Below are 71,513 nucleotides of genomic sequence, written 5' to 3'. Positions count from 1 at the left end.
TGGGCGTGGAACTGAAAGATGTCTGAGCCCAGCTTGCGGACTCCGTGAAGGAGAATAAGCAGCTTCGATGCGGCATTTTTAGTAAGTGCTTGAATGAACTTTTGAAAGAGTTCGGCAAAGAAGCCAGCTAACAGAGTTATGTCTGCAGGTATGCTGACGGGTCGTCCTGCGGAGGAGATGCCCGAGTCTGCGGGTGATCTTCTACCAGAGCTCTCACAACTGCATGAACAAGTTCGGCAGGTGATGCAGGGTATTGCCCAAGCCTTGTAGCCATCCGCCTCCCCGCCAGGAGGCATGGGGGAGCTTATAGAGAAGCTCAAGGGAGCGCGGCGGCGCTTCCGATTATGGAAGATATCAGCCTGCCGACAAGGTGCAAGGGAAGCCTGGGCCATGGTGAAGACGCGATATACCAAACTGACCCAAACCACATGGCCGAGGTTGGACCTGTGGGGCCCGATGGGAAAGAGATCCCCGTCAGTTTGGTGTATGACCAAGTAGAATTAGCCGCAAAGTATTCCCAACAGGAATGTAGGCTAGACAGCCTGTTGGATGGTATAAAAGAAGAATTTAGTCAGTCTTAGTGACTGTGTACTTCAAGTGACATATATAATGTCCCTAGCAAGATTGTAAATCATTTGCCATGGCGGAACTGTTCGCTTCGACCTCTGGACCCGATAGTCCAGTGAAAGTGCAACTATCCCTAGGTGGTTTTGGTAATTCCTAACAACATATAGCTCATTGAGCTAATGCTATTCCAAGATTAATATTTCAGGAAAAGCTCAATGAATGGCATGGCATGGATGAGGAATGTGGACCCCTAAAAATATTAAGGACAAAAAGATTGGCTCAAGCTCAAAGCTCAAGACTCTACATTTTATATTTTAGTGATCCAAGATCACATTGAGTCTATAGGAAAAGCCAATACTGTCAAGGAGGGATGAGGTGTTGTTTAATGAGGTTCTTGCTTCATAGTGCTTAGTGATATGCTCCAAAACCCTCAACTACCTTCCCACATCCACATATGACCTAAACCAAAAGTCAAACTCGGCCCTACCGATTCTTTCTATCCAGCGCCACCGAGTTTCAAATGTCATAGCCACTGCCACAAACCCTAGGCAAATCGGTCTCACCGATAGGGATTTCGGTCACACCGAGATGGGGTTGTAATCTCTCTGTTTCCCTTTGTAACGTTTCGGTCCTACCGAGATGAGCGATCGGTCCCACCGAGATTGCAATGTAAACTCTATGTTACTCTTTCATAACATTTTGGTCCCACCGAAATGAGCGATCGGTCCCACCGAGTTTACCTGACCAACTCTACGGTTAGGTTATTACCAAAATCGGTCCCACCGAGTTTGTGTAATCGGTAACACCGAGAATACGTTATGCCCTAACCCTAACCATATTGGTCCTACCGAGTTGCATCTCGGTCCCACTGAAAATCCTAACGGTCACTAGGTTTGCTAAATCGGTCCGACCGAGTTTTTCACTTTGGTCTCGCTGAGATCTGTAAATTGTGTGTAACGGTTAGTTTTTGTGTGGAGGCTATATATACCCCTCCACCCACTCTTCATTCGAGAAGAGAGCCATCAGAACATAGCTACACCTCCAATACACATTTTCTGAGAGAGAACCACCTACTCATGTGTTGAGGCCAAGATATTCCATTCCTACCATATGAATCTTGATCTCTAGCCTTCCCCAAGTTGCTTTCCACTCAAACCTTCTTTCCACCAAATCCATATCCTGTGAGAGAGAGTTGAGCGTTGGGGACACTATCATTTGAAGCACAAGAGCAAGGAGTTCATCATCGACACACCATCTATTACTTCTTGGAGAGTGGTGTCTCCTAGATTGGCTAGGTGTCACTTGGGAGCCTCCGACAAAGATTGTGGAGTTGTACCAAGGAGTTTGTAAGGGCAAGGAGATCGCCTACTTCGTGAAGATCTACCGCTAGTGAGGCAAGTCCTTCGTGGGCGATGGCCATGATGGGATAGACAAGGTTGCTTCTTCGTGGACCCTTCGTGGGTGGAGCCCTCCGTGGACTCGCGCAACTGTTACCCTCCGTGGGTTGAATTCTCCATCAACGTGGATGTACGATAGCACCACCTATCGGAACCACGACAAAAACATCCGTGTCTCTTTGATGGTACAAATTTTGCTGGTACAAATTTTGCTAGTTGGAAGCATAAGATGAAAATGCATATTCTTGGACATAACCCCGCCGTTTGGGCTATTGTGTGTGTTGGCTTGCAAGGTGTTCTTTGATGGGAGTGAACCGAATCGTGAAGCTACCACGGATGAGTTGAAGATGCTACAATACAATGCTCAAGCTTGTGATATCCTCTTCAACGGATTGTGCCCCGAAGAATTCAACAAAATCAGCCATCTTGAGAATGCAAAGGAAATTTGGGATACTTTGATTGATATGCATGAAGGTACCGACTCCGTCAAGGAATCCAAGTTGGATGTGCTTCAAAGTAAACTTGACAAGTTCAAAATGAAGTATGGTGAAGGTGTCTCTGAAATGTACTCTAGACTTGCTCTTATCACAAATGAGATTGCCGGCTTAGGAAGTGAAGAGATGACCGACAAATTCATCATCAAGAAGATCCTAAGAGCCTTGGATGGAAAATACGATACCGTATGCACATTGATCCAAATGATGCCAAATTACAAAGATCTCAAACCAACGGAATTCATTGGAAGAATTGTTGCTCATGAGATGTCACTCAAGGATAAGGAGGAGCTCCATAACAAGTCAAGTGGTGCTTACAAAGCCTCATGTGAAGCTCCCACATCATCAAGTGAGAAACAAACCCTCAATGAAGAATTGAGCCTAATGGTGAAGAACTTCAACAACTTCTATAAGAGTAGAAGCAAGGAAAGAAGTTCCAAGTCAAGGTCCTACAATGACAAAAGATCTTCTAGTCGAGAGCAAAACTGCTACAATTGTGGAAGACCCGGACACTACTCCAATGACTGTAAGGCTCCCCACAAGAGAAGAGAAGATTCTCCCAAAAGAAGAAGTAGAACAGAAGAATCACCATCAAGGGAGAGAAGGAGTAGGGATGATCGATATGAACAAAGACACCTTCAGAGAAGCCAGGATTCGGAATGGAAGGACAAGTCATCAAGGAGCGACACAAAACGAAGACATCAAGCTCATGTTAGTGACTGGGTATCAGGCTCAGACTCTGACAATGACTCCGAGAGAAGCTATCACTCCGACTCCGAATATACTCAAGATGAAGGTGTTGCCGGACTAGCACTTGTGTCAACCAACTCCTACGACATATTTGATTCACCAAATGAAGGAATTGGAAGATCCTTCATGGCCAAAGGTCCAAAGGTATCACACCCCGAGTATGTTGATTTCAATAGTGATGAAGATGACTTGTTAGGTGATGATGAGTTACTCGTTGACAACTATAGTGATGAATACTATGATGAAACGAATGACAATGATAAGGAGAATATTGATTCTCTAACTAAAGAACTAAACACTCTTAAGTTAGCTCATGAAACTATCTTAGGAGATCATCGAGAACTTTTACGAACTCCTGAGAAATTATGTTTTGAAAAGCTCAACCTTGAGCAAGAGCATGAGTTCTTAAAGGCAATCAATGATGATCTTCGCAAGAAAAGTTCTTCTAACATTACCAAGCGTTTACTCTTATCCACATACATGCCTCAAGTCAAGTCTAGTAACAAGAGCAAGAAGGATTCTTCTTCTAGTAGTAACGATAATCATGCTAAATCCAATGTTGTTGCTTCTAGTAGTTCTCTTGATTCCACTAATGATTCTATTACCAAGTTACACCTGAGCAAGAAAATAGCTTATTGAAGGGAATTATAGAGAAAGGTGTTTACAAGAGCCTTGCCGGGAGTAAGCAATTCGAGGAAATTGTACGCAAGCAAGGAAGGCACCGGAAGAATCAAGGTATTAGTTTTGAACGAAAGTTCAATGCCAATGGAGTTGAGTGGGAAGAAGATCAATACCCCAAGACGAAGTTTGTTCCTCAACAAGAGAAGTATGATCCTACTTCATCCAAAGGGACAGAAGCTCAAGATGATCTTAGACCACAAGACCACAAGCAAAAAGGCAAGGACAAGCTTCAAGAGGAAATTGATGCATTTGAAGAAGCTCCTAAGGCCTTGGTCAAGTGGGTTCCCAAGACTACATCAAGTTCCACTTCATCAAGTACAACTACAACTTTGAGGATTCCCATCAAGATGGTGTGGATCCCGAAGAAGAAGAACTAGAATAGTTCTTGAGGGTGACTCTGCCAATATACTTCACTCTTATCATTTTGGCAAGAACAAGTGCAATCAACTTCCACATCTTGCACTAGTTCAAGGTGTCACAAACCCTCTTGTTGGTATGACAAGGGACAAGGTAACCTAAAGCTTTCATAGACATCATCTTGTGTGTGCATCACTCTATGTCTATGGATACCCTTGTTTGTTCCTTGTGGGAGTAACCCGTGTAGGTATTGAAAGTGCAACTCACTCCAAAGGATAGCTCCAAATGATCTACATCAACATAGAGCATCCACATCTTCAACACCTACATGAAGTCATCATCGACAAAACCCAAGGTTAGTTCATCCCTCTTAGGGGGATCTCACATCTAGGGGGAGCTTTACTCTAACAATTGAGTTAAAGAAACTCTAATGGTGTGAACACAACAACGCTTTATGTAAAAGTGGTAACCCCACTTGTGCTTAAACGATGAGTATGACCTATGATCAAATGTTCTCATTTGACTCCTAAGTCAATATACTCATATATAGATGACCTAGTCATCGCCAATTGCTTGATAGATGCTAGAATTGTTTGTGCATGTTTTGCCACATATTTCATTTGCCATTTTATTGTGTGAGCATGTTGGTTGCATAATTTACTCATTCGAGGACATCCACTTGTTGTTTTGATTGATTGGTTTCCTTGTCTTTTGGCCAAGTGGATGGACAAGAATGCCTAAGAACCTTCTCTAGCTATCTATGCTTTTCTCGTCTCAAACTCTATTCATGCTGCATCACAAAATTTGATCAAGTCAGATTCGAACCACTCTGTGTGAGGAGCACTCGGAGTCCCCGATTCGTCATAGACTTAAACTTCCAAAACTTCTTTGTGTGTTTCGGTCTGACCGATTCACCCATTTCGGTCATACCGAAATCACTAAGTCGATCTATGTTTTCAACCTCGATGCAACCGATTTGAACCTTTCGGTCACACCGAGTTTTAGTAACTGCTTGCAGTTATGAATCTCGGTGCCACCGAGTTGTTCCACTCAGTCACACCGACTTGGTCGGGCTATATATACCCACGGGTCAAATTTTGGAAAACTTTCCGAACCTCCTCGACCCGCGCTTAGCCCGCTCTGCCTCCAGGGTCTCCGGATCGTCTTCCTCGTCGCCAGCCGCCTCCTGCCACTGGTCTCCGCCGCGGTCAACGGGAATCATCCCCGCCGTTGCTGTCGTAGCAAGTTCTCCGCCGAACTAGGGTATGAACTCGATCACTGTGCTATCCCTATCTGATTCCTAGCACATTGTGTTCGCCATGTATCTTGCCACAATTGAGATCATTCTTATCCAGTCAAAACACTCCGTAGTTTAGTCTTGAATTGAAAATTTAGGGTTAGGTTTCCGCTGAAACCATCTCGGACCCACTGAGTTGTGGAACTCGGTACCACCGATTCGGCTCAGGCCATTGCACATGTAATTTTCGGTCTGACCGAGAATTGCAAATCGATGTGACCGAGTTCAGGACTTTGTGAAACCCTATCTATCTCGGTGCCACCGAACTGTGACTCGGTCTGACCGAGTTCACTAGTTTAGGTTCCAACAGCTGCTTTGGTATCACCGAGTTTACAAATCGGTTGATCCGAAATGGTTTCTGTGGAAAACTAAAACTAAGTTTTTGACTCATTATTTTGCAAAAACCTTTGCATTTTGTGATGCTCATCCACTCTATCTCATCTATATCTATTCACAGGGTCTGCTGTCAGTGTTTGCAATATGTCTTTTCAGAGTGACAGCCAGAACAGGTCAAAGGAGCAGGTTCACCTGAGTGAGGGCACTAGTCCCTCTAGCAGTTCAGATGATGGTAGCAGGAGCACCCCAAGCAACTTACCCAAAGCTACCACCAGGGCCAGAAAGAAGAAGACCACTGAATCTGAGGATGAAGACTATGTGGCAGTTGAGGATGAGGCCACTTCCAAGAAGAAAGTGGTTAAGAAGGAATATAGCACTGCTGCTGCCACCAAGCCAGGCATGAAGCAAAAGGTTCCTGCAAAGAGAATTCCAATGTCTAAGGCCAGAGCATCTATTCAAGTCCCTTTGGAATCTGAACCCAAAGAGGCTGCTGCAGAAGGGAAGAAGAGGAAGGAGAGGGTCAAAAAGACCACTGCTAGAGTGCTTGGGAGATCCTCAATCATGAGAGATTCTGAAGAGGAAGAGGAAGAAGATGTTGCACCAGCACCCAAAGCTCAGAAGCCTATGGGTGATTCCATCAGGGCAGGGGCTGTTCCATCTAAGCCTAAGACTGCTCCAAAGGCTGCTGCTCCAGCTCCAAAGCCAAAACCAAAGAGGAGCACCAGGAACATCCCTGCTGAGGAAAAGAACAAGGCCCTAGTGCCTGAAGCTGAAATGGAAGAAGAAGATGATGAGTCACATGTATTGAGGAAGCTGAAGCCAAAAATCCCAGATCACAATGATGCTCATCCAGTAGCTGAGAACATGAAGATAAGGAAGGACTCGGGTCTGAGGCTATGGAGAGATTCTGATCCATATGCCACCAGGAGGAGGACTGCTGTGGAGTACATGTTCCATACAAAGGAACAACAGGACTTCTATGAGACAGTGTTGCTTGACAAGAATCCCATAGTGTGTGACATGAGATGGGTCGACTGGGACTACATCAAGGAGAATGAGGATCACTATCCAGGTGTACATGACAGTTTCAAGGCTTGTGGAGTCGATGAGTTTGTGGCTCAGAAGCTCACAAAATGGAATGATGAGCTCATCATGCAGTTCTACTCCACAGCTCATTTCTACCCAGATGGAAGGATTGTCTGGACGTCTGAAGGTACGAGGTACCAGTCCACGGTTGCTGAATGGGCAAAGTTGATCAATGCCCCAAAAGAGAGTGAAGATGACTTGGATGTCTATGCCAACAGGAAGAAGGATCACAACACAATGGCACACATGTACAAGGAGATCCCAGATGCTGCTCTTGAGACACATAAGTTTGGATCTGTACATTACCTTTTGTCAGGCTTGCCAACCATCAATTGGATCCTCAGGCACACTCTCTTGCCAAAGTCAGGTGATCACAAGATGATCAGAGGCCATGCAATTAACTTGCTTCACATCTTTGATGTCCCACAGAAGTTCAAAGTCATGAGCCTAATAGTTGAAACTATCAAGAGGACAGCTGCAGATCAGAAGAGGAGTTGTGGGTATGCCCCACAGATCCAGGAGCTAATCAACTCTAAGATGGGCACTGGTACATATCTGCTGGACAAGGAGCACATGCCTATCTATCCAGACTTCGAGGACAACACTGTGGTTATGAATGAGGATGAACCATCTTCTGTGCACGCACAAGCCAAGAAGGAGAAGGCAAAAGCTGAAAAGGCTGCAAGGATGCCAACTACTGAAGAAGCATCTCAGTATCTCCTGAAGAGCAAGCAAGATCATCTTGGCTTCCTGATTGCATCCACTCTGAGGATTGAGAAGGGTCTGGCCACCCTGACTCAAAACCAAGAGAGCTTGGAAAGAATCATGGAGCAAAAATTCTATGACTTGGATGTGAAGGTAACTGAGATTCAGTCTGTTGTGGAGCAACTTCAAGATGATATGCAGGAGAGGAAGGGCAAGACAACCACTGATGCATTTGCCAGAGTGCCTAGAGCTCAAAGGTCTGCTGCAGTGCCTGTTCCAGACACCAGAGCCATGTCATCTGCACCAGCTACAGCTTCAGTGCCACCAGCTCCAGCACCTACTCCATCAGCTCCATCTACTTCGACTGAAGCCTTCGTTCTTGGAGTTATCCGGACACCACCACCTGAAGACCAAGCCTGAGAGACGATTTAGTGCTATGCATTTTCTAGGAACTTTTTGTTAACTTGTTGCCAAAGGGGGAGAAAAATGTATAGATCATAGGCTTCTAGAGAGAGGGTTGCTTTTTATTCTCTCTTGCTTTGGTGGTTGAACTTTATTTGCTTTGCTTGTTTGAGATACCTTTTGTCTATGTGATACTTGGATGATCATGTGTTTGATCATATGCTACATTAATGCTTGTTCGATGACATTATCTTTTTATCCCTATATAATCATTCACTTTGCTTGGTGATGAGTGCATGCATTTAATTATTATCATTTTGAGCGCTCCACCAAGATGTATGTGACATGGAAGAGTAACACATGAGCCTAACTCTTTGTGCATTTGCAGTCCAAAGCAAACCATAAACTATGCACAAATTTAGGGGGAGCTCTTGCCTTTCACATACTTCTCAAAGCGACAATGTTTTTCACTCTTATTATCATTTGTCGAAGCTTTGATCTATATGTTGTCATCAATTACCAAAAAGGGGGAGATTGAAAGTGCAACTATCCCTAGGTGGTTTTGGTAATTCCTAACAACATATAGCTCATTGAGCTAATGCTATTCCAAGATTAATATTTCAGGAAAAGCTCAATGAATGGCATGGCATGGATGAGGAATGTGGACCCCTCAAAATATTACGGAAAAAATGATTGGCTCAAGCTCAAAGCTCAAGACTCTACATTTTATATTTTAGTGATCCAAGATCACATTGAGTCTATAGGAAAAGCCAATACAATCAAGGAGGGATGAGGTGTTGTTTAATGAAGGTCTTGCTTCATAGTGCTTAGTGATATGCTCCAAAACCCTCAACTACCTTCCCACATCCACATATGACCTAAACCAAAAGTCAAACTCGGCCCTACCGATTATTTCTATCCGGTGCCACCGAGTTTCAAATGTCATAGGCACTGCCACAAACCCTAGATAAATCGGTCTCACTGATAGGGATTTCGGTCACACCGAGATGGGGTTGTAATCTCTCTGTTTCCCTTCGTAACGTTTCGGTCCTACCGAGATGAGCGATCGGTCCCACCGAGATTGCAATGTAAACTCTCTATTACTCTTTCGTAACATTTTGGTCCCACCAAAACGAGCGATCGGTCCCACCAAGTTTACCTGACCAACTCTCTGGTTAGCTTATTACCAAAATTGGTCCCACCGAGTTTGTGTAATCGGTCACACCGAGATTACGTTATGCCCTAACCCTAACCATATCGGTCCTACCGAGTTGCATCTCAGTCCCACCGAAAAGCCTAACGGTCACTAGGTTTGGTAAATCGGTCCGACCGAGTTTTTCACTTCGGTCTCGCCGAGATTGGTAAATTGTTTGTAACGGTTAGTTTTTGTGTGGAGGCTATATATACCCCTCCACCCACTCTTCATTCAAGAAGAGAGCCATCAGACCATACCTACACTTCCAATACACATTTTCTGAGAGAGAACCACCTACTCATGTGTTGAGGCCAAGATATTCCATTCCTACCATATGAATCTTGATCTCTAGCCTTCCCCAAGTTGCTTTCCACTCAAACCTTCTTTCCACCAAATCCATATCCTGTGAGAGAGAGTTGAGTGTTGGGGAGACTATCATGTGAAGCACAAGAGCAAGGAGTTCATCATCAACACACCATCTGTTACTTCTTGGAGAGTGGTGTCTCCTAGATTGGCTAGGTGTCACTTGGGAGCCTCCGACAAAGATTGTGGAGTTGAACCAAGGAGTTTGTAAGGGCAAGGAGATCGCCTACTTCGTGAAGATCTACCGCTAGTGAGGCAAGTCCTTCGTGGGCGATGGCCATGATGGGATAGACAAGGTTGCTTCTTCGTGGACCCTTCGTGGGTGGAGCCCTCCGTGGACTCACGTAACCGTTACCCTCCGTGGGTTGAGGTCTCCATCAATGTGGATGTACGATAGCACCACCTATCGGAACCACGACAAAAACATCCGTGTCCCCAATTGCGTTTGAATTCTCCAAACCCTTCCCTTTACAATCTTGCAAGTTGAATGCTTTACTTTCCGCTGCTCATAGACTCTTTGCATGCTTGCTTGAATTGTGTTAAGATTGCTTGACTTGTGATAAGATAGCTAAAATCTGCCAAAGAATAAAATTGGGAAAAGGATATATTTTTATTTGGTCAAGTAGTCTAATCACCCCCCTCTAGACCTACTTTCGATCCTACATCCGGAGTGTATCCGAATACCCGCTCGGTTATGTAAGAACCGGGGTATGCGTGGAAACCAGGCGTAGGGGTCATAAGTGCTTGAACAGACAAGTACCAAACTAGCTATGTTATATTACATGGATAGTAAGAAACATCTTCCAGGGAGAATAGTTCTGTTAAGGGTTCCTTTCCCTGGGTACGCATGCCCTAATGTGCATGTCCGAACTGCGAAAAGAGACGCAGGCTACAAACATCTGGGGGCATGTATCAAAATAAATAAAAGTCATCTTTTGTTCACCAACCGAATATTCCCTTAAGAACGCCAGCTTTCGGCTTCACCCAGTCTGAGGTACACATCCGGCTGACCCGGCAGTAACAATCGCAGAGGTGCTCCCCTTATGCCCTAGCCGAATTAACGGGAACGTAGGGCATAAATACAAGAGCCAGGCAACCCAGCTTGGCCAAAACTTAAGTCATATCGATGCATATAATGGCGAAAAAAGGTACATGTGGAAGAATAACACATGTGTGGGGCATAAAGCCCAGAAAAATAGTTATATTAAGCTTCTGTATAAGAAGCCCCCAGGTATAATGAGCGCGGTTAGTGCGCATCAAGATTGTGTAGTCAAGACACAAGTTAGCCTTTTAAGGCCTTGAGAAGAAGAAAAAAGAAGAAAGAGAGAAAAGACAGATAATGGATATGCAAAAAATTGACTAGGGTAAGGAGACAAACATAGAGTCCGGCACTAGGTGTAGAATCTTCGGAGTCTGGCTGCGTTCCATGGGTTTGGCTCGAGTCGATTGTCCGATGCATCCCGCAGACGGTATGCTCCACCGGTCAAAACCTGGTCAATAATGAAGGGACCTTCCCATTTGGGCTTGAGCTTGTTCATTTTCTACTCCGGCAGGCATAGAACTAGTTCGCCAACGTTATAGGTTTTGGCCCGTACTTTTCTGCTTTGATACTTTCGAGCATGTTGCTGATAGAATGCGGAACGGGCTTTTGCCACGTCGCGCTCCTCCTCCAGGGCGTCCAAACTATCCTGCCGATCGAGCTCGGCCTCTTTTTCTTCGTACATGCGCACTCATGGTGAGTCATGAATTATGTCGCAAGGCAGAACCGCCTCTGCGTCGTACACCATAAAAAACGGTGTGTATCCGGTAGTGCGATTCGGCGTGGTCCGCAGCCCCCATAGTACAGAGTCGAGCTCCTCTACCCAGTGCATGTTTGATTCCTTTAAGGACCGCACTAATCTGGGTTTGATGCCGCTCATGATAAGACCATTTGCTCGCTCGACTTGACCGTTAGTTTGCGGGTGATAGACAGAAGCATAATCGAGCTTGATGCCCATGTTGATGCACCAAAGTTTTACCTCGTCGGCTGTAAAGTTCATGCTGTTGTCAGTGATGATGGTGTGGGGGATGCCATAACGGTGCACAACCCCAGATTTGAAGTCTATCACCGGTCCGGATTCAGCCGTTTTAACGGGTTTGGCTTCTATCCATTTGGTGAATTTATCCACCATGACTAGTAAGTATTTTTTCTTATGGGTTCCCCCTTTGAGGGGTCCGACCATATCAAGCCCCCAGACCACAAAGGGCCAAGTAATGGGGATTGTTTGGAGAGCGGTAGGCGGCATATGGCTTTGGTTTGCAAAAAGCCGGCAACCAACGCAATGTTGTACCAGATCCTGTGCATCTGCTCGGGCCGTCGGCCAATAGAAACTTGTACGGAAGGACTTGCTTACAAGGGCCCGGGCTGTGGCGTGGTGGCCGCCGAGTCCAGCATGGATTTTTGCCAAAAGCTTCCGCCCTTCCTCTTGGGAGATGCACCTTTGAAGGACTCCGGTTGTGCTTTTCTTATAAAGCTCTCCCTCGTGGACCTTGTAGGCTTTAGATCACCGCACTATGCAGCGTGCCTCATTTTGGTCCTCGGGTAGTTCATGCCTAGTTAGGTAGGCCAGGAATGGTTCTGTCCACGGGGCAATGACGACCATTATCACATGGGCTAAAGGTGTTATTTCGATGGCCGAGCCTCTGATTGTGTTAGAGTTTTCGGTATCTAGTGTTGTGGTCGGGTTTGGACTGTTGTTACCGGTGTCCCCTTCCCATACCACGGATGGCTTAAACAGCCTTTCCAAGAAGATGTTAGGTGGGATAGGATCACGCTTAGCGCCGATACGGGCAAGGATATCCGCCGCCTGATTGTTTTTCAAAGCCGCATGGTGGAATTCAAGCCCCTAGAATCGAGCTGACATTTTGAGGACGGCATTGCGATATGCCGCCATTTTCGGATCCTTGGAATCGAAGTCTCCATTTATTTGAGATATTGCGAGGTTCGAGTCCCCACGCACCTCCAGGCGTTGAATGCCCGTGGAAACTGCCATCCGGAGACCATGTAATAGGGCCTCGTATTCGAATGCGTTGTTGGAGTATGTGTATAGTATTTGGAGTACGTATTGGACTGTATCTCCAGTGGTGGACGTCAGGACGACGCCAGCCCCCAGACCAGCCAGCATTTTATAGCCGTCAAAGTGCATGATCCAATTGGAGTACGCGACGTACTCTTTAGGGAGTTCGGCTTATGTCCACTCGGCGACGAAATCAGCCAGTACTTGCAACATAATGGCTCGTCGTGGTCTATATGTTATGTCGAACGAGAGGAGCTCGATAGCCCATTTGGCAATCCGGCCCGTGGCATCGCGGTTGTTTATTGTGTCGTTGAGTGTTACTTCTTAGGCCACCGTAATTGAACACTCCTGAAAGTAGTGTCGTAATTTCCGGGATGCCATGAATACCGCGTATGCTATCTTTTGATAATGTGGGTACCGTGATTTGCATGGAGTGAGGACAGTGGATACATAATATACCGACTTTTGAAGTGGGAATTTATGTTCGTCCGTCTCTCGTTCGACGACGAGCACTGCGCTTACAACTTGGTGAGTTGCCGCTATATATAACAGCATTGGTTCACCGACATTTGGCGCAGCCAAGACTGGGTTGGTGGCCAGGATGGCTTTTATTTCTTCCAATCTGGTCATGGCTGCGTCCGTCCACTCGAAGTGTTCGGTGCGCCGAAGAAGGCGATAAAGGGGGAGTTCCTTTTCTCCTAATCGGGTGATAAAGCGGCTTAAGGCCGCCACACATCCAGTTAACTTCTAGATTTTCTTGAGGTCAGTTGGGATAGCCAACTGCAACAGAGCTCGGATTTTAGCCGGATTTGCTTCAATTCCTCTACTCGAGACGATAAAGCCCAGGAGCTTTCCGGCGGGTACGCCGAAAACGCATTTTTCCGGATTGAGCTTAATGTCGTATGTTCGGAGATTGTCGAACGTGAGCCTCAAGTCATCTATTAAGGAGTCGACATGTCTGGTTTTACCGACCACATCGTCTATGTATGCCTCCACTGTTTTGTCGATCTGCTTTTCCAGACATGTCTGAATCATGCATTGATACGTTGCACCGGCGTATTTGAGCCCGAAAGGCATTGTGTTAAAACAGAAGGGGCTGTATGGAGTGATAAATGCCGTTGCGGCTTGATCGGACTCCGCCATCTTAATTTGGTGGTAACCCGAGTATGCGTCGAGGAAGCACAATGAGTCGTGTCCTGTGGTGGCGTCGATAATTTGATCAATGTGAGGGAGGGGGAAGGGATCCTTTGGGCAATTCTTATTAAGGTCCTTGAAGTCGACGCATAGGCGCCAGGATTTGTCCTTCTTTGGTACCATAACCAGGTTTGCTAGCCAGTCCGGATGTTTTATTTCTCTAATGAATCCGGCCTCCAGTAACTTGGCTAGCTCCTCTCCCATGGCATGTCGCTTAGGTTCGGAGAAACGCCGAAGAGTCTGCTTGACTGGCTTGAATCCCTTTTGGATGTTAAGGCTATGATCGGCCAGCCTGCGTGGGATTCCTGGCATGTCTGAAGGATGCCCGGTGAATATGTCTCAATTCTCGCGCAGGAACTCCCGTAGTGTGGCGTCTACAGCGGGGTTTAACTGTGCCCCGATGGGTGTTGTTTTTGTGGGGTCCGTTGGATGGACTTGGAATTTGACTATTTCATTTATTGGTTTAAAAGAGGTGGACTTGGATCTTTTGTCGAGTATCACGTCGTCCCTGTCCACTGTGGAGCGTAGTGCAGTTAATTCCTCCATCGCAAGGGATTCGGATAATGCCTCGAGGGCCAGTGCGGCTGTTTTGTTCTTGGCGCGGAGTGCTATGTCCGGATCACTAGCTAGAGTGATGATTCCATTGGGCCCGGGCATTTTGAGCTTCATGTACCCGTAATGGGGTATGGCTAGAAAGATCGTGAATGCCTCCCGCCCTAGAAGGGCGTGGTATCCGCTACTGAACGGGGCCACTTGGAATGTAATTTCTTCGGACTTGTAATTCGCCGAGTGCCGAATACCACATCTACTGTGATTTTCCCAGTGCAACATGCCTCCCGACTGGGGATGATTCCTCGGAAGGTCATGCTGCTTTGCTCAATACGGTTTCTGTCTATTTCCATTTTTTGAAGAGTCTCCTCATAAATGGGGTTTAATCCACTGCCGCCATCCATGAGCACTTTAGTAAGCCAAAAGCCGTCCACAATTGGACTGAGGACCAAGGCGGCTGGTGCTCGGGCTGTTCGTAATTTAGGTTCATCACTGGAATTGAAGGTGACAGCCATGTCGCTCCATGGATTTATTGTTGCCACGTGGCAAACTTCGGCAAGGCTGCAGAGTGCTCGCTTACGCCTATTATTTGAGGCGAAGGCCTCGAAGACTGTCAATACTGTATTGTTATCCACGGGATGGTGCTCCGCGGTGTTTTGAATGAGGAGATCCTTGCCGCTCTTGGCCACCTGCCGGAGTACCCAACATGCTCTAAGGTTGTGTGTTGGTATGGTATCCACTGTACTATGAATTTTGTAGGGCCCGTTAAGCCATCCCTCCAATACGGTTCCATGCCCTGTAGTGGGCTTTTGCTTCTTTGTAATTGAGTCGGGCGACTTATGAGAGTGCACCCTTTTACTTCGGACTGGCGGTTTTGTCAGAGCCGGATTATCCCAAAATTTTGTTTGGGTTTTCCAGGCGCTTTCCTTTGCACAGTACTTCTGTACTATGGCCGCCAAGTCAGCGAAGTGTGCTATGTCACGGCGACTTATGGCATTCACGATTCCCTTGTCCATGCAATTGTTGCAAAAGAACGAAATTGCGTCTTCCTCGCGAAAGTCCTTGACCTTGTTCATTACAAGGAGGAATCTGGCCCAATAGTGATGTATTGTCTCTTGGGGCTCTTGCCTAATGTGGGAAAGATTGTTTATATCTGGGTGGGTGGGTGGATTTAAGTCCAGACCTTGACCCAATCTGAGACCCCGGGGCGGGGGAGTTTATGATCTTGGAAGTTCGGGCTCTGGGATGTTGCCCCGCAGGTTCGGCATGCAGCCTGATTCTAGGTTCAGGGTTAGGGCGATGTCCTCCGTTAGGCGGGTATCCAGCTCGGAGAGCTCAGGAATCCGGACATAGTTCGTCCTCAGGATAGAGGGAGAATCATTGCATTGCTCCTCCACCACCTCTATCTGATGGGTGACCGACGACGAGTTAATCTCCCTTTGGTCGGGTTTAAGCCCAATCCGATCATAGTCCGTAGCGACTCCCAGAGCGGCGATGCGTCCAAGAGCTCGTTAAAAGAGGATAGCTCCATTGGATCCATCTTCTTGGTGAATTTCGAGCTGATGTGGATGCTATTTTCGATGACCCGAGAAGTCATCGTCGGCGCAGCGGCCGAGCGGGCGGCCATGACGAAGCCGCCTAGTCGGAGAGTTTGGCCTACAGCCAGGGCTCCCCTAGAGGTGATGTTGTTCTTGACAACGAGACGAGCCATCCCTCCTTATGATGACGACACAGTGGAACTCTCAATGAAAGCACCAATGTCGGTTTCAAAACCGGCGGATCTCGGGTAGGGGGTCCCGAACTGTGCGTCTAAGGCGGATGGTAATAAGAGGCGGGGGACACGATGTTTACCCAGGTTCGGGCCCTCTCGATGGAGGTAATACCCTACGTCCTGCTTGATTGATCTTGATGATATGAGTATTACAAGAGTTGATCTACCACGAGATCGTAGAGGCTAAACCCTAGAAGCTAGCCTATGGTATGATTGTTGTTGTCCTACAGACTAAACCCTTCGGTTTATATAGACACCGGAGGGGGCTAGGGTTACATAGAGTCGGTTACAAGGAAGAAGATCTACATATCCGTATTGCCAAGTTTGCCTTCCACGCCAAGGAGAGTCCCATCCAGACACGGGACGAAGTCTTCAATCTTGTATTTTCATAGTCCAACAGTCCGGCCAAAGGATATAGTCCGGCTGTCCGGAGACCCCCTAATCCAGGACTCCCTCATGATCTCTCGGAGATGACCCGGCTGCAGGCGGATCTCCTGGGCACAGACCCACGCCTTGTGGCCGAGCGCCTGGAGCTGGCCTCAGGCTGGCTCCATTCCAACCTTGCGGTTCGCGCAGTGCTGGGCCAAGCTGTTGCGGCTTCTGAGAAGGAGGAGCAGAGTGCCGCCAACGCCACAGCCGATCGTGAGATGGCGTTGAAAGACGCCGAGGCCGCCCGCGACCGTTGCCAGGTGCTGGAGGACGAGCTGCAGGGCCTGCGCGCCAAGCACGCCGAAGAAGCACGCTGCCACCAAGCGAAGGAGGAGGAAATGAAGGCCCGGGAAGACACCGTCAAGAACCGTGATGCTGAGCTGGCGGAATTGGGTCAGACGTAGGCCGCCGAGCGCAACCGGTTGGAAGAGCTAGAGCGGGAGGCGAAGGCGAGAGAGGCCGAGCTCGACGCCAAGGCGCGAGTCCTGACCGAAGACCGTGCGGCCTTTGCCGATCTCGAGAAGAGGTCCTGCAAGGCACTGAAGACGCTCTACGAGCACGGCCTGGAGAAGTCCCTGGCCGCCGACGAGGACGGCCCCGCCCGGCTGCTTCGCCTCTTGGTGCAGGCACTCGAGGAAGTCATTGATGGCGTCGGTCCTATGGCAGAGGCGGAAGCTCGCATCCTGTCTTCAGCTGCGTTGACTCGCATCTTCAGCCACCTGCACCTTCGCGACCCCAGCGCTTGCCTTGACGAGCTGCTGGAGCCTGTGGCTGAAGACCAATACGAGGCTGTCGCCACAGCCGTGCAAGGTCAGGTGGAGGCCTTGCTGAAAAAGTTCCACGGCTTTGTCTCCGCTCCTCTGTCTGGTGATGTCGCTGATCCTGCGGCTGGAGGTGAAGGTGAAGACAGCGTCGCTCACGAGGTAGCTCCTTCCGCAGGTGATGGCGGCGTCCGGGGGTGACCTGCGGCTACCCTCCGGTTTCATTCCTGCAACATGCATTAGGCCTTAGGGAGGTGTTTAGACTTTTCATTTGATATCGTGAAGACAATGTGTGAGGACAATGTGTTTGTAATATTTGCTTTTAGATTTTGCGATTTCCTTCCTATTTGCTTTGTGTTCTGCGTCGGCAGAGCTTGGCCCCGCGCATACCTCAACTGCCATTGGGCCGACCGGAGACCAGGACGAACCAAGGAGTGAGGGGCTACGTGACCAGTTAGGCTCCTGAGTCGCAATGCTCAGGAGTCCCCCTTGACGCACAAACAGCTTGTAGGGAGAGTTCGCGAGGATAGACTGATGTTCTACGTCGGCAGGGCCCGGCCCCGCGCATACCTCAACCGCCATTGGGCCGACCGGAGACCAAGACGGACCAAGGAGTGAGGGGCTACGTGACCAGTTAGGCTCCTGAGTCGTGATGCTCAGGAGTCCCGCTTGACGCGCAAACAATTTCCATACCTGCCCTCGCCGAGGCCTCGGGAGGGGCGCGCGACGCCTAGGTCCGGGAGACCTGGTTGGGTGGCGTAAGCTTGGTTGTGGTCCGAGCGCAACCACTGTGCCCAGCCCCCTCGCGCGGCTCTTCCGAGGGGAGGCGTTGCGGAGAGGCCGGATGCTAAGCTCTAGGTTCCCTGAGGTTGGTACGACCGTGGGGCCCCCTCAGTTGTTTATCACCAGCGTGGAGCATAGTGCTTCCGCTTGTGCACGGGCATAGCCGCTCCTCGATAGTGTCGACGGCCAGCATGGAGGATGGTGCTTCCACTTGTGCGTGGGATGGAGGGCCCTCCAGGAGGAGCCCCTGGGGTGTGTACAGCCCCGCCCTGACACGTGGCTTGCACAGTAGGGCTGCAAGGTGTATCTGGGTTCTCGTGAGCCAGCGCGGGACTCATGAGGCCCTACCTCAAGGCGGGTTGCGCCTGGTCTTGAGTCTTGGTGACTGTGTGTTCCTCCAAGATGGTTAGGTGCAAGCACTCTACGTCCTCAGGTCCCGGCCCTCGAGCGAGCTCAGCCGCCGCTGGTATGCCAGGTCGCGATGCCGTAGTCAAGGCCAGGGGGTGAGGGCTGGAGAGCCAGTAAGAGCTCCTGAGTCGTGATGCTCCGGAGCCCCCCTAACGCGCAAGAAAATTGCACGGGGTGAATGTATCCACGGCGGGTGGCAATCGAGCAGGCGATAACCGTAGGTAGGTTAAGCGGGGAAGGCAGATCAGCTAGGATAAATGTAGGAAGATACATGCCACTCGGTCCGGCCCGAGCGGCTTGGGGATGATGCAGCCCGAAGGGCGCCCCCAGCAAGGAAAGCTAAAGACATGAGCAAAAGGGATACATGCCGCAGGGACGGACCCACGTGGCCTGGGAATAATGTGGCCCAAGGGGCAGCTCCTAGCTTAAACGAGCTTGGAAGATGTCACCTGGTTCTGTAGACAAAGCAGAGTTGGTGCAGCTGAAGGCGTGCGTCGAAGAGAGGACTCCTCATGAGCCACAGGAGCCCTGAGCCTCGGGAGGCTCAGGAAGCTACCCGAAGACCGTCTCCGTTTCCTCCAGGACGGCGCGGTACCTGGCCTCTTGAGCCGCCAGGTCATGCCGCATGTTGCGCTGTTAGGCCGACGCCACGCTCGACAAGCCGAGGGGCATGCGAATGTAGCTATGTGGCGGGCCCCCGCAACAGCCCACACGCGAAGGCCAGAAGCGCTCCTGAGATGTGGCCCTGTTGAGCCCTGGGATGTCGATGCAGACGCACAGCTCGGCACCCTCGCCTGGGTGGTGCACTGCGCCCTGTGAGCGGTTGTCGCCGCGCATGGCTCCTACGTCTTGCAGTTCCTCTGTGGTCTTGGCGATGAACTCCTGAGTGGTGGGCACCCCTTGCCCTATGTTCTCATGAGGAAAACATGCCGCGTAGCAAAGCCTCCAAGTGGTGCCCAAGCGCCTCCCTCGTGTGGTTGGCAAGGCCTGAGGCCCTCCAGAAGAGAGCCCCCGAGCCCTGCCCGAGGAGCGCGTTGGGCGCGCCTTCCTATGCGATGGAGGGAGGCGCCCTTGGGACGGGCGCTGATCCTGCCGAGGCTCCCGCCGCGACATCATCCTCCTGAGGTCCTGCACGGGGCAGCTGCCTCTTCTTGGGGGTGGCCTTCGGAGGGCCCTCACTTCTGCTGTTGGGGTCGTCGATTGTTGCAGCTTGGAAGGCACGCTCGAGGGAGCACACTGCATCCCTTTCTTCACATGGGACTGTGATGACCCCGCCGCTTCCAGGCATCTTGAGGACGTTGTAGCCGTGGTGGGTGACCGCCATGAACTTGGCCAGGGCCGGATACCCGAGGATGGCGTTGTACGGCAGGCGGATGTGGGCGACATCGAAATTGATGAGCTTGGTGCGGTAGTTGTCGCGTGTGCCGAAGGTGACAGGTAGGCGGACCTGCCCTATCGGTGTGGTGGAGCCGCCGGTCACTCTTGAGAAAGGTTTGGTATGCTAGAGCTGCTCATATGGCACTTGGACGTTGTCGAATGTGTCGAGGGACAGGACGTTGAGCCCTGCACCGCCATCGATGAGGGTCTTGGTAACCTGCACATTGCTGATGAATGGGGAACACAACATCGGGAGGACGCCGGCGGTGGCCGCGCACTTGAGCTGATCTGCCGAGTTGAAAGTGATAGCGCACTGGGACCACCTGAGCGGGCGCGCGGCCTCAAGCTTGGGGAGCACTGCGTTCATCTCGCGAGCGAACCATTTGAAGATGCACCGAGAGGCTGGGGCCTGGGCGCCGCCCAAGATGCAGGCGATTGCACGCGGCTCCTGGAAGCCCCCAGCCCCCTCATCCTGATGATGATCGTCGTTCCTTCTTGGTGGCGGCAGCGGGGGAAGACCGGCATTGCTTTGGGGGCGATCCTCAAGAGGCTAGTCCCTCCAGGCCCCCTCACGAGGCATGTCGCGCCATTACTGGCGTGGGCCACGGTCGTCCCAACTCCGCCTCCACGTTCTCCTCCGTGTCCGTAGCCCCGCTCGCTGCGCTCAGGGCGTCGACCGTAGCGTCTGGGCTTGGGAGCCCGCTTGTAGGTGCTGGTGAAGTTGCGGATGAAGGCTTCTGTGAAGTCCAGCCAGCTATTGATGCTGCGCGGCTTGAGGCTGTTGAGCCAGGTCTGCGCCGTGCCTTGCAGCATGAGGGGCACGTACTTCATGGCAACGTCCCGGTTGCCGTTGGCTATGCTAACCGCCATGGAGTAGTCGATCAACCAATCTTCCGGCTTCACGGAGCCGTTGTACTTGGCCGTGTCTCTTGGGAGCGAGAACCCTTTGGGGAAGGGCTCGTCGCGGATGCGGGGGCCGAAACAAGGCGGGCCGACATCGTCTTCTTCTTCCAACGCCAGGGATCGCGCCAGGCGGTCGATCTGATGGCGGGCTTCGTTCTCGCCGACTCCTTCGCGGCGGCCTAGCTGGCCGCTGAGAGTCGGGTGCGCCACTGGCAGCGGGGCGGGATATCTCTCTCCACGGGGCGGAGGCGGGTTGCCCCGCCATTCCATGGCTCGGGGATGGCCGTCCGCGTCTCGCTCGATGGAGATTCGGGACCGGCTGCGGCTGGCAGCCGGCTCTTTCTCACGCCGTGCGCGGGTGTTGCTCGTAGTCGGTGTCCGGGACGTCGCGCCGTGATCTCGGCGCGGGGGGGGGGGGGCTTTCCGCGCGGGCGGCGGCTTCGTGTCGCTGCGCGGCTGCGTCAATCAGTTGCTGGATGCACCGGGTCATGTGGGGGAGGTCGTCGGCCTCCAAGCCATCCAACTCGTCTACGGCCGCCTGGGCGGCACGCAAGTTCTCGAGCGGAGTGGCATAGACTGGACGGTCGACTCCCAGCGTGTCGGCGATGACGGCGCCGCGTTGCTTGACAAGGCCGTCCCGGCTTGGCCCGCCCGGGGCCGGCGTGCCGAAGGCGAAGCGGTCAGCTTCGCGCTGGTAGGCCTCAGTGAGGCGTCTTACGGAAGCCAGCCTTCGGCCCTCTGCGAGGAGTGCGAGGCGGCGTGCCTCCAGTGCTTCATCGTCAGCATTAGCCGGGAGGGGGGTGGACAAGTCATGGGCCGCCGCATGCGGGGCGTCGTGGGCGCTCTCGTCGGCCGGGCCGCCGTGGCCGACAACCATCACTTCGGCGGTGACAGCGTCGCAACCACCGGCTCGGGGAAGCGGGTCGTTGTAGATCGTGACGTTGGTGGGGAAGGTGTCGAACGAGGCCGCGTCGGAGTCGACAGGCATCGGGTCGGTGGAGCCAACCGACTCCAGGTCCACAGCGGGCTCGCTGGAGACATGGAGCTGGCCGAGAAGGTTGGCGAGGTGGTCGGTGCCCGCATCAGAGGCGAGCTCGTCGGAGATGAGGGTTTCGTCGACGAGATCGGCGAGGCTGCTCGCCGCGCAGACGCTGGTGACGCCTTGCAGCGCGTCGTGGCAAGCGCCATCGGGCGTGCCGGGCTGGCGACGCTCGCGGGGGAGGAAGAACGTTCCCGTCCAGAACAGTTCTCCGGACGACGGTGCACCTGGCCCCACGGTGGGCGCCAAATGTCGGGTGGTAGGTGCGACATATGCCAACGGGTGGCTTATCATTGTGGGAGCCAGTAAGACATCGCCGGTGCCTGGAAACGGGATAAGGCGAAGACATGCACGCCAGCGAATCTTACCCAGCTTCGGGGCTCTCCGTGGAGATAACACCCCTACTGCTGCTCTGCGGGGTCTCCGCATGATAACTAGGTGAACAAGTAGCTACACAATGCTCCTTGAGTTGTTTGGTGGGAGGAGGAAGAAGGGCACGGCTAGCATGCTTCTTCTCCTTGTGTGGTGTCTGGGACTAGCATGGGGTCGAACCCTTTGCATGGATGCCCCGGGGGGTTTATATAGGCCTACCCCCCGGGGGTACAATGGTAATCCGACTGGGCGCGGGGCCCAGCCGTCTGTGACTGCACTCGCCGGATTCTGCGCCGGCTGCTGGGGCCCGCTGACTGGTGGGTCCCGCCGGCTGCCGGCCCCTTGGTCGATAGGCAGGCCCCACTGTCCAGGGCCCGGTCGGCGGCTGGTTACTGTGGCTCCATCTTGGTGACGTGGGCTTCGTCGTGGTAGGCGCGGCTAAAATGCCGCCGCCCGTCGGGCGATAGCTGTAGCCTCACCGTGTCTTGTCTCCTTAATGGGGCATCTCCTTCGAGGGAAGCGGCAAGCCGGCTGTGGGGAGCCGGCTCTGTCTTGGGCCGACTGGTTGGAGTTGTGGCCGCCTTCGGGTGTCTCTCTGCCCGAAGGGGCCCACCATCTGTGGGCCACGCTGGCGGCCCGTCGTGGGTGACACCGAGGTCAACATGGAAACAGTGCCGCGCCGGACGGGTCATGCCTACTCCGTACGGCGCACTTTGCCAGGCGTGCTCCGGGATTCGGGGGTGGCAGGCTTCACTGTAGCCACGCCCCGTCGCACCGCCGTTAGGTGGGTGCAAACTTTGAGGGTACGGTCTCGACCGCTTTATGGGAGCCGGCTTCTTGGAGTCGGCCTTCTCATGGCCGGCTTCCCGAAGTCGGCCCTCTCTTGGCTTTCTTCATGAGGGCTAAAGTCGGGCCGCCTTCCGAAAGCCGGCCTGGATGGCAGCCAGCAAGGGGAAGGCGGCTCCATGTCTTGGATTCTTGAGAGCCGGACGGGCTCGTAATTTTTTCAGAAGGGCCAGGGGAAGCCGGCTAGGCTACCCATGGCTATTTACTCCGACAGTAGTCCCCGAAGCTGATCGAGCTCCGAGGCGAGCAAAGGGACAAGAAGCTTGGTCAGCTTCCCATCCTGAAGAGCCGGCTTTGCGGGTGTATGCCGACTTCAGAGAGCTCCGCGTCTTGCAGGCGGGAAAGGGGTCGATGTGCATGCTGTCCGCGGGCCCTCCCGTGGCCACGTGGCAGCGAGACCCTGCCAGCGCACGCGCGCGACGGGACGCCGCCTTAGGCCCAGGCCCGCCACTCGCAGGCCTTGGTCCGAGCGCGGATCTTCCGTGGCCCACATGGGCCGCTCGCCTTCCCACGGCGGTTTTATTTCGCCGTTAAGGCACAATAATCGCGGGACGTGGGGGAGTGGGCACGATCGATCCCCACGTTTCCCCACGCCGCGCCTCCTCGGCTCCGCCACGCGAGCCTATAAGTAGGGGGAGGAGGGGGAGCGACAGAGGTTCGCACGCTCTCTCTCGCTCCGCCCCTCCTCGTCCTCGTTTCTTCCTCTCATTGCCGCCGCAGCCTCCCGTCTCAGCGCCGCCGCGCCTCCACATCGTCTCGCTCCCATGGCGCTGTCAACCTCGTGGGACGGCTCCAACATCCATGAGGACCACGTTGAGTTCCTCCGCCAGACTTGGCGCCTGCCCGACGCCAACCTTGTGCGGGTCCGCCTGGCGCCGAAGACGGAGATTTCACCGGCGCCGGAGGAGGGCGAGCGGGTCGTCTTCCGCTCGCACTTCCTGCGCGGCTTCGGCCTTCCGGCGAGCGGATTTCTGCGCTCCTTCCTTGAGTTCTACAACCTTTAGCCGCATCACCTCACGCCCAATGCGGTGATGCTGCTATCGGCCTTCGTCTCCCTCTGCGAAGGTTTCTTGGGGCTGCTCCCCACGCTGGAGCTCTGGGGGGAGTTCTTCCAGAGCAAACTCGGCACCATCGTCGCGGGCGTGCCCGCCCCCTACGGGACCTTCATCGCCATGAGGAGGGCGAGCGAGAACAACCCGTTCCCGCCTATCCCCCTGGTCCTCTTCCCAAATATTGAGCGGGAAGCGAGCCAACAACGGCAGGAAAATTTGAAGGGGGACAGCTAGTACAAGCTATCCTGACAAAGGCGGTCTCCGCCTATGAAAGGCTCTGTGGTGACGCCATCTTGGGCTCCACGCTGACCTCCATCTTGTCGTCCTTCTGGTCCTGGCCTTGTTGCACTGATATGGAAACCTTTGCCTGATGCCTTGGTACTCCTCGCCTGCGCAGGCCTCCTTAGCACCAAAGAGGAAACAACGACGATGTGCGCGTTGGCACCCTCCTGGCGCCCGCCTGGTGCCGATCGTCATGGCTCACGTCACGAGAGCCTCGTGAGGTTTGCCTCGCCTTGATATCTCCGCTCCTCATGAGCCTACCTGACTAGGCCACTCCAAAGGAGGTCTTGTGTCGTTCGCCTCGCGAGGCTTGGCCCCTCGCGAGGTTCTTGGATGCCATGTTGATGAAGATGGGTTGTATGGCCTGTTGGCTTAGCCACACAGCGGGCCGCAGGCAGGCAAGTCTGGGGACCCCTATTCCCAGAACACCGACATTCATCATGAGCTTCTCATCCTTCCTGAGACTCTGCATCATGAGATTGCCACAGTTCAGGGGCGCTTCTTCTGGGCCGGCGAGGGTGATAAGCAGAAATACCACATGGTTCGTTGGTCGGAGATCTGTAAACCGCGAGACCAGGGTGGTCTCGGGATCATGTCCTCCAAACGCATGAACATAGCCCTCCTAACGAGGTGGTTGTGGCGGATTGCCAACAGAGAGGGTGACCTGTGGCTTCATCTCATTCAGCAGAAATACTTTCGTGGCGAGCCTCTCGCCTTCTGACAGTGGTCTGGAGGCTCCCAGTTCTAGCAATCCATCATTCAGCTCCTTCCTATCCTCCGCATCGGCACCTCGATTGAGGTTCGATCGGGCACCGCCATGATGTTCTGGTTCGATAGATGGGCTGGGGACTTGCCCCTCGCGGCCTGTTTTCCTGACCTGTTCTCCATCGTGTTTGACCTGCGGATCTCGATCGCGACGGCCCTTATTAACTAAGGGCAACTCGTGTTCCGGAGAGCGTTTGGCCCGGCTGATAATGCTGATTGGCATGAGCTGCTGGAATGCAACGCGCTACACAAGCCTGATCTTGAGTTAGAAGATGACCATGCCAGGTGGCGTCTAGAGCCATCTGGGCAATTCTCCACTAAGTCTCTATACCAGGCCATCGCACCATCGATGGGTCATGAGGCGCTCACCACCATCTGGGAGATCCGGCTCCCCTTGAAGATTAGGATATTCTTGTGGCAATGGATTCGCGGCCGGCTCCCATCCGACATGGAGGTCCTGAAACGCAATGGCCCAGGTGATGGGCGGTGCCCGCTCTGCGGGCCTGAAGAGGATTCGAACCATATCTTCTTCACCTGCGTGTCTGCGCAGTTCCTATGGAGTAGTTTCCGCAAAATAGCGGGTGGAAGCTAGGACTACAACAACTTCCCCTCTCTCTTTGCGGAACTCTAGGCGTTAGCTCCCTCTGTTCGCCACATTAGGTGGCTGATCATCGGGGTGCTAACCTTGACGCTGTGGGCTATTAGGAATAAGCTTGTGATTCAGTGCATTCCTCTTCATCGTGCTACTGACGCTTTGTTTAAATGGTCTGGTTACTTGCAGCTTTGGCGGCCGCTTAGCCGTCCCCGGGAGAGAGATGCCATCACCTCCATCATCACCCAGCTTCATTTGATGGCTCTCCGGATGGCCCCACTGCTTCTCCCACCACCACCGGAGCCAGATTAAATCTTCTCCACCTCACCACCGTCGCTGTGTTTATTGTGTGTGTCGTGCGCCGGTGTTGGGCTTGTTGTGCTGTGGCCACAGCTGAACCTGGGTTTCATCTATGTGTGTTCGTCGGACCTGCCTGTGGTGGCTTTGTGTGTGTGTGTGTTTGGTTGGTTGGTACCTTGATAACTTTGTGCTCAGTGGTTGCTTTATTTATAAAGCAGGGCGAAAGTCTTTTTCGGTAAGCAAAGGCAAAAGGACATGCAACATAAGTGAGAATTCGAAACCTACGTGATATGGATGAAGATTCTCTGTGTTGACAAGTAGTATGTCACTTAAGACAGAAACTTATGTTAAGGTTGTATTCATTTCTGCTGAAGAGAATTGAGTTTCTACAGAAAGAGTAGGAGTTATTTTCAAATGGATAGCAGATTCTGCTGGGATAGCTAGAGATTCTTTTAACAGAACTGGGAAATCTCTCGGAACAGGAGGAATTTTTTTAAGGCCGTATTCATTTCTGTTGAAGAAAATTGAGTTTCTACAAAATCAGTATGAGTTTCTTTCAAATGAATAACAGATTCAGCTGAAGCAGCTGGAGCTTCTGTCAATGGGGCTGGGAAATCTCTCGGAGCAGTAGGAGTTTTTTTAAAGGCCATATTCATTTCTGTTGAAGAAAACTGAGTTTGTACAGAAACAATAGGAGTTCTTTTCAAATGGATATATGATTCTGCTGAGGTAGCTGGAGCTTCCTTTAATGGGACTGGGAAATCTCTCAAAGTAGCAGGAGCTTTTTTAAAGGACATATTCATTTCTGTTGAAGAAAATTGAGTTTCTACAGAATCAGTAGGAGTTCCATTCAAATGAGTAACATATTTTGCTGAAGTAGTTGGAGCTTCTTTCAACGTGATTGTGAAATCTCTCAGAATAGTAGGAGCTTCTTTTAAGGTTGTATTCCTTTCTATTGAAGAAAACTGAGTTTCTACAAAACTAATAGGAGTTCCTTTCAAATGGATGGGTTTGATGAAGTACCTGGAGCTTCTATCAACGGGACAGGGAAATCTCTCAAAAGAGCGGGAGTTCCTTTTACAAGGACAAGAATTTCATTCAAAATAGCTGGAGATTCTCTTAGGGAGGGAACTTGGTTCGCCACATTAGGTACTCCATTCACAATATTCAATGTCTCTTTTCCCACGGGAACCTCAATGGCAGTCTTGGCACAATTCCACTGATGAGTTGCTCTGCTTCAGGCCGAGTTGCACCAACATGGACAACTCTCGGCTTATTCTCCTCGACATATCTTATGGTTTCTTTGGAGAACTACAACAGGAATAGAGGAAAGCAAGCAGATTAAAACTAGGAATGGAAGATACAAAGACAACATCGCAAATAGAACATAAATTACTGTGTAGCGAGAATTTAAAAAAGCAGGATGGATGCCTTCATTAGTTATACCAGAAGGAAAAGCTGTGGTTTGCACAAGAAACTTGTCTTTTATTTGTATACCTGGTGGAGTAGTCTTTTGTTTTGCATAGTAACTACAATTCAGTTGGCAGTGAAGTTAACAAAACATATACTTAAAAGGAAGTGTAATTTAAGCTACAAAAACCTAAAACTAACCAAAGAATATGAACACTGAAAATATGTTTTCTCTCTTCCTCAAAGCAAGCTTATCTCCTCCATTGGATCAATACAAGAAGTAATACACCAGGAGCCAGCTGATCATGAATGAATCACATGAGTGGACAAGAGAATTTGTGATGGTAGATATGATTTTAAGTTGCTATTATATCTATCAATTTCACGAGAAGGGGCAGAAAATTATTTTTAATGACATACACTCAGATCATCTACAGACAAAAGGAGGATACATTAGGAGCACAATATCTGATTGGGATCAATTTTGAATTTGGTAAACCACCATTATCAGTATTTAGAACTATATCAACTTTGAGTTACATAAGGTTGTGCTTTGCAACCATTACTGTCCAATGATGTAGTACTAGAATCAGTTAATTTCATATGTAATCTTCGGAGTCCAATAAATGTCATAATCTTGTTACTGAAAACTAATTAATATCATATGGTATTCTTTAGGAGTCAATAAATGCATCTCCTAAGAGCATTAAGAATTGTCTTCCATTCCCGCAATAAGTTATGCAAGTTCTTTAGTTTCCTACTTTCTCTTTGTACTCGAAGGTCTGTACCATGAGGGATTTCAATACTTTGATTCAACCATAACATGTTGTTAACATTCATCTTTTCACTGCTCACTAATAATTTGATGTGTAAATCTAGAACTACACACAGGACAGTGCTAAATCAATTCAAAATAATCATACCTTCCAGTCGATCGGCCAGTGGAAGACTACACACAACTATAAAACTATAGTTTCCCTTGGAAGAATAACTCCAATATTTGGTAGAACACAATATCTTTTTGGGGAAGTTGTTTTAACCTGGTGAAAATGTCCGATCAGTAATAGATGCTATGATGTATTGTATTCTTCATTATGTCAAGTACTCCCTCTGTAAACTAACATAAGATCATTTAGATCACTAAAGTAATAAACTAGTGCATTGCTGATTGTATATCTATGCAATAACTAAGTGCAAAAGCTAGATGACAGTTGTCTAGCATATTTGTGCATCATATGTTACCATTATGACAAAAAGGCCACACATAAACATAAATATAAGTACAAATTGCATGCCAACCTTGAATGCAACATACTCATCTGTTCTGTTCACAAGATGTATAGAACATGAACTTTGCTTCTCACCTCAACTGTCAATAAGAAAAAAAGATATAATATAAAAAATATGTAAAGAATGCATCCAGATTACTACATAAATAAAAATAAATGGTATGGAAATTCCAATGGAGAAAATAAAGTTTCGTTTCAAACGTTCACCGTGCACATGCAACAGATCAATTTGGATAAGGGGATGGGACCTCGGTATCTCACAGTCCCAAACTCCTAATACAGGGAAGAATAAAAGGCAACACATTCCCATTTAGTGCAAGATCTAACAGAATCACGTGTAGTCAGTTAAATATATGTTGTCATTGGCGGAGAAGGCATTTACTCAGATCATCTTTGTAGTGACTCGATCCCAATGGATCGAAGTCTCTGTGCTTAAGTGTCATCCCTGGATCGGTATGCTAACACACACGGTACTCGAGGATTTATAACAGAGTTCAATCACACACTTATTACACCGAGAGTCTCATAGAGAGTACTTATTACATAAATATGGCTGAAGGCCAACTAAATTAAATAACTGCTTGAAGATAAATGAGTCCATCCAACTCCATGGCAAAGCTGAGTGCACGACAACGACCTATCGCACCTTACTCCTTGTCTAAATTTTTTGCAACATGAGACGTTGCAGCCGTGTAGGTCAGCACATGGAATATGCTGGCAAGATCACACTATAGAGCAATGATGAATAACAACTATCACTACATGCATATTGTCGAGTGGTAGGTGCGACATATGCCAACGGGTGGCTTATCATTGTGGGAGCCAGTAAGACATCGCCGGTGCCTGGAAACGGGATAAGGCGAAGACATGCACGCCGGCGAATCTTACCCAGCTTCGGGGCTCTCCGTGGAGATAACACCCCTACTGCTGCTCTGCGGGGTCTCCGCATGATCACTAGGTGAACAAGTAGCTACACAATGCTCCTTGAGCTGTTTGGTGGGAGGAGGAAGAAGGGCACGGCTAGCCTGCTTCTTCTCCTTGTGTGGTGTCTGGGACTAGCAGGGGGTCGAACCCTTTGCATGGATGCCCCAGGGGGTTTATATATGCCTACCCCCCGGGGGTACAATGGTAATCCAACTGGGCGCGGGGCCCAGCCGTCTGTGACTGCACTCGCCGGCTTCTGCGCCGGCTGCTGGGGCCCGCCGACTGGTGGGTCCCGCCGGCTGCCGGCCCCTTGGTCGACAGGCAGGCCCCACTGTCCAGGGCCCGGTCGGCGGCTGGTTACTATGGCTCCATCTTGGTGACGTGGGCTTCGTCGTGGTAGGCGCGGCTACAATGCCGCCGCCCGTCGGGCGATCGCTGTAGCCTCACCGCGTCTTGTCTCCTTAATGGGGCGTCTCCTTCGAGGGAAGCGGCAAGCCGGCTGCGGGGAGCCGGCTCTGTCTTGGGCCGACTAGTTGGAGGCGTGGCCGCCTTCGGGCGTCTCTCTGCCTGAAGGGGCCCACCATCTGTGGGCCACGCTGGCGGCCCGTCGTGGGTGACACCGAGGTCAACATGGCAACAGTGTCGCGCCGGATGGGTCATGCCTACTCCGTACGGCGCACTGTGCCAGGCGTGCTCCGGGATTCGGGGGTGGCAGGCTTCACTGTAGCCACGCCCCGTCGCACCGCCGTTAGGTGGGTGCAAACTTTGAGGGTACGGTCTCGACCACTTTATGGGAGCCGGCTTCTTGTAGTCGGCCTTCTCATGGCCTGCTTCCCGAAGTCGGCCCTCTCTTGGCTTTCTTCATGAGGGCTAAAGTCGGGCCGCCTTCCGAAAGCCGGCCTGGATGGCAGCCAGCAAGGGGAAGGCGGCTCCACGTCTTGGATTCTTGAGAGCCGGACGGGCTCGTAATATTTTCAGAAGGGCCAGGGGAAGCCGGCTAGGCTACCCATGGCTATTTACTCCGACAGTAGTCCCCGAAGCTGATCGAGCTCCGAGGCGAGCAAAGGGACGAGAAGCTTGGTCAGCTTCCCATCCTGAAGAGCCGGCTTTGCGGGTGTATGCCGACTTCAGAGAGCTCCGCGTCTTGCAGGCGGGAAAGGGGTCGACGTGCGTGCTGTCCGCGGGCCCTCCCGCGGCCACGTGGCAGCGAGACCCTGCCAGTGCACGCGCGCGACGGGTCGCCGCCGCAGGCCCGGGCCCGCCACTCGCAGGCCTTGGTTCGAGCGCGGATCTTCCGTGGCCCACATGGGCCACTCGCCTTCCCGCGGCGGTTTTATTTCGCCGTTAAGGCACAATGATCGCGGGACGTGGGGGAGTGGGCACGATCGATCCCCACGTTTCCCCACGCCGCGCCTCCTCGGCTCCGCCACGCGAGCCTATAAGTAGGGGGAGGAGGGGGAGCGACAGAGGTTCGCACGCTCTCTCTCGCTCTGCCCCTCCTCGTCCTCGTTTCTTCCTCTCGTTGCCGCAGCAGCCTCCCGTCTCAGCGCCGCCGCGCCTCCACATCGTCTCGCTCCCATGGCGCTGTCAAGCTCGTGGGACGGCTCCAACGTCCATGAGGACCACGTTGAGTTCCTCCGCCAGACTCGGCGCCTGCCCGACGCCAACCTTGTGCGGGTCCGCCTGGCGCCGAAGACGGAGATTTCGCCGGCGCCGGAGGAGGGCGATTGGGTCGTCTTCCGCTCGCACTTCCTGCGCGGCTTCGGCCTTCCGGCGAGCGGATTTCTGCGCTCCTTCCTTGAGTTCTACAACCTTCAGCCGCATCACCTCACGCCCAATGCGGTGATGCTGCTATCGGCCTTCGTCTCCCTCTGCGAAGGTTTCTTGGGGCTGCTCCCCACGCTGGAGCTCTGGGGGGAGTTCTTCCAGAGCAAACTCGGCACCGTCGTCGCGGGCGTGCCCGCCCCCTACGGGGCCTTCATCGCCATGAGAAGGGCGAGCGAGAACAACCCGTTCCCGCCTATCCCCCTGATCCAATCAGTGAAGATCTGGCAAAAGTCATATTTCTACGTGAAGAACGTCGCCGAGCAAGGAGACCACGTCAACCTGCCGGCTTACGTAGCCGGCCCGCCGGCTGGGAGGCAGCCCTCATGGAGTTTCCGGTCCCGGTCACTGTCTAAGGCCAGGAACGCCGCCATCTCCCGGCTTCGGGTGATGATCCAGTCGGAAAACCTGAGCGGGGCCGACTTGGTGGCCGCCTTCGTGGAGCGCCGGATATCTCCTCTCCAAAGCTGGCCCCACATGATGTGCCAGATGAGCGGCCGCTTCAACTCAAGCCGGCTGAGCACCAGGGAGATGCCTCATGCGGAGGTGTCTTACATGGTAAACTATATCTCCAACTGCAAGCTCACCGAGGACTGGCGATACGGCAAGGCGCCGTATTCTCGCGCCAACCCTCCGCCCGTGGTAAGTTTTCTTCTCTTTCTTCTTTTCATGGGTAGCCGGCTTTATGATGGCCGGCTTCTAATCAGTCGGTCCTTCTTAGCAGAACCCCCTTCTCCCGCCGACGACAGGGACAGCGGGGATAGAACGCCAGTATGCCCCCGACCGCACGGCGGACGACGTCGACGATCCGGACTTGGGGGCGGCCGCCATGGAAGACGCCGTCGTGGGGGACGACGCCGAGCCCGGGGGCTCAAGGCTCACCGCGAGCTTCGAGGACTGGCCGGACGATGCTGAAGCCGAAGTCGCCCCGCGTCGCCAGCCGGCGGCCGACCATCAGGGCGCGGGCTCGTCTATCGTGGCGGCTGCTGGTGGTGGCGCACAGAAGCACCGGTCCGCTTCAGGCCTCTTCGGTAGTCGGCCGAAGAAGTCCAAAGCATCCACCGCGGCGATCAAGCGAGACGAGGCGGCTACGAAAGCGGCCCGCTTCCGCAAGGCGGTGAAGCAGCCTCAGGGGGTCTCAGCGTAAGTCGTCAATTGCCTTGTCGCATGCTCTTCATCATTCTCTTCTTGTTCGAGCATTCTTCTTAATTTCTTCCGCTTGCTGGACAGGGCGCTGCTTTCCCTTGAGCGTGGTCCGGGCGGCTCCGTAGTTGGGCCGGCTGGAGGTTCTTCAAGCTCCCGCCGCGTGGACCCCCGCGCCGACCTCAGGGAGGCCACAGAGCGGAACGCCCGTGAAGCGCGGGAGGACCGCGAGGCGGCGGAGAAGGCGGGCGCCCAGGCGGCAAGGGAGCAGGCCGACGCGGCAGCCAAGGCCCAGACGGAGGCGGCGACCGAGGAGACGGAGGCGGAAGGCTCGCGCAACCAGCCTCCGCTGCTCGCCATTCCCCTCCGAGCCGTGGCCCCCGACACCCCATTGCCCTTAGCGGAGGAGATCGTCCAAGAGCCGCCGCTGATGGAGAGGGGGGAGGACCCCGTGGCCTTTGCGAGGAGAGCGCCACCAGCAGCGCCAACCGGAGCGGGCCAAGGCGGCCAATCGTCAGCGGCGCCAGAGGGGCCGACCGGGGGTGAGCCGGAGAACAGAGCCGGCCTCGAGGTATAGCCGGTGACGGGCCGGCGCGCAGGGGGAGGCGCTGCTCTGCCGGAGGTGTGCCGAGTCGCGGGCGCAGGCCAGTCGGTGGAAGATCTGGGGGCGGCCAGCACTGCCACGTCCGAGTGGACTCCCAGCGGAGGGACTGGCGAGCTGAACGTGGCGGCTCAAGGGGTCCGGAGCCGGCTGCAAGCTCAGGCCGCCCTGCTGCAACAGTTCACCCAGGAGTTCCTGTCGACGCGAGCCACCATCCGGGTGAGTCTTTCATTCTTGGTCGCTTTGCTCTCTTAATTTCTTCCGTGGGGGCGCGTCAGCGCACCAATTGGGTGTAGTACCCGAGATTCGGGCCGACTGCTGCGCAGTTGGGTCGGATCTTTCTTGACGGCTACCTTATTTTTGCCTCTTGTCTGAACTTCCAGGAATATCACAACCTCCGTGCTGCCGCCTTCAACTCCCAGGCTGGAGAGTTGAGCCGGAGGACCGACGACCTGGCCGACAGCCGAAGTAAGTACTCGATCTTGTCTGTCTCCTGTGGGGGCGCATCAGCGCACCCACTGGGTGTAGTCCCCGAGATTCGGGCTGACTGCTGAGCAGTCGGGTCGGATCTTTCTTGACGACTCTTTCCTTATTGGTATTTCTTTTTCTTTGTCTTTAGGGGCCAACGCCGACTTGAGGAAGGAGCTCGGCGAAGCGAAGGCCGCCCTTCATACCAAGGATGCCGAGTACGCTGCTTTGGTCCAGGAGCGTGATCGCCTGGCCAAGAAGCTGGCCGACCAGGAGAAGAGCTACAAGGCGGCCCTGCAGGCGGCGCAGGATAGCGAAGCCGCCTTGAAGGCAGAGTATGAGACCGAAGCGGCGAGCTGGGCTGAGACCCGGCGAGCCCTGGATGAAGGCTTCGGCCGGATCGAGGATTTGATCGACGGTAAGCCGCCTTCCTCGCCCCTCCCCTGCCCCTTGCCGCTTGGGTTTTTGGCTTAACTTGAGCTGCTGCTTGTTTTTTGGTGCAGACTACTTCCCCGGATACTCCGCCTTCGCCGCCCAAAGCATTGAGGCCCATCGCGAGGCGCATCGTCAGGCGGGGGCCAACATCGCGCCGGATGCGAACCAGACGCTTGAGGAGCAGCTCTTGGCTGTCCAGGCGCGGTTGCAGCTGGCTCATCGGATGCTTCGCCGGCTCCAACGTGCCGGGGCGCAAGTGTTGGCCGCCCTCTGGCCCGGCGAGACGATCCCTCGCACCCCAAGCCGAACTGCCGACTGGCTGGAGGTCGTAGTTGGTCGCTTTGAGGCTTGGAAGGCATCGGTGGCCCGCCTCGGAGCTGGGCGGGCGTTGGAGTTCGTTCGGGCTTGGTACCCAGGGCTGAGCCTGGACCAGCTGCGCACTTGGCGGATGGAGGCCGACGCGGAGCTGGAGGAGGTGAGGCGGGCCATCGCCCAGTGGGCTTCGACGATCGCCGAGTGCACCGACATCAGCGTTTTCGCACCCGAAATCGATGATGACGGTGTTGCTCAGCCGGAGGAGTGGTTCGGGCTGAACCCGACGGTGGGCGAGGACTCGGCGGAGGAGATTGCTTCCAGCGATGAGGGCGAGGATGACGAAGAGGAGGACGCCGAAGACGTCGAGCCGGCTGGTGGAACAACCGGCCGACCTCAGGCCGACCGTGCCTCCAGCAACGAGGCGCGTGGAAGCGCGCCCTCTGCGGGAGGCGGTGACCAAGCCGAAGTTCGCCAGCCGGCCACTCCTTCAGCCGGCACGACCGTCTCCGCCAACTAGCCCGGCTCGTCGGTCGCTCCGCCAGCTTGACCTGCCATCCTTATTTTTCCTGCATGTTGTCTTTTGAACAATCTTCATTAAGTTTCGCAATTCCACCCACTGGGGGTGTATCCAAACTATGTTGAATGCTGGCCTCTCGGAGGTCTTTTATGTAAATATTGTTATGTGCATGTTTGGTTTCCATTCGCGTATGCTTTTTATCCTTAGGCCTTTTCCTTTGCCGCCTTCCCTCTTTGGGGAGGCAAGTACTTGAGCTTTCTTGGATTGAGGTGAAGTGAATGGAAACCGGCCGGCCGGCTACTCTGGTAGCCAGTCGGTGGTGGGAGAAAACCGGCTTTTGTTATATTAGTCCGTTGGTCCCTAGCCGTTTTTCGTGTGGGCGCCCGTTCCTGCCTTTAACTCTTGCCAGCCGGACAGCCGGTTCTTCGAACTGCGACTTTTGGCAAGAAAAAGGCTTGGGAGCCGGCACACTACTTGTCTGACTGCGGGTAGGACTTCTAATATAACTCCAGTCGGCCAGTCCCCGAGCCGACTAGTCGAACCCGGTGCCGGACGGAACAAGTAAATGAATTGGCAAGGTCATAAGCATGATACTTTTCATTCATAAATAAGGGATGGCAGTCCCCGAGCCCTCCTTGGGGGGCCTATTGTCTCGTACTTAATAAAAAAGTTAGCGTGATACATACTGCATTTCAACTGTAAAATCTTCGAAGGAGGTTGGCGTTCCATGGTCGTTCCGACTCCTTGCCAGAGTCGTCTCTCTTGCGTGCCTTCGGCTTCTGTGCATCGATCAGGTAGTAGGAGTCGTTGCCTAGAGCTCTGCTGATGACGAAGGGGCCTTCCCAAGGGGCCGAGAGTTTGTGCTGGCTGGCTGTTCGCTGGATCAGCTAGAGCACAAGATCGCCCTCTTGGAAAGATCTTGGCCTGACCTTCCGGCTGTGGTAGCGGCGCAAACCCTGCTGGTAGATGGCAGACCGGCTGAGGGCTAACAGCCGGCTTTCTTCTAGCAGGTCGACACCGTCTTCTCGTGCTTCCTTGGCCTCCGCTTCCGTGTACATGGTTACTCGAGGCGAGTCGAACTCGATGTCAGTTGGGATGACCGCCTCGGCACCATGCATATGGAAGAAAGGGGTGAAGCCGGTTGACTTGTTTGGTGTAGTGCGCAGACTCCAGAGGACTGCCGGCAGCTCATCGAGCGAACAGCCGGCTGAGCGCTCCAGGGGTACGAACAGTCGGGGCTTGATGCCGGAGAGGATGAGGCCGTTGGCTCGCTCGACCTGGCCGTTCGACTGCGGGTGGGCGACGGATGCTAAGTCCAGTCAGATACCTTGGGCTGCGCAGAAACGTGCCAAGGCTCCTTTAGCAAAATTCGTGCCATTGTCGGTGATGATGCTGTGTGGCACGCCGTACAGAGTTGTTATGTCTGCGATGAACGTCACAGATGTCGGCCCATTCAGCTTCTTGATCGGCTTTGCCTCAATCCACTTGGTGAATTTGTCCACGGTGACGAGAAAATGCGTCATGCCGCCGCGCGCCGTCTTGAATGGGCCCACCATGTCCAGTCCCCAAAAGGCGAAGGGCCAAGTGAGGGGAATGGTCTTGAGTGCCGAAGCCGGCATGTGTTGCTTGGAGCTGAAGAGTTGGCACCCCTTGCAATGTTTAACTAATTCTTTGGCATCATCCAAAGCAGTCGGCCAGAAGAAACCATGGCGCAAGGCTTTGGCGACAAGTGATCTTGAGGCCGCATGGTGGCCGCATTCTCCTTGGTGAATGTCTCTGAGGATTGCAATGCCCTTCTCTTGCTCGATGCACCGTTGGAGGATTCTAGTGACACTGCGCTTGACTAGTTCTCTGTTGACGATTGTGTATGCTCCGGCTCGACGTTGGACTTGTCTTGCTTCTGTTTCGTCAGCCGGCGGGTCTTGGTTTACTAGGAAGTTGAGGATGGACTGAGCCCATGATGGAGCCGCGACTTCTAATCTGCCAATGTGGCTACTGCCACCAGGGTGGGCGGGCTGGGTGGTGAGATGCTGGAGTCGGCCGCCGGCTGTTGTGCTGGTGCAGTCCCCGGGCCGGCTACCGCAGTCCCCGAGCCGGGTGTGGCAGTCCCCGAGCCGGTTGCCGAAGTCCCCAGGCCGGCTGCGGGAGTCTCGGGGTCGCCTGCTTGGTTCTTCGAGCCGGACCCGGCCGCATCGGGGTCAGGTGGCACGAAGATGGAGTCGGACTCTGGAGATGGCTTGATAGATGGCTTGAGGAGGCGTTGTAGAGCGACGCCGGTTGGTATTGCTTGCCGAGTAGAGCCTATTCGAGCCAGGGCATCGGCTGGCTCGTTGTCGGCTCGCGGTACGTGGAGGAACTCGCATCCTTCAAAGTATCCGCTGAGTTGTTGGACCAGGAAGTGGTAGCTCGCCATATTTGCGTCCTTGGCGTCCCAGTCACCGGATGATTGCTGGACCACCAGGTCCGAGTCGCCATAACATAGGATCCGGCGAATGCCAAGTTCTTTGGCAAGCCAGAGCCCGTGTATGAGCGCCTCATACTCGGGCACGTTGTTGGAGGCGGCAAAGTGGATCTGTAGCGTGTATCTGAGCTTGTCGCCTTTGGGAGAGGTAAGGACAACGCCGGCTCCCAAGCCGGTGCGCATCTTGGACCCGTCGAAGTGCATGCGCCAATGGGTGGAGTCGGGAGCCGGCGGCAGGTACTGGGTCTCGGCCCAGTCGACGAGGACGTCAGCCAGTGCTTGGGACTTGGTGGCAGTGCGGGGCTGGTAGAAGATCGTGTACGGGGCCAGCTCGATGGCCCATTTTGCCACCCGACCAGTTGCGTCCCGGCTGCCTATGATCTCGGCTAGCGGGGCGGTGCATACGACCGTGACGGGATGCTCTTGAAAGTAGGGCTTCAGCTTCTTGGCGGTGAAGTACACGCCGTAACACATCTTCTGGTAGTGCGGGTAGTTCTGCTTTGAGGCGGACAGCACCTCGCTCAAATAATACACCGGCCTCTGGACCGGCTGGGCTCGGCCTTCTTCTGGGTGTTGGACTACGATGACGGTGCTGACCACCCGGTTGGTTGCGGCGATGTAGAGGAGCATGGGCTCTTTCTTAGTCGGCGCCGCCAGAACGGGCGGCGTGGCCAGCATCTTCTTCAGCTCGTGAAAAGCTTGGTCGGCCTAGTCGTTCCACTCGAAGTGAGTGCACTTCTTCATGAGGCGGTAGAGGGGGAGAGCTTTCTCTCTGAGCCAGCTGATGAAGCGGTTCAAGGAGGCCAAGCACACGGTGAACTTTTGAATGTCTCGAAGCTTGGTGGGGATCGCCATTCTCTCGATGGCCTTGATCTTCACCGGGTTGCATTCGATGCCGCGTTTGGAGACCAGGAAGCCTAGGAGCTGGCTGGCTGGCACTCCGAACACGCATTTCTCGGGGTTAAGCTTGATTTGGAACCAGCGTAGGTTCTCAAACGTTTCCTTGAGGTCTACCAGCAAGGTGCCGCGCTTCTCCGTCTTCACCACGATGTCGTCCACGTAAACATGAGCGTTTCTGCCGAGCTTCTTGAGGAGGCACTTCTGCATGCAACGCTGAAAAGTGGCACTGGCATTTCTCAAGCCGAATGTCATAGTCAGGTAGCAGAAGGCTCAAAATGGCGTGATGAAGGCGGTCTTCAGGCGGTCGTCCGGATCCAGCTTTATCTGGTGATATCCTGAGTAAGCATCCAAGAAGCTCAACAGCTCGCATCCGGCTGTGGAGTCTATCACTTGGTCAATCCTTGGCAGGGCAAAGGGATCTTTGGGGCAGGCCTTGTTGAGGCTTGTGTAGTCTATGCACATGCGCCACTTGTTGTTCTTCTTTAGCACGAGGACCGGGTTGGCGAGCCACTCTGGAAAGAAAACTTCCATAATGAAGCCGGCTACCAAAAGCCGGGCTATCTCCTCCCCTACAATTCTGCGTTTCTCCTCCGACAGTCGGCGAAGGGGTTGTTTGACTGGCTTTGCGTCTTCTCGAACGTGTAGTTTGTGCTCGGCAAATTTCCTCGGAACACCCGGCATGTCCTTAGGGGACCATGCAAAGATGTCCCGATTCTCACGGAGGAAATCGGCGAGCTCGCCTTCCTATTTGCTGTTCAGGTTTGCCCCGACGACGGCAAACCTCTCTGGGTGCTCGGGGTCAAGAGGTACCTTCTTCGTCTCCTTGGCCGGCTGGAAAGATCCTTGAGCATCATGCTCCTTGGGGTCGGGGGACACGGCCGACTGCTTGCCGGCTATGGCCACGACTCGGTCCAACATCTTCTTTTCTTCGGCAATCACAAGGGACTCGGCCAGCCGGCTGCTGGCTGCTGCGCACTCAGAGGACTTCTTGCAATCGCCGGCTATGGTGATGATGCCTTTGGTGCTTGGTATCTTCATCTTGAGGTATGCATAGTGGGGAACTGCCATGAATTTGGCCAAGGCAGGTCGGCCAAGCAATGCATGGTAAGGGCTCTCCAGGTCCACCACTTCAAACCAGATCGCTTCCCGGCGGAAATGCTCCTTGTCCCCAAAAAGTACATCAATCTTGATCTTGCCAATGGGGGCGCAGGACAGGCCGGGTACGATGCCATGAAACACTGTCCGAGTAGGCATGAGCTGCTTCATCTTGACCTTTAGCTTCTCCAGGGTGTCACGGTACAGGATGTTGATGCTGCTCCCGCCGTCTATCAACACACGGGAGAAGTGGGCAGCGCGTCTGTCCATCGCGAGGGTGGCTTCCAGGACCAACGCATAAGAACCGGGAGACGGCATCACCTCTGGATGGTCGGCCCGGCTCCAGCTGATGGGCTTTTCTGACCAATGCATGTGTCCGGCGGGGTTGGCGGCGACCACGCTGACTTCCTGGTGCTCTCGGCGCCTACTGCGCCGGTCTTCGGGCTGGCTTGTAAAGACGATGTAGGTTGCTTGCTCGTCGGGGAATTCGTCGTGCACGGCTCCGACTGCGGGCCGAGCGGCCGGAGGCGGCGGGGCTGGAGGCGGCTGGCCGGCAGGCGGAGGCGGCACGAGCCCCTCGCCCTTAGAGATTCGGGTGAGCCAATGGCACTTCCGGGTTGTGTGGTTGGACGGCTTCGCGCCGCTGTGGAACTTGCACAGGGCGTCGAGAGTTTGCTCGTAAGAGAAGGCGGGCTGCCAAGCCGGCCTGCCGCCCTTGGGCTTCTTGGGCGCCGGTCGCCCTTCAGGCGGCGCGTCTTCAACTGTGGCCACCTGCCGACTGGCGGGAGGCGGCGCGGGGCCCTTGCGCTTGTGGTCGTTCGAGTGTGGGCGTCGGCCGGAATCTCCAGCCGGCGTTTTGGGCGCCGGGTTAAGTACTTTCCCGGACGCATCTACCCGAAGCCCGGTCTTCATCGAGGAGTCGGCGGTGGCGTACTTGTCCGCTATGTCCAGAAGCTCGTCGAGGGTAGTCGGCTCGTCGTAGAGGAGCTTGTGCTTGAGGAGGGTGCCTTCTCGGCATCCGGCTGTGAAGTATTCTATGGCTTGCACCTCGTGCACCCCTTCGCAAGAGTTGCGGAGCTCGGCCCAACGTGTGAGGTAATCGCGAGTGGACTCGGCGGGGCCTTGTACGCACAAGGAGAGCTGTCTGGGCTTGGGAGCCCGCTTGTAGGTGCTGGTGAAGTTGCGGATGAAGGCTTCTGTGAAGTCCAGCCAGCTGTTGATGCTGCGCGGCATGAGGCTGTTGAGCCAGGTCCGCGCCGTGCCTTGCAGCATGAGGGGCACGTACTTCACGGCAACGTGCCGGTTGTCGTTGGCTATGCTAACCGCCGTGGAGTAGTCGATCAACCAATCTTCCGGCTTCACGGAGCCGTTGTACTTGGGCGTGTCTCTTGGGAGCGAGAACCCTTTGGGGAAGGGCTCGTCGCGGATGCGGGGGCCGAAACAAGGCGGGCCGACATCGTCTTCTTCTTCCAACGCCAGGGATCGCGCCAGGCGGTCGATCTGATGGCGGGCGTCGTTCTCGCCGACTCCTTCGCGGCGGCCTAGCCGGCCGCTGAGAGTCGGGTGCGCCACTGGCAGCGGGGCGGGATATCTCTCTCCACGGGGCGGAGGCGGGTTGCCCCGCCATTCCATGGCTCGGGGATGGCCGTCCGCGTCTCGCTCGATGGAGATTCGGGACCGGCCGCGGCTGGCAGCCGGCTCTTTCTCGCGCCGTGCGCGGGTGTTGCTCGTAGTCGGTGTCCGGGACGTCGTGCCGTGATCCCGGCGCGGGGGGGGGGGGGGGGGCTTTCCGCGCGGGCGTCGGCTTCGTGTCGCTGCACGGCTGCGTCAATCAGTTGCTGGATGCGCCGGGTCATGTGGGGGAGATCGTCGGCCTCCAAGCCATCCAACTCGTCTACGGCCGCCTGGGCGGCACGCAAGTTCTCGAGCGGAGTGGCATAGACTGGACGGTCGACTCCCAGCGTGTCGGCGATGACGGCGCCGCGTTGCTTGACAAGGCCGGCCCGGCTTGGCCCGCCCGGGGCCGGCGTGCCGAAGGCGGCGCGGTCAGCTTCGCGCTGGTAGGCCTCAGTGAGGCGTCTTACGGAAGCCAGCCTCCGGCCCTCTGCGAGGAGGGCGAGGCGGCGTGCCTCCAGTGCTTCATCGTCAGCATTAGCCGGGAGGGGGGTGGACAAGTCATGGGCCGCCGCGTGCGGGGCGTCGTGGGAGCTCTCGTCGGACGGGCCGCCGTGGCCGACAACCATCACTTCGGCGCTGACAGCGTCGCAGCCACCGGCTCGGGGAAGCGGGTCGTTGTAGATCGTGACGTTGGTGGGGAAGGTGTCGAACGAGGCCGCGTCGGAGTCGACAGGCATCGGGTCGGTGGAGCCAACCGACTCCAGGTCCACAGCGGGCTCGCTGGAGACATGGAGCTGGCCGAGAAGGTTGGCGAGGTGGTCGGTGCCCGCATCGGAGGCGAGCTCGTCGGAGATGAGGGTTTCGTCGAGGAGATCGGCGAGGCTGCTCGCCGCGCAGACGCTGGTGACGCCTTGCAGCGCGTCGTGGCAAGCGCCATCGGGCGTGCCGGGCTGGCGACGCTCGCGGGGGAGGAAGAAGGTTCCCGTCCAGAACAGTTCTCCGGACGACGGTGCACCTGGCCCCACGGTGGGCGCCAAATGTCGGGTGGTAGGTGCGACATATGCCAACGGGTGTCTTATCATTGTGGGAGCCAGTAAGACATCGCCGGTGCCTGGAAACGGGATAAGGCGAAGACATGCACGCCAGCGAATCTTACCCAGCTTCGGGGCTCTCCGTGGAGATAACACCCCTACTGCTGCTCTGCGGGGTCTCCGCATGATAACTAGGTGAACAAGTAGCTACACAATGCTCCTTGAGTTGTTTGGTGGGAGGAGGAAGAAGGGCACGGCTAGCCTGCTTCTTCTCCTTGTGTGGTGTCTGGGACTAGCATGGGGTCGAACCCTTTGCATGGATGCCCCGGGGGGTTTATATAGGCCTACCCCCCTGGGGTACAATGGTAATCCGACTAGGCGCGGGGCCCAGCCGTCTGTGACTGCACTCGCCGGCTTTTGCGCCGGCTGCTGGGGCCCGCCGACTGGTGGGTCCCGCCGGCTGCCGGCCCCTTGGTCGATAGGCAGGCCCCACTGTCCAGGGCCCGGTCGGCGGCTGGTTACTGTGGCTCCATCTTGGTGACGTGGGCTTCGTCGTGGTAGGAGCGGCTACAATGCCGCCGCCCGTCGGGCGATAGCTGTAGCCTCACCGCGTCTTGTCTCCTTAATGGGGCATCTCCTTCGAGGGAAGCAGCAAGCCGGCTGCGGGGAGCCGGCTCTGTCTTGGGCCGACTAGTTGGAGGCGTGGCCGCCTTCGGGTGTCTCTCTGCCCGAAGGGGCCCACCATCTGTGGGCCACGCTGGCGGCCCGTCGTGGGTGACACCGAGGTCAACATGGCAACAGTGCCGCGCCGGACGGGTCATGCCTACTCCGTACGGCGCACTGTGCCAGGCATGCTCTGGGATTCGGGGGTGGCAGGCTTCACTGTAGCCACGCCCCGTCGCACCGCCCTTAGGTGGGTGCAAACTTTGAGGGTACGGTCTCGACCGCTTTATGGGAGCCGGCTTCTTGGAGTCGGCCTTCTCATGGCCGGCTTCCCGAAGTCGGCCCTCTCTTGGCTTTCTTCATGAGGGCTAAAGTCGGGCCGCCTTCCGAAAGCCGGCCTGGATGGCAGCCAGCAAGGGGAAGGCGGCTCCATGTCTTGGATTCTTGAGAGCCGGACGGGCTCGTAATTTTTTCAGAAGGGCCAGGGGAAGCCGGCTAGGCTACCCATGGCTATTTACTCCGACAGTACTCCCCGAAGCTGATCGAGCTCCGAGGCAAGCAAAGGGACGAGAAGCTTGGTCAGCTTCCCATCCTGAAGAGCCGGCTTTGCGGGTGTATGCCGACTTCAGAGAGCTCGGCGTCTTGCAGGCGGGAAAGGGGTCGACGTGCGTGCTGTCCGCGGGCCCTCCCACGGCCACGTGGCAGCGAGACCCTGCCAGCGCACGCGCACGACGGGACGCCGCCGCAGGCCCGGGCCCGCCACTCGCAGGCCTTGGTCCGAGCGCGGATCTTCTGTGGCCCACATGGGCCGCTCGCCTTCCCGCGGCGGTTTTATTTCGCCGTTAAGGCACAATAATCGCGGGACATGGGGGAGTGGGCACGATCGATCCCCACGTTTCCCCACGCCGCGCCTCCTCGGCTCCGCCACGCGAGCCTATAAGTAGGGGGAGGAGGGGGAGCGACAGAGGTTCGCACGCTCTCTCTCGCTCCGCCCCTCCTCGTCCTCGTTTCTTCCTCTTGTTGCCGCCGCAGCCTCCCGTCTCAGCGCCGCCGCGCCTCCACATCGTCTTGCTCCCATGGCGCTGTCAAGCTCGTGGGACGGCTCCAACGTCCATGAGGACCACGTTGAGTTCCTCCGCCAGACTCGGCGCCTGCCCGACGCCAACCTTGTGCGGGTCCGCCTGGCGCCGAAGACGGAGATTTTGCCGGCGCCGGAGGAGGGCGAGCGGGTCGTCTTCCGCTTGCACTTCCTGCGCGGCTTCGGCCTTCCGGCGAGCGGATTTTTGCGCTCCTTCCTTGAGTTCTACAACCTTCAGCCGCATCACCTCACGCCCAATGCAGTGATGCTGCTATCGGCCTTCGTCTCCCTCTGCGAAGGTTTCTTGGGGCTGCTCCCCACGCTGGAGCTCTGGGGGGAGTTCTTCCAGAGCAAACTCGGCACCGTCGTCGCGGGCGTGCCCGCCCCCTACAGGGCCTTCATCGCCATGAGGAGGGCGAGCGAGAACAACACGTTCCCGCCTATCCCCCTGGTCCTCTTCCCAAATATTGAGCGGGAAGGGAGCCAACAACGGCGGGAAAATTTGAAGGGGGACAGCTAGTACAAGGTATCCTGACAAAGGCGGTCTCCGCCTATGAAAGGCTCTGTGGTGACGCCGTCTTGGGCTCCACGTTGACCTCCATCTTGTCGTCCTTCTGGTCCTGGCCTTGTTGCACTGATATGGAAACCTTTGCCTGATGCCTTGGTACTCCTCGCCTGCGCAGGCCTCCTTAGCACCAAAGAGGAAACAACGATGATGTGCGCGCTGGCACCCTCCTGGCGCCCGCCTGGTGCCGATCGTCATGGCTCACATCACGAGAGCCTCGTGAGGTTTGCCTTGCCTTGATATCTCCGCTCCTCGTGAGCCTACCTGACTAGGCCACTCCAAAGGAGGTCTTGTGTCGTCCGCCTTGCGAGGCTTGGCCCCTCGCGAGGTTCTTGGATGCCATGTTGATGAAGATGGGTCATATGGCCTGTTGGCTTAGCCACGCAGCGAGCCGCAGGCAGGCATGTCTGGGGACCCCTATTCCCAGAACACCGACATTCATCATGAGCTTCTCATCCTTCCCGAGACTCTGCATCATGAGATTGCCACAGTTCAGGGGCGCTTCTTCTGGGCCGGCGAGGGCGATAAGCAGAAATACCACATGGTTCGTTGGTCGGAGATCTGTAAACCGCGAGACCAGGGTGGTCTCGGGATCATGTCCTCCAAACGCATGAACATAGCCCTCCTAACGAGGTGGTTGTGGCGGATTGCCAACAGAGAGGGTGACCTGTGGCTTCATCTCATTCAGCAGAAATACTTTCGTGGCGAGCCTCTCGCCTTCTGACAGCGGTCTGGAGGCTCCCAGTTCTAGCAATCCATCATTCAGCTCCTTCCTATCCTCCGCATTGGCACCTCGATTGAGGTTCGATCGGGCACCGTCATGATGTTCTGGTTCGATAGATGGGCTGGGGACTTGCCCCTCGCGGCCCGTTTTCCTGACCTGTTCTCCATCGTGTTTGACCTGCGGATCTCGATCGCGGCGGCCCTTATTAACTTAGGGCAACTCGTGTTCCGGAGAGCGTTTGGCCCGGCTGATAATGCTGATTGGCATGAGCTGCTGGAATGCATCGCGCTAGACAAGCCTGATCTTGAGTTAGAAGATGACCATGCCAGGTGGCGTCTAGAGCCATCTGGGCAATTCTCCACTAAGTCTCTATACCAGGCCATCGCACCATCGATGGGTCATGAGGCGCTCACCACCATCTGGGAGATCCGGCTCCCCTTGAAGATTAGGATATTCTTGTGGCAATGGATTCGCGGCCGGCTCCCATCCGACATGGAGGTCCTGAAATGCAATGGCCCAGGTGATGGGTGGTGCCCGCTCTGCGGGCCTGAAGAGGATTCGAACCATATCTTCTTCACCTGCGTGTCTGCGCAGTTCCTATGGAGTAGTTTCCGCAAAATAGTGGGTGGAAGCTGGGACTACAACAACTTCCCCTCTCTCTTTGCGGAACTCCAGGCGTTAGCTCCCTATGTTCGCCACATTAGGTGGCTGATCATCGGGGTGCTAACCTTGACGCTGTGGGCTATTAGGAATAAGCTTGTGATTCAGTGCATTCCTCTTCGTCGTGCTACTGACGCTTTGTTTAAATGGTCTGGTTACTTGCAGCTTTGGCGGCCGCTTAGCCGTCCCCGGGAGAGAGACGCCATCACCTCCATCATCACCCAGCTTCATTTGATGGCTCTCCGGATGGCCCCACCGCTTCCCCCACCACCACCGGAGCCAGATTAAATCTTCTCCACCTCACCACCGTCGCTGTGTTTGTTGTGTGTGTCATGCGCCGGTGTTGGGCTTGTTGTGCTGTGGCCACAGCTGAACCTGGGTTTCATCTGTGTGTGTTCGTCGGACCTGCCTATGGTGGCTTTGTGTGTGTGTGTGTGCTTGGTTGGTTGGTACCTTGATAACTTTGTGCTCAGTGGTTGCTTTATTTATAAAGCAGGGCGAAAGTCTTTTTCGGTAAGCAAAGGCAAAAGGAAATGCAACATAAGTGAGAATTCGAAACCTACGTGATATGGATGAAGATTCTCTGTGTTGACAAGTAGTATATCACTTAAGACAGAAACTTATGTTAAGGTTGTATCCATTTCTGCTGAAGAGAATTGAGTTTCTACAGAAACAGTAGGAGTTATTTTCAAATGGATAGCAGATTCTGCTGGGATAGCTGGAGATTCTTTTAACAGAACTGGGAAATCTCTCGGAACAGGAGGAATTTTTTTAAGGCCGTATTCATTTCTGTTGAAGAAAATTGAGTTTCTACAAAATCAGTAGGAGTTTCTTTCAAATGAATAACAGATTCAGTTGAAGCAGCTGGAGCTTCTGTCAATGGGGCTAGGAAATCTCTCGGAGCAGTAGGAGTTTTTTTAAAGGCCATATTCATTTCTGTTGAAGAAAACTGAGTTTGTACAGAAACAATAGGAGTTCTTTTCAAATGGATATATGATTCTGCTGAGGTAGCTGGAGCTTCCTTTGATGGGACTGGGAAATCTCTCAAAATAGCAGGAGCTTTTTTAAAGGACATATTCATTTCTGTTGAAGAAAATTGAGTTTCTACAGAATCAGTAGGAGTTCCATTCAAATGAGTAACATATTTTGCTGAAGTAGTTGGAGCTTCTTTCAACGTGATTGTGAAATCTCTCAGAATAGTAGGAGTTTCTTTTAAGGTTGTATTCCTTTCTATTGAAGAAAACTGAGTTTCTACAAAACTAATAGGAGTTCCTTTCAAATGGATGGGTTTGATGAAGTACCTGGAGCTTCTTTCAACGGGACAGGGAAATCTCTCAAAAGAGCGGGAGTTCCTTTTACAAGGACACGAATTTCATTCAAAATAGCTGGAGATTCTCTTAGGGAGGGAACTTGGTTCGCCACATTAGGTACTCCATTCACAATATTCAATGTCTCTTTTCCCACGGGAACCTCAATGGCAGTCTTGGCACAATTCCACTGATGAGTTGCTCTGCTTCAGACCGAGTTGCATCAACATGGACAACTCTCGGCTTATTCTCCTCGACATATCTTATGGTTTCTTTGGAGAACTACAACAGGAATAGAGGAAAGCAAGCAGATTAAAACTAGGAATGGAAGATCCAAAGACAACATCACAAACAGAACATAAATTACTGTGTAGCGAGAACTTAAAAAAGCAGGATGGATGCCTTCATTAGTTATACCAGAAGGAAAAGCTGTGGTTTGCACAAGAAACTTGTCTTTTATTTCTATACCTGGTGCAGTAGTCTTTTGTTTTGCATAGTAACTACAATTCAGTTGGCAGTGAATTAACAAAACATATACTTAAAAGGAAGTGTAATTTAAGCTACAAAAACCTAAAACTAACCAAAGAATATGAACACTGAAAATATGTTTTCTCTCTTCCTCAAAGCAAGCTTATCTCCATTGGATCAATACAAGAAGTAATACACCAGGAGCCAGCTGATCATGAATGAATCACATGAGTGGACAAGAGAATTTGTGATGGTAGATATGATTTTAAGTTGCTATTATATCTATCAATTTCACGAGAAGGGGCAGAAAATTATTTTTAATGACATACACTCAGATCATCTACAGACAAAAGGAGGATACATCAGGAGCACAATATCTGATTGGGATCAATTTTGAATTTGGTAAACCACCATTATCAGTATTTAGAACTATATCAACTTTGAGTTACATAAGTTGGTGCTTTGCAACCATTACTGTCCAATGATGTATTTCTAGAATCAGTTAATTTCATATGTAATCTTCGGAGTCCAATAAATGTCATAATCTTGTTACTGAAAACTAATTAATATCATATGGTATTCTTTAGGAGTCAATAAATGCATCTCCTAAGAGCATTAAGAATTGTCTTCCATTCCCGCAATAAGTTATGCAAGTTCTTTAGTTTCCTACTTTCTCTTTGTACTCGAAGGTCTGTACCATGAGGGATTTCAATACTTTGATTCAACCATAACATGTTGTTAGCATTCATCTTTTCACTGCTCACTAATAATTTGATGTGTAAATCTAGAACTACACACAAGACAGTGCTAAATCAATTCAAAATAATCATACCTTCCAGTCGATCGGCCAGTGGAAGACTACACACAACTATAAAACTATAGTTTCCCTTGGAAGAATAACTCCAATATTTGGTAGAACACAATATCTTTTTGGGGAAGTTGTTCTAACCTGGTCAAAATGTCCGATCAGTAATAGATGCTATGATGTATTGTATTCTTCCTTATGTCAAGTACTCCCTCTGTAAACTAACATAAGATCATTTAGATCACTAAAGTAATAAACTAGTGCATTGCTGATTGTATATCTATGCAATAACTAAGTGCAAAAGCTAGATGACAGCTGTCCAGCATATTTGTGCATCATATGTTACCATTATGACAAAAAGGCCACACATAAACATAAATATAAGTACAAATTGCATGCCAACCTTGAATGCAACATACTCATCTGTTCTGTTCACAAGATGTATAGAACATGAACTTTGCTTCTCACCTCAACTGTCAATAAGAAAAAAAGATATAATATAAAAAATATGTAAAGAATGCATCCAGATTACTACATAAATAAAAATAAATGGTATGGAAATTCCAATGGAGAAAATAAAGTTTTGTTTCAAACGTTCACCGTGCACATGCAACAGATCAATTTGGATAAGGGGATGGGACCTCGGTATCTCACAGTCCCAAACTCCTAATACAGGGAAGAATAAAAGGCAACACATTCCCATTTAGTGCAAGATCTAACAGAATCACGTGTAGTCAGTTAAATATATGTTGTCATTGGCGGAGAAGGCATTTACTCAGATCATCTTTGTAGCGACTCGATCCCAATGGATCGAAGTCTCTGTGCTTAAGTGTCATCCCTGGATCGGTATGCTGACACACACAATACTCGAGGATTTATAGAAGAGTTCAATCACACACTTATTACACCGAGAGTATCATAGAGAGTACTTATTACATAAATATGGCTGAAGGCCAACTAAATTAAATAACTGCTTGAAGATAAATGAGTCCATCCAACTGCATGGCAAAGCTGAGTGCACGACAACGACCTATCGCACCTTACTCCTTGTCTAAAATTTTTGCAACATGAGACGTTGCAGCCGTGTAGGTCAGCACATGGAATATGCTGGCAAGATCACACTATAGAGCAATGATGAATAACAACTATCACTAAATGCATATTGTCGGGTGGTAGGTGCGACATATGCTAACGGGTGGCTTATCATTGTGGGAGCCAGTAAGACATCGCCGGTGCCTGGAAACGGGATAAGGCGAAGACATGCACGCCGGCGAATCTTACCCAGCTTCGGGGCTCTCCGTGGAGATAACACCCCTACTGCTGCTCTGCGGGGTCTCCGCATGATCACTAGGTGAACAAGTAGCTACACAATGCTCCTTGAGCTGTTTGGTGGGAGGAGGAAGAAGGGCACGGCTAGCCTGCTTCTTCTCCTTGTGTGGTGTCTGGGACTAGCAGGGGGTCGAACCCTTTGCATGGATGCCCCGGGGGGTTTATATAGGCCTACCCCCCGGGGGTACAATGGTAATCCAACTGGGCGCGGGGCCCAGCCGTCTGTGACTGCACTCGCCGGCTTCTGCGCCGGCTGCTGGGGCCCGCCGACAGGTGGGTCCCGCCGGCTACCGGCCCCTTGGTCGACAGGCAGGCCCCACTGTCCAGGGCCTGGTCGGCGGCTGGTTACTATGGCTCCATCTTGGTGACGTGGGCTTCGTCGTGGTAGGCGCGGCTACAGTGCCGCCGCCCGTCGGGCGATCGCTGTAGCCTCACCGCGTCTTGTCTCCTTAATGGGGCGTCTCCTTCAAGGGAAGCGGCAAGCCGGCTGCGGGGAGCCGGCTCTGTCTTGGGCCGACTAGTTGGAGGCGTGGCGGCCTTGGGGCGTCTCTCTGCCCGAAGGGGCCCACCATCTGTGGGCCACGCTGGCGGCCCGTCGTGGGTGACACCGAGGTCAACATGGCAACAGTGCCGCGCCGGACGGGTCATGCCTACTCCGTACGGCGCACTGTGCCAGGCGTGCTCCGGGATTCGGGGGTGGCAGGCTTCACTGTAGCCACGCCCCGTCGCACCGCCGTTAGGTGGGTGCAAACTTTGAGGGTACGGTCTCGACCGCTTTATGGGAGCCGGCTTCTTGGAGTCGGCCTTCTCGTGGCCGGCTTCCCGAAGTCGGCCCTCTCGTGGCTTTCTTCATGAGGGCTAAACTCAGGCCGCCTTCCGAAAGCCGGCCTGGATGGCAGCCATCAAGGGGAAGGCGGCTCCATGTCTTGGATTCTTGAGAGCCGGACGGGCTCGTAATTTTTTCAGAAGGGCCAGGGGAAGCCGGCTAGGCTACCCATGGCTATTTACTCCGACACATATTTGGCTGGTGGAGGCTCTAAGTTAAATTTTTGCATAAAGCTAATTTTTTTCCTACAACAAAGCAATAAATTTTATTTACTACCAAGTTAAATTATCCACATAATAAAAGTTCCTCCAACTCAATCCCAAATTTCTATGTACAAAATATTAACCCAACAATTTCATTAAACAGAATGATGAGCTCAACAAATAATTCACTTCTAGATATCCAAATTGTCCATGACCGGGGACACGGCTAATCATGATTAGTTTGTACACTCAGCAGAGGTTGCACACTTTTCCCCACAAGACTCAACCACCTCCATGATCAGAAGATCGAGACAGGATCTTCATGAAGAATTAACTCTTTACTCTGGGTAGACCGGTACACCTATTTTCCCCTACATCTGCTAGTCCACCAGTGAAAGAGGCCACACAACTTACTCAACTATGCTAGAGCCCATAATGTCTTGTGGCTGCACACGGAAGTTTCTAGGCATAAACAATTATATGATCCCTTTGAGCCTGGGTGGCATTCCATAGGATGATCACACAGGTACTCCAGGATCTCCTAGGATAACACTAGATTCACCAGGTGCCCGCAACCATTCCACGCAGATGTGTATTAAAGTTTCCACCTTAAGTTATCCTTAGTTATTAACTCTCACAACTTGCATGATTCTCACATACCAATCCCCGTCTACGAGTATGGCTAAGCAATATGAGCATAACGTATATTCCCGGGGTGATCAAAGGTAATAGGTTCCTACCTCATGAACTACATAGCATAACCACATGTTCCCAATCCAACTCATGCAATCTTTGAGGGCTGAAACTAATGCATAAAAACTTGGTATAAAAGGGTATGATCAAAGTGTAGCTTGCCTTGTTGACGATTGGAAAACCCTAGAGATTCGTAGTAGCAAGCTTCGTACTCCAGAAAATCTACCGTAGACAAATAATAACATACATAAGCACTCAAGCATAAGATGCAATGAAAACCAAAGAAAAAGATTCAGAAAACTCAGAATTAAGCGAATAAGACTTTTCAAATAGAAAATAATTTCTAATAGTGCCTAAATTATGTGGATTAGATCTTAACAGAAATTTTAGGTCAAGAGCTTCGATTTGCAAAAAGAATCAACCAAATCGGAGTTACGAAACTCAAGTTATGATCAAAAGAAGTTCAAATTTAAATCTGTTTGAAATCAAATTTTAAACTTTCAAAAATATTGTTAAGTTGGTTATCTGGATAGAGGGGATTATAACGAAGAATTTGGCGTTGGTCTCATCGAATTTGGATAAACGAGCAAAAAGTTGTGATCATTTGAAAAACAATGGCTAATCTATAAGAAAAGTAATCGCATCTGGGTCCTTGGCAGAAAACTAAAATAAAAAGAAAAATCTACCGAACGAACGTTCACTACCGAAACAAATCTAACGAATCTGTTCACTACAGAACCTAAATGAACGAAAGTTCACTAAATAACTAAAATAAATACTAAATCAAGTTTTAAAAGAAAAATCGAAACTAAAAAACGAATCAGACCGGGGCGGCGGTTTTACAGGTCCACGGCGGTTCGATGTCGGCGGGAAATCCGGCGGCGGCGAGCAGATCTCCGGCGGCTACGGGGCCTGGCGCGGGCGGCGGTGGCAGTCGTCGCCGGTGGCGGCTCGGAAGTGCGACGGTGGCGCGAGCGGCGGCAAGCGGTGCAGCGCGGGTGAGGCGAGGCGGCGGCGCTAAGTCCGGCGGCTGCGGCTGTTGAGGAAAAGAGGGGGGTCGGGGCGCTATTTAAAGAGGGGAGGGGGTGTGGCGGCTTGGGAGAGGGGCGAAGGCAAGGTGGCGGCGGTCTCCAACTGGAGTACGGCTAGGGGACGATGGCGTTGGCGGCCTAGGCCGGCTGGGCTGGGCGCGGCGCAGTTCAGTCGGCCCGAAACTTTTTTAAAACAATATTTTTTCTAGAGATACGAAAAACATAATAAATATATTTTTGAAAATTCCAGAAAAATTCACATAGTCCCTCCTAATTAAATGGGCTTAGGTGAACATTTTTCTGGGCCTAAATGCCTAAAATAAAAATAAAATTATTAGTGGTGATAAAAATAAATAAACTTGTAAATAAAATCAAATAAAATATATTTTTATTCAAAATTTAATTTCCAATATTTCTTTGCTGTTTTTGAAGAAGTCCTTTTATCTTCTCTCTTTATTTTATTTATTTGAAATAATTGGAAAAATATTTTGAATAAATCACTTTGATCCAATTTGCCAATTTTGAAAATTCAAAAATGGATTTTTGAGAAAACCTCCAACTCTCTCAATTGGTCCTTGAGTTGCTTAAGGTTTCTAAGATCAAGAATTTCAAATAAAACAAATGTGAAAAAATGCATGATCTAAATGATAATATCCAAATTGAAAATTGGGATGTTACAATCTTGCAAGATCTATTGGAATCAGAGATATAACATGTTTGGTATAAACACGGAAGTAACTAGCCTAGTCCTATCTCCCAGGACAGCTTAATCCATTGTAAAATGAACACAGCTTCAAGTATAGTGAACAAACACGCACGGAATGTAGAAATCTCAATTCACCAAATGCACAGCATATGCAGCAAACTTAAGAACACCACTCATGCTATGGAAATTACATCTTCAAAAGTCACAACCGGCCACACTGCTGCCACAGTAATTCCACCAGGAACAGGGGCGGAGGAGCTACAGTGGCAGGCTTAATCTGGTGACACATCATAGATGGAGTTTAGTATGAATGTATGATTGATTCACCAAGACATTGCGCTAGCTGAAATGCTGCTTAGCAAATAAAAGATTGTACTGCTTGTCACTAACTTTTTTCCGTATAGTTTTTGGTCCATGGTGTTGACTTGGTCATACCAAAATTTCAATCTGTCCTCAGCCACAGACTAGAAAGATAAATGGCACAACCTACTAATAAAGTAACAACTTCATATGAGGAATTACATCTCGAAATCGCTTCCTTATGTATCATGTTACATAAATGTTAATGCCCACAGTTAGGCCATAAATTTCTAATTAAACTAGATGTGCTCTAGTTATTGCATATCTAAGTGACTCAATCAAACTAGAAAGAAAAAGGAAAAAGACAAAAGAAAATGCTTGCACAAATCTTTGCGTAAAATCAATGACATATGACTTAGATGTTCAATACTTAGAGCACATCTAGATGTGCTTTAGCAAATATGTTAAACTAAGCATTATTTCTAGTATTGTAGTTTCATCTGGATTAATATGGGAGAATAATGCAACATTATTGTATTAACTTTTTTGGAGCACTTACTAATTCTCGAAATTTAAGCAACCCATAACATTACTAAAACAGTGAGAGAAAATTTGAGTAAAAAACTAGCGGATACAATGATGCATTCCATGGTTCAAACCGAAAAACCGAACTACATTTTGATTTAAGTTCACTGCTGATTATAATTTAAAACCTCACACAAACCCACTCGCTCGTTTCCCAGTCCAACACAAGCGAGAGAGAACAGGAAACAGACAAGAATAACACATGACCCGCTGATCAGCTACGGAGTTGGACTGGCTGCTGATCAGGGGCACACCGCGCCATGAGCAAAGCAAACCGAAGCATCGACGCGTCACTCACAACCACAAGCGCGCCGCACTGAGACTACCACCGATTTTATGCGCTACGGCACGCTCCGTCCATCCAGCCGCGGAGGGATCGGGAGGGTAGGGGAGGAGGAGGAGCAAGGGACTGAACTGGATACTTACAGAGGAACTGGAGGTCGCGGGGGCGGATCTCGACGAGGCCCTCCCCGCTTGCCATCGCCGCCTCTTGACCGCGCGCGCGAGAAACATTGCCGTGGCACGCCGCTCCTCCTCCTACCCCTCGCTGGTGAGTGCCCTGGAAGCTGGCGGCTTGAGGTCGGCGCAAGTATCTATCCCCGCCGTGGCGCGCGCGCGTGTGTTCGCCTTTCTCGCGTCCCCGTCGGAAACAGGGGGCTGAAGGCGACGGACATGCAAGCTCAGAAAAGGGAAATCCCTAGCGAACCCCCTCTCCCCCGCGCGCTGCGCCAGTCACCACTCCGGCGTCGGCGGCCACCCCTCTCACCGTCGTCCACTCCGGAGGCGGCACCCACCTCCCCGCGCTCCATGGCATCTAGGGTCTCTCTCTGGCTTGTTTTCGTCCGACTCTAATGCTCCCATGGCCTCTCCGCCCCGCGTGGAGTGCCCGCCTTCCTTCCCTTCCCCCGCACCGCCGCGGCCGCAGCTCTGGTCCACCATCATCGTCCCCTAGATCTTGGGTACCCCGTTCGGCCCGGTGGTTCATGGAGGCGAGGTGGCGGGGCCCTCCCGCGCCCCGGCTCCTCGCCCGGCGCACGGTGGCTGGCAGACCAAGCAGGCTCGGCGCCATCGCGTGGTGCAAGCGCGCGCTTGAAAGGATCGGGAAGAGGTGTCTAGAGGGGGTGAATAGACTCTTAGCAAGAAAAGTTACAGTTTTTAATTTTTTTAAGTTGAAGTGGAGTTTTGGCACAAGTTTAAACATTCACAATACATATCAAGTAAGCATGACAAGAGTATATGAGCAGCGGAAAGTAAATCGTGCAAGTTGCAAGAATGTAAAGGGATGGGATTGGAGTGTGCAAACGCAATTGGAGACACACAGATTTTTGGCATGGTTCCGATAGGTGGTGCTATTGTAAAACCACGTTGATGGAGACTTCAACCCAAAAAGGGTAATGGTTGCGCGAGTCCATGGAGGGCTCCACCCACGAAGGGTCCACGAAGAAGCAACCTTGTCTATCGCACCATGTCCATCGCCCACGAAGGACTTGCCTCACTAGGGTAGATCTTCACGAAGTAGGCAATCTCCTTGCTCGTACAAACTCCTTGGTTCAACTCCACAATCTTGACGGAGTCTCCCAAGTGACACCTAGCCAATCTAGGAGACACCACTCTCCAAAAGGTAAAAGATGGTGTGTTGATGATGAACTCCTTGCTCCTGTGCTTCAAGTGATAGTCTCCTCAACACTCAACTCTCTCTCATAGCATATGATTTGGTAGAAACATGATTTGAGTGGAAAGCAACTTGAGGAAGGCTAGAGATCAAGATTTATGTGGATGGAATGGAATATCTTGACCTCAACACAAGTGTAGGTGGTTCTCTCTCGGAAAATGTATGTTGGAAGTGTAGGCATGTTCTGATGGCTCTCTCCACGAATGAAGAGTGGGTGGAGGGGTACATATAGCCTCCACACAAAATCTAACCATTACACACAAATCACCAAACTCGGTGGGACCGAATCATATAACTCGGTCGGACCGATTTAGTTCAAAATGTGAACATTAGGATTTTCGGTGGGACCGACATGATCAACTCGGTGGGACCGATGTGCTAGGGTTAGGGTAAAGCCTTATCTCGGTTGGACCGATTACACAAACTCGGTGGGACCGATTTGGGTAATAAGAAAAACAGATAGCTGGCCAAGCAAATTTGGTGGGACCGATTTCATATTTCGGTGAGACCGAAATTAATGCAATAGGCAACAGAGAGTTTGCAATCCCATCTCGGTGAGACCGAGATCCCATCGGTGAGACCAAATTGATTAGGGTTTCTGGCAGTGGCTATGTCAAGAGAACTCGGTGGCGCCGGATAGAAAGTTTCGGTGGGGCCGAGTTTGACTTTTGGTTTGGGATAAATGTGGAAGTGAGAGAGTGGTTGAGGGCTTTGGAGCATATCACTAAGCACTTTGAGCAACCAAGCCATTAAGCAACACCTCATCCCCTCTTAATAGTATTGGCTTTCCTATGGACTCAATGTGATCTTGGATCACTAAAATGAAAAATGTAGAGTCCTGAGCTTTGAGCTTGAGCCAATCATTTGACTTCATCATCTTGAAGGGGTCCCACATCCTCTAGTCCATGCCACTCCACTGTTGGACTTATCTGACATATGCTAGATGAAAGTATTAGTCCAACAAGAGATATGTTGACATTAATTACCACAATCACCCAGGGAGCACTTGTGCTTTCAATCTCCCTTTTTGGGTAATTGATGACAACATGCATCAAAGCTTTAGATAAAGATATAGAGAATAAGAAGTAAAGCTTTGGAGAGACATGTAACATGCATAGGCTCCCCCTATATGTATGCAATCATGTAAATATGGAATATAAGAGCATGTGAATGCATAGCATGACAGATTAAGCAATGTGTTACATGTATCTTGTCTATATGCATCAGAGCAAAATATGTAAATATAGGAAATGTACCTACATGCTCATGAGTCTTTCTTGCAAACAATATGTACATCAGCAAGAAGTCCTCATGCACATGAGTGTGATGCATATACTTACCTTGTGGTCTTGAGTTGGCTTAGGAGGAAATGAACCTAAGCAAACAAGGTTAGATAACAGATACGACTACAAGCCAGAGCAAACAAAAGAAACCACAAGAGTACCAAGACTGGGATGACATGTAGTGAGTGTGTGTTTAGTACTCTATTTGATATAGACATGTCCCCAAAAGGTAAATATATGCATTACGGAAGAGATAATGCACATCACTATAAGCCTTGCAAGCAATGTGACTAATAAGTTAGTTACGGGATGTTGCATTACGGAACAAGTAAAGAGACTTGCCGGTAACGAGATTGAACTAGGTATTGAGATACCGACGATCGAATCTCGGGCAAGTAACATACCAATGAGAAAGGGAACAACGTATATCGTTATGCGGTTTGACCGATAAAGATCTTCGTAGAATATGTGGGAGCCAATATGAACATCTAGGTTCCTCTATTGGTTATTGACCGGAGACGTGTTTCGGTCATGTCTACATAGTTCTCGAACCCGTAGGTCCTCACGCTTAACGTTTGGTGACGATCGGTATTATGAGTTTATGTGTTTTGATATACCGAAGGTTGTTTGAAGTCCCAGATGTGTTCACGGACATGACAAGGAGTCTCGAAATGGTTGATACATAAAGATTGCTATATTGGATGGCTATATTCGGACAGCGGAAGTGTTTCGGGTGATTTCGGAGAAAATCAGAGTACCGGGGAGTTACCGGAACCCCCCGGGGGATCAGTGGTCCTTCATGGGCCTTAGTGGAAACTAGCAAAAGAGCCTGTGCGTTGCAACGGGAGAGAAAACATAGCACACGCTCTTAACTCAACAACCATCACTCAAGACCACAATAGGTCCATCTCCTTTATTTTTGCGAGGCATCATATTTGTGTTGCCTCTTATCCTCCTTCTCACCCTCGTGGGCGATGTCCTCGATGTTCACACAAAACAACAAAAAACATGTGTTGAATATGGTTAATCCTAAGGCGTCTTTCTCTGCCTCTCTCCTCCCTCTCCCTCTCTCTTTCTCACTCTCTCTCTCTCTCGCTCGCTTTCTCTCACTCTCGCGATGAGAAATCTGTTGTTTTCCCCTCCGACAGTTTTCAGAGGTATGCATGTGTAGTTATCGATGTTTTCTTTTCCGTATATGGTTGTAGCGGTGTGTTTATTTGCAATCTGGATCGCCGCCGGTATGAAAAAAATCGGATCTTGCGCTATAAATTATAAGTTTGCTTCCATAACAATATTTGAAAATATTTATTAGGTAAAATTAACATCATATTTAGATTCCACAGATTTTTCTAATAAAATTTCATATATAATATGTTAAAATCGAAGTTACGGTTTAAAAGATACAGATAATTTAGAAAATCATTTGGTTTGACTCAATTATATTCCAATATAATATCTAAAAGTATTTAACAGGTACATATTCATATTCTACATATTTTTCTAATCAAATTTCATATATAACATGTTCAAATCGGAGATACCGTTTAAAAGATATGGATGATTTTTAAAAACCATTTGTTTGACTTAAATATGATACGCAGATGAATTTCCTAAAACATCAGGGGGTTTCGAAAAACGTAAAATAACGGTTCGGGTGTGACTTAAATCCGGACGGCGGGTTGATTTCAAGAAAAGATAGGGACTTCTGGGTAAAATACGAAAATAACGATTCGTTTTAACTTAAAACAGGACTGCGGGTTGAATTCTCTGAAATAGAGGGACTTTTCTGAAAAATGCCATGGCGGACGAAAGAAACCCAATTTGCTTTATTATTAGGTAAAGATAGAGAGCAGCAAGGGAGTTGTGGGGCGCGCCCCCCTAGGCCCAAACCGAATTGGTTTAGGGCTTGGGGGCCGGCTGTCGGCGTTTTGGGAACGGGGGTCCCCAGACTTGCCTGCCTGCGTCCTGTGGCGTGGCTCAAAGGGGCGCCCAACACGGCCCATCTTCATCAACACAGACCCAAGACCCTCGCGAGGGGCCAAGCCTCGCAGGGCGGACGACGCGGAGCTTCCTCAGGCACGGCCTCATCAGGCTGGCTCGCGAGGAGGCGGAGAGATCAAGGCGGGGTACCTCACGAGGTGCCCGTGACGCAAGCCATGACGACCAAAGGCGCCAGGCGGGTGCCAGCCCGCGCAGCGTCCTCCTTTCCTCTTTGGTGCAAAGGGAGCAAGCGTAGCCGCGGAGTACCGAGGCATCAGGCAGAGGTTGCCATTTCGATGCAAGAGCACTGCGATACGGAGGTCATTGTGGAGCCCAAGACGGCGTCACCACCAGAGCTTTGTGCAGGCGAAGACTACTTTTGTCAGGATAGCTGGTACTAGCTGTCCCCCTTCAAATTAGCCCGCCATTGTTGGCTCCCTTCCCGCTCGATATTTGGGAAGAGGACCAGGGCCTCTATAAATAGGACTAGCCACCCATAGAACAAGGGGGCGAAGAGGAAGCAAGAGAAAGCAAGCAGGAAGGGAGAGAGAGAGGGAGGAGGGTGACTGAACTCCTCCCAGTAGTTCATCGCCCCAGCCAAGAGCAGACCCACGCGAGGCTGTTCTTCCTTGTATTGTTCATCATCATCAGCCCAAGAGGCAATCCACCACACAACACACTGGAGTAGGGTATTACACCACAACGGTGGCCCGAACCAGTATAAACCCTGTGTCATTCGTGTTGTTCTTTCCATTGCTTAGATCTTAGCGAGGCGGAGGGGTGCAGGTAGGTAGGAGGCGAAATCTCTACGCGCACCCCAGTGTTCGAACCTCAAGGGTCTGCCGGAACCCGAAATCCGACATTTGGCGCGCCAGGTAGGGGTGCGCCGGAATTCGTCTTCCACCGCCCCGTTCTCCTCCGACCATCGCGCCCATGTCTGACGCTCATCGGGCCCGCGCCGAGCGCCGGGCCGCTCTCGCTTCCCACGTCGCCCAGACGGCTCCTGTCGGCGGGCGTCCTCGCCGTTCACCGTCACCTGCCGTCCACGCCGCCACCGGCCCGGCAAGGGACGAGCAGCAAGCATCGTCTCAGCATCCGTCCGTGCGGCAAGACGGCTGCACTGCTACTCCCTCGCTCACCCCAGCTGGTTCTTAGTCCGGCGCGCTCCGCGCACCCATGGAGGCTCGAGCTGCGCTCATCGCGGCAAACGAGCTCCTGCACTACCGTCCCGTCGACGACGTCTACGAAGAATGGCTCGACCGCGTCGCCAAGCTCGTCCGTGCCGCAGGGGGCTCTCCTGCGCCGTCCGCTCCGCTGCACCGCACCCCGTCCCGCGCGGGCGACGAAGCTCCGGCTGCGCCCCGGCCGCCTCCTCCACAAGAAGGCGCCGTGGCTCCAAGGCGCGTGGCCCTTGGGCGGAACCCGCTCCGTCAGGTGCCAGCGCGGCAAGAGCAGAGTTGCCAAGAAGTCCCTCGCCCGCAAGAAGCTGCCCGGGCGCTCCCTGCTCCAGCACGTCGCGACCATGCTCCTACTCCCGCGCGTCAAGACCCAGCTGCAGCGCGTGGGGACATGCAAGACCCAGCTCTCCATCACCCAAGGCCTCCCGTGGCCACAGCAGGCTGCCGTGCCTTCACCACCGAGCTATGTAGCGTCGCGTGGCCCGGCAAGTTCAAGCCGGACCTACCTCCTCGTTACGACGGCACGGCTGACCCTGCGGAGTTCCTCCAGCTCTACGAGCTAGGCATCGAAGCTGCCAACGGAGACAAGAAGGTCATGGCGAACTGGTTTCCCATGGTGCTCAAGGACGGGACCCGCACCTGGCTCCTGAACCTGGCTCCAGGCACGATCTCCTCCTGGGACGAGATGCGCACCCGCTTCATCGCCAACTTCCAAGGTACTCGCGACCGGCCACCCGCCATGAGCGACATGCGCCGCATCAAGCAACAACCCGGGGAGACCCTGCAGAAGTACATCCAGCGCTTCAACAACGCACGCCTCAAGATTCCCAAGGTGACTGAGGAGGCCATCATCTCAGCCTTCTCCGACGGCTGTGCGATGTCAAGATGAAGGAGGAGCTGGCGATGCATGAAGACCTATGCACTTCCTTGGAGCTGTTCAACTTAGCGACCAAGTGCGCCAGGGCTGAGAAAGGGCGTCTCTCCCTCCTCGAGCTGCCTGCCGCAGACCCAGAAGAGAAGAAGCCCAAGGCCAAGGACGTGAAGCGCAAGGGGGCTGCCGTGCTCGCGGCAGAACCAGACACCAAGCGGGGAAGAGATCAGCCCGAACCTTCCAAGGGCAGCCGGTACTGTGTGTACCACAACCTCCACGCCCACAACACCAACGAATCTCAAGAGCTCCGAGCCGTGCGAGAAGGAAGGATCGGCCGTCGCCCCGACCGCGTTGACCGGGGCTACGGACGAGGAGGAGGAAGGAACGCAGGAGGCTGGGAAGACCGTGGCCCGCGCCAAGGGTGGCGCGATCAACCTCGCGAGGATCGCTGGCAAGACCCGCCTCGCGAGGGAGACTGGAGGGATCAGCCTCGCGAGGATCGCCCGCATGGCAACGCAGGCCTCCCTCCACTGTCGTCGTAGCCAAGGAGAAACGAGGACCGCCACCAAGACGAGGGGGCTGGGGGCTTCCAGGAGCCACGCGCGATCGGCTGCATCCTGGGCAGGGCTCGGGCCACAGCCTCTCAACGCATCTTCAAGCAGTTCACCCGCAAAGTGAATGCAGTCCTCCCCGGGCTTGAAGCCACGCACCCTCTCAGGTGTTCGGCATGCGCCATCACGTTCAGCTCAGCAGATCAGCTCAAGTGAGCGGCTACAGCCAGAGTCCTCCGGATGCTTTGTTCCCCAATCATCAGCAACGTGGTGGTCACCAGGACCCTCATCGATGGCGGGGCAGGGCTCAACTTCCTGTCCGTGGAAACATTCAACAATCTCCAAGTGCCCTACAGCCAGCTTCAGCCAACCAAGCCCTTCTCCGGAATCACCGACGGCTCCACGGTCCCGATTGGGCAGGTCCGCCTCCCTGTCACCTTCGGGGCACGCGACAACTACCGCACCGAGCACATCGACTTTGATGTCGCTCACATTCGCCTGCCGTACAACGCCATCCTTGGGTACCCGGCGCTGGCCAAGTTCATGGCCGTAACTCACCACGGCTACAACGTCCTCAAGATGCCAGGAAGTGGTGAAGTCATCACGGTGCCCTGTGAAGAGAAGGACGCGGTGTGTTCCCTGGAACGAGCCTTTCAGGCCACGTCACTGGAAGACCTGGATCGCGGAAGCAGGAGGCTTCCCGAGACCGCCCCCAAGAAGAAGAAGACATTGTCCGGCCCGGTCCCTCAGGAGGCAGGCCCCTCTGGGCACGTGCCTGCCCAGGGGGAACCTCCTTCCGTCGCATAGGAAAGCGCGCCCGGCGCCCTCCTCAGGCAGGGCTCGGGGGCTCTCCCCTGGAGGGCCACCGACCTGGCTAGGGTCACGAGGGAGGCGCTTGGGCACCACATGGAGGCGTGTTTCGAAGCACGTTTCCCTCAAGAAGGAGTAAGGCAAGGAGGGCCAGACCCTCAGGAGTTCGTCAGCAAGGCCATTCAGGAGCTACAGGAGTCAAGGGTCATGAAAGGCGGCCGCCGTCTACCAGCAGTGGCTCCCCATCCAGGCGAGGATGGTGGGCTGCGCGTCTGCATCAACATACCAGGGCTCAACCGAGTCGCCTCTCTGGAGCGCCTCTGGCCCTCGCGAGTGGGGCGCTGCGGAGGTCCACCCCACAGCTGCGTTCGCATGCCTTACGGCTTGCCAAACGCGGCTGTCACGTACCATCGCCTCATGAGGGGCATCATGGAGGCACAAGAGGCCAGGCGTTCCGCAGCCCTGGCGGAGATGGAGATGGCCCGCAGGGAGCCACCAGCGCCTCCGGAGCCTCCTGAGGCCCTTGGGCCTGGGGGCTCGTGAGGATCGGCTTCTGCAGCCCACCGAGTCTGCTACACCAACACCCCTTCATCCTCAACATCATCAGGTGACATCTTTCAAGTTTTACTTCCAGCTGGGAGCGCCCCCCTAGGGCTGCATTATTCCCAGGCCGCGTAGGTCCGTCCCTGCGGCATGTATCCCGTTTATTTCATGTTGTTAGCTTACCTTGTTGGGGGCGCCCCCTCGGGCCGCATGATCCCCAAGTCGCTCGGGCCAGACCCAGCGGCGTGTATCTCATCTGCAGTTATTTCCGGTTATGCGTCATACCCACCATGCTTGATTATTTGATGCCGGCCCACGGCACCTCTTCTTCTCCATGCCGACTGCTTGCACGTTAAAGGGGGGGTACCTGAGCATCGCGACTCAGGGCTCTTACTGGCTCTCCAGCCCTCACCCTCTGGCCTTGTCCACGGCATCGCGACCTGGCATACTAGCGACGGCTGAGACCAGCTCGAGGGCCGAGACCTGAGGACGTAGAGTGCCGGCATCTAACCAAATTTGCAGGGACACATCACAAGATAAGGCCCAGTGCCAGGCGCAACCCGCCTAGAGGTAGGGCCCCGTGAGTCCCGCGCTGGCCCACGGGTGCCCATATACACCTCGCCAGGCCCTACCGTGCCAGCCACGTGTTAGGGCGGGGCTGTACACGCCCCGGGGGCTCCTCCTGAAGGGGGGCCCCCTCCCACGTACCAGTGGAAGCACCATGCTCTGCGCTGGCTGACGACACTACCGAGGAGCGGCTATGCCCGTACACATACGGAAGCGCTATGCTCCGCGCTGGTGATAAACAACTGAGGGTGGCCCCAGGGCTGCATCAACCTCAGGGAGCCCAGAGCTCAGTGTCTAGCCTCATCGCAGCGCCTCCCCTCGGGAGTGCCGCGCGAGGAGGCTGGGCATGGGGGTTGCGCCTGGGTCACGCCCAGACGCACGCCACCCAGCCAGGCCCCCCGGGCCTGGTTCGTCGCGCGTCTCTCCCCGAGCGGAGCCAAGGTACGAAGGCCGTTTGAGCGTCAAGGGGGACTCCTGAGCACCGTGACTCAGGAGCCTAACTGGTCACGTAGCCCCTCACTCCTTTGGTCCCGTCCTGGTTTCCAGTCGAGGCTAATGCTGGGTGAGGTATGCGCAGGGCCGGGCTCTGCAGACGTAGAACGGTAGATCCACCTACATCGCACCTCCCTACTTGTTGTTCGTGCGCCAAGGGGGACTCCTGAGCATCGCGACTCAGGAGCCTAACTTGTCACGTAGCCCCTCACTCCTTTGGTCCCGTCCTGGTTTCCGGTCGGGGCTAATGCTGGGTGAGGTATGCGCGGGGCCGGGCTCTGCCGGCATAGAACATAAGCAAGTAGGAAGGAAAAGCGTAAATTCAAGGAATTCAAAAGCAAATATTACAGTCCACACTGTTATCTCGATACCAAACACAAGTTTAAACGCCTCCTCGAGGCATGATACATGTGCAGGAATTAAAAGCAGGACAGGAGCCACAGTGGAGCCACTTGTCGGCGGTGGAGCAGCGCGGAGTGGCTTCGCCTCATGGAGCAGCGGGGTCGGCAGCGCTTTGCTTCGGCTTGGTGGTGAAGGCCCAGAACTTCCCCAGCAGAACCTCCGCGCGACCCTTCACGGCCTCGGCAGCGGCACACTCGCCGCTTACTGGCTCCAGCAGGCCGTCGAGGTCGACGTCAGGATCGCGAAGGTAGATTTGGGTGAGCACCCGCGTCAGTGTTGCAGAAGACAGGACACGCGCCTCGGCCTCCGCCGTGGGGCCAAGGCCAAGGGCAACATCTTCAAGAGCGCGAACCAAGAAGGGAAGCAGCTTGGCGGGGCTGTCCTCGGCGCCAGCCAGGGGGCTCTCCAGGCCGCTGTCATAAAGTGTCCTCAGTGAGGAGCGAGCCTTCGCCTCCATCTCCGTGAAGGCCACGCGGTCCTCGGCAAGAACCAGGGCCTTGTCGTCCAGCTCGGCCTTCCTCACCCTCAACTCCTGCTCCAGCGCGCCTAGGTGGTCGCGGCGCTTACTGAGCTTGACCTCCCTCTCGGTGACGGCCGCCTCGCGAGCCTTCACACCTTCTTCCTGCTCCTGGCGAAGGCGGACCTCTTTCGCGAGCTGGTCCCGCAGGCCCTACAGCTCGCCCTCCAGCGCCTTGCAGCGACCACGGACGACGACCACCTCCACCAGGGCTGCGTCACGAGAAGCCTTCGCCTCAAGGACGGCCTGCTTCTCCTCATCGCAAGACGTCGAGCCCTGGACCAGCGCCGCCCGAATCGAAGCGTTGGAGCAAACATATCCGGAAGCCAGCTCCAAGCGCCCGGCCACCAAGCGAGGGTCGGCACCAAGAAGATCCTGCCGCAGTCGGTCCAGCTCAGTGACAGCACGATCCAGAATGGCAGAAGGAGTCGGAGAGATAGCAGCCGGTGGAGTAGGAGGAGAAGGCAGCTGCGCGGCCACAGCATCCTGAGGCGGAATTAGCTGCGCCCCAACGGCTGTAGTGGCGGCAGCAGGCAAGGACACCTCGGGAGTCACATGGGCCATGGGGGCCAAGCTCGCCCCAGCCGGCTCAGCCAGGCCTCGCGAGGACGACCGGGCAGGAGAAGCCCGTGTGTCGCAGTCACCCTCCTTCGCGGGCAGAGGCGCTGCCACGGATGGAACCTCAGGAGCTCCCATCGACTTCTTTGCTGCGGGCGCCAGCCTGTCCAAGAGATGCGGACATCAAGCCTCAGAAGCAGAATAAGAAGTAAAGACAAGAATCAAACGCTTACAGGTCATCGCCAGTGAGCTCGAGCGGCCTCCGGCCAAATTTGAAGCCTGAAAGCCGGCTGGAAGGGTCAACCTCGGGAAGCTTGGAAGCGGAAGGTGCGGTCCGCCCCAGGGCCGGGGCAGGCCCGCGGGAGATCAGCCTGGTCCTGTCCTCCTTCGGGATCGGGGGCAAGCTCCCGTCGTCCTGCTCGCCGTCATCCTCGTCGTCATCGCTCGAAGAGAGGCGGAGAACGCGGGACCTGTGCTGGGGGAGGGGAGCCCTCGACTCTCCGTCAGTCGCCTCAGAGTCAGGCCCTCCTTCCCGCTCCCCTCCTTCCTCCTCTTTGCTGGAGTCGTCGGAGGGCACGTCCACCGGTTCCTTGGGAGTTTCCATGGGCACGAGCCCATCCCCGTTGAAGGTAGGCATGGACTCCACTACCTGCTCCCAGTCGTCACGGAGGAACAAGGGCGTAGGAGCACCCTCCAACCTCACCACATCGCCCCCGACCAGAGATTGGAGGACCGCAGCCAGATCTCCGTCGGCCAAGGCCGCGGGGCTCGGATGGGGCCTCTACATCGGGAGAGAGTACAGCCGAAGCGGAGCCAGCTAGTGCTCCAGGAATTCCCTCAGCAGCGATGCGCCGGTCAGCTTCGCCACCGCCATGTTGGCCGGCCTTAGATCCACGTCCATCTTCTCCAACACCAGCTTCGCGCGGGGGTCCGCAAGCTCCGCTCGACCCCAATCGCTGGAGCTCGTGGGCTGCTCCGTGGGCAAGATTAGCCGAGGTTGAATGCGCCCAGCATCCACCAAGACCCACTTGCTCCTGAAGCCCTCAATCCTTTTCCCGGGGTTCGAGATGGCAATGGCACCACCGTACGCGATGAAGCTCGCGCACACGGCAGCAGGACCGCGAGAAGTCCGGAGGTAGAAGTAGTGGCGCAGCAAGGCCACTGAGGGCCGCACCCCTACGTGAGCCTCGCAGTAATAGGCGAAGATTGCCAGAAGGACGGAGTTGGGATGGAGATGCAGAGCCTGTAGCTTGTAATGGCGGAGGACAGAGAAGAAGAACTCGGAGAAGGGAGGCACCAGGCCAGCGGCAATGGCACTTACGAAGAACGGATAGAAGGTGCTCCCTTGACCCTCAGGGGTGGCGGAGCCAGCCTTGAACACCTTCGCCCCGTCGATGCCCCGCGCCGCCGCCATCCGGCGCAACCAGGCAAGGCTCGCCTCTGACACGTTCGGTGAGTCCAGGGCGGGCGAGTACCAAGCTACGGTCGGGGACTGACGAGGCGCCATGACTTCCTAGGTAACGCGGTCGGAGTAGATCTGGAAACTTTGGAGGAAGGAAGGAGAGGCGCAAGAAAGGGGATCTGAGCAACAACCGGAGAAAGCAAAAGGCAAACCCTAGGCAGATGCCGCTCCTTTATCAACTCGCACGGTTGCTAAGGCGCTCACGTCCAATCAACCGCCACGCGGCGCCCAAGGCCGTAGGCTGTTAGGGCCCGCGGCGCTTCGCCCTCGCCCTTCTGCCTCCCTGCACGGCCAACTCCAGGCGTGCCTTGGGCCCGGGGGCTACTGTCGGCGTTCTGGGAATGGGGGTCCCCAGACTTGCCTGCCTGCGTCCTGTGGCGTGGCTCAAAGGGGGGCCCAGCACGGCCCATCTTCATCAACACAGACCCAAGACCCTCGCGAGGGGCCAAGCCTCGCGGGGCGGATGACGCGGAGCTTCCTCAGGCACAGCCTCATCAGGCTGGCTCGCGAGGAGGCGGGGAGATCAAGGCGCGGTACCTCACGAGGTGCCCGTGACGCAAGCCATGACGACCAAAGGCGCCAGGCGGGTGCCAGCCCGCGCAGCGTCCTCCTTTCCTCTTTGGTGCAAAGGGAGCAAGCGCAGCCGCGGAGTACCGAGGCATCAGGCAAAGGTTGCCATTTCAGTGCAACAAGACCAAGACCAGGAGGACTGCGAGACGGAGGTCATTGTGGAGCCCAAGACGGCGTCACCACCAGAGCTTTGTGCAGGCGAAGACTAATTTTGTCAGGATAGCTGGTACTAGCTGTCCCCCTTCAAATTAGCCCGCCGTTGTTGGCTCCCTTCCCGCTCAATATTTGGGAAGAGGACCAGGGCCTCTATAAATAGGACCAGCCACCCATAGAACAAGGGGGCGAAGAGGAAGCAAGAGAAAGCAAGCAGGAAGGGAGAGAGAGAGAGGGAGGAGGGTGACTGAACTCCTCCCAGCAGTTCATCGCCCCAACCAAGAGCAGACCCTCGCGAGGCTGTTCTTCCTTGTATTGTTCATCATCATCAGCCCAAGAGGCAATCCACCACACCACACACTGGAGTAGGATATTACACCACAACGGTGGCCCGAACCAGTATAAACCCTGTTTCATTCGTGTTGTTCTTTCCATTGCTTAGATCTTAGCGAGGCGGAGGGGTGCAGGTAGGTAGGAGGTGAAATCTCCGCGCGCACCCCAGTGTTCGAACCTCAAGGGTCTGCCGGAACCCGAAATCCGACACCGGCCCCATCTTTCCTTCTCCCCTCCTCCTCTTTCCTTCCCCTCCTAGTTAGACTAGGAAAGGGGGAACCTACTCCTAGTAGGAGTAGGATTCCCCCCTTGGGGCGCACCCTATGAGGCCGCCGGCCCCCTGCCCTTGCTCCTTTATATACGGGGGCAGGGGCACCCTAGAACACACACATTGATCATTGTCTTAGCCGTGTGCGGTGCCCCCCTCCACCATAATCCACCTCGGTCATATCATCGTAGTGCTTAGACGAAGCCCTGCGCCGGTAGCTTCATCATCACGCTGTCGTGCTAACGAAGCTCTCCCTCGACACTCAGCTGGATCGAGAGTTCATGGGATATCATCGAGCCGAACATGTGCAGGTGTCGTACTTTCGGTACTAGGATCGGTTAGATCGTGAAGACGTACGACTACATCAACCACGTTGTCATAACGCTTCGGCTTACAGTCTATGAGGGTACGTGGACAACACTCTTCCCCTCTCGTTGCTATGCATCACCATGATAGATCTTGCGTGTGCGTAGGAAAATTTTTGAAATTACTGCATTCCCCAACTCTTGCCCCCCCCCCCCCCCCGCCGCCTTGATCTCGCCTGTGACTTCTGCACTCCCCGAGGTGGAGGGGTGGGACCGGGACCTGCCCCCCGCGACCCCTCGCGCCGTCCCGACCCCGTCGAACCAGGGGGTGACTGAACCCCCTCCTAGTCCCGATGGGACGCCGACCCTGCTGGATCTGGTCATCGTTAGGTCCACGTCTCTGCCAGCCCTGCCTCTGAGCTCCCTGTGCATCGCCCTTGGGGGAGTCAGCTATGGTGACCACCCCTGTGGCCGCACCCCCACTCCCACCTCGGACTACAGCCTACTCCAGGCGGGGCAGATCGACCTCATCCCCGGTGACGTCCTCTCGGCGCAGTGCTTGGATCGAGGCGACCAGGCCGATGGGTAGCCCAGCTCTGCCTATCCCCGAGCGAGCAGAGCTCCGGGCCACTACTCGGAACCTTGAGCCAGGTACTCCGTCCATCCCAGCTACTCCTACTACTTGTTCGTTCTCTGCTCTAGAGTCAGCTCCACTTGGCCACCTCACAAAGGTGGTAGCGGACTCGGCCATCGTGTTCCGGGGCGTGGTCGCACCCCCGTTAGTTTAGATTGAGGCAATTTGCGTGCGGGATATTCTTGATGGGTGTCTTTCCGAGACCCACGCCCGCCTGCGGTCCTCCTCGGGTGCCCCTTCTGGGGCCACCCCGAGCATCCAGCCGCGTGCGACGGCCGATCCGATGGTGATCTAGGGTCGTACCCGATCCCGCACCGTTGCCCTCCGCGCTCAGAGCGCATCACGAGTCTTGGGGTCAAGTAGCCCCCCGATGGATTCGTGATGCGGACCCTCTTCTGGAACATCTGCGTTTTCGTCCAAGACGGTCGACGCTGCCAATTGATAGAGTAAATGTGGACCGAGCAAATTGACATAGTGGCCATCCAAGAAACAATGCGTACAGAATTCTCCCTGTCGGAGCTCGAGCATCTGAGCTCTGACCTATTTGCTTGGCACTGGCTCCCTTCTAGTGGGAATATGGGCCACTTGGGTGGTATCCTTCTAGGAGTGAAGGATGCCACCTTTGAGGTCGGAAGCATGGACCGGGGCGAGTTCTTCGTTAGCATGGAGATCTTCGAGCGGGCCCTAAACTTCAAATGGGAGATCATTGCGGTTTATGGCCCGGCCGATCACCGCCGCTCTAAGGCCTTCCTCACGGAACTCCGTAGGAAGGTGGCGGCCGCCCAGCAACCGGTAGTGGTGGGCGGCGACTTCAACCTCATCCAGACGGAGGAAGTAAAGAGCAATAATTTGGTCAACTTTCCCCGGATGCAGATGTTCAACGACTGCATCGCGGACATGGCTCTTCACGAGCTCGATACAGTCAGGGTCAGGTTCACTTGGACCAACCGACAAGTGGAGCCGTCCCTCTCAGTCCTAGACAGGGTCTGCACTTCTCCTGATTGGGACATTCGTTGCCCCTAGCTTCGCTCCGGGTGATTACGCGCATTGGTTCCGATCACGTGCCCCTCCTCCTCTCCTCAGAGAACGAGTGTCCCCCCTACCACCCCGCTTCCGCTTCGAAACCTTCTGGTTACACCAACCTTGGTTTACCGCAGTGGTGGCCGCCCGGTGGCGCGAGGCACATGATACCCCCCATCGAGCCCTCTCGGCCGTCGACTCTTGGCACTTTTGTGCTAAGCGGTCATGGCAATTCATGAAAGGATGGGGTGCTAACATGGGCCGGGACATACGCGAGCGTAAGCCCTCCTTGAGGTCATCCAGTCCCTCGATATGTGGGTTGATACTGCAGGCCTCTCAGCCGAGGAGTGGATGCTTAGGTACGACCTGGAAGACCAGCTCATGGTCATCCACATGGATGAGGAGGCCTACTGCCGCTTGCAAGGTACGCAGAATTGGGTCCTCAAGGGGGATGCCAATACCGCCTACTTCCAGGCCATAGCCAACGGTCGACGATGTCGTAACTCCATCCCTCTTCTTTGGGACGACGAGACCCTCCTATAGAGGCCGGAGAACATCCAGGCCCATGTAGACAGGTTTTACAGAGACTTATTCTCTGCCTCCCCTCGGGGAGGTCTTGCCCTGGCGCAAGATATTTGGTCATCCCACAACTGTGTCTCCCCTGCTGACAACGTGACCCTTACGGCCCCGTTCTCTGAGGCTGAAGTGTGGGCGGCAATTAAGGGTATGAACCCTTCTTTGCCCCCTGGTCCGGATGGCCTCTCAGTGAAGTTCTTCTAGACCTTCTGGGAGGTAATAAAGCCAGAGGTGATGGCCCTGTTTGAGGAATTCTTTGTAGGGTCCATTGACCTTAATAGGCTGAATTTTGGGATAATTACCCTCATCCCCAAAGTAACCGGGGCTTCGGATATTCTCCATCTTCCACATCCTTGCGAAGGGGTACACCATTAGGGTGGCCCCATTGCTGACCGGATCACTCACCCGGATCAGTCGCTATTTATTCAGGGTCGGTATATCCTTGATGGAGTTCTGGTTTTTCACGAAGCACTCCATGAGGTTCACTCCAAACACCTCAAGGCAGTCTTCCTGAAACTGGATTTCCACAAGGCGTATGACACGGTCAGTTGGCCCTTCCTTTGGGAATGCTTGCTGCGAAAGGGCTTCGATGACAGGTGGGTCTCCCGGGTGATGCAAATGGTATCCTCGGGACGGACCGCGGTGAACATTAATGGCAAGGTCGGCCCATACTTCCCCGCATCCTA

At 53.7% G+C, this 71,513-nt stretch overlaps 2 pseudogenes; both read right to left on the bottom strand.

The window, feature by feature from the left end:
• Nucleotides 1-17,060: 17,060 nt before the first annotated feature.
• Nucleotides 17,061-41,734, bottom strand: LOC147991494 (uncharacterized; annotated as a pseudogene).
• Nucleotides 41,735-46,314: 4,580 nt separating this feature from the next.
• On the bottom strand, nt 46,315-54,563 carry LOC147991493 (uncharacterized; annotated as a pseudogene).
• Between the last annotated feature and the right edge of the window lie 16,950 nt (nt 54,564-71,513).

This window comes from Triticum urartu, chromosome 1A (genome assembly GCF_056163025.1).
Source record: "Triticum urartu cultivar PI428250 chromosome 1A, HENAU_Tu73, whole genome shotgun sequence".
Taxonomy (NCBI): Eukaryota; Viridiplantae; Streptophyta; class Magnoliopsida; order Poales; family Poaceae; genus Triticum; species Triticum urartu.
The sequence above is the reverse complement of the archived record's forward strand: the minus strand, read 5'-3'. Positions and strand labels throughout refer to the sequence as shown.